Source organism: Coptis chinensis, chromosome 2 (genome assembly GCF_015680905.1).
Source record: "Coptis chinensis isolate HL-2020 chromosome 2, ASM1568090v1, whole genome shotgun sequence".
NCBI lineage: Eukaryota > Viridiplantae > Streptophyta > Magnoliopsida > Ranunculales > Ranunculaceae > Coptis > Coptis chinensis.
In genome coordinates, this window is record NC_141457.1 from 69,685,766 (window position 1) to 69,757,854 (window position 72,089).

General features: G+C 36.3%; 1 protein-coding gene and 3 pseudogenes across 1 annotated transcript; 2 read left to right on the forward strand and 2 right to left on the reverse strand.

Moving 5' to 3' along the window:
- Positions 1-15,755: 15,755 nt before the first annotated feature.
- LOC147517463 (uncharacterized) lies at positions 15,756-16,340 on the reverse strand. The gene has a single exon (XM_086593604.1). The coding sequence runs from the start codon at positions 16,338-16,340 to the stop codon at positions 15,756-15,758; it is 585 nt and encodes a 194-aa protein (XP_086449730.1).
- Positions 16,341-21,306: 4,966 nt separating this feature from the next.
- On the forward strand, positions 21,307-22,611 carry LOC147517464 (uncharacterized; annotated as a pseudogene).
- An 8,569-nt stretch (positions 22,612-31,180) lies between these two features.
- On the reverse strand, positions 31,181-31,876 carry LOC147517465 (dnaJ protein homolog pseudogene; annotated as a pseudogene).
- A 27,377-nt stretch (positions 31,877-59,253) lies between these two features.
- On the forward strand, positions 59,254-60,720 carry LOC147517466 (protein MITOFERRINLIKE 1, chloroplastic pseudogene; annotated as a pseudogene).
- The last annotated feature ends 11,369 nt before the right edge of the window (positions 60,721-72,089 follow it).

Below are 72,089 nucleotides of genomic sequence, written 5' to 3' on the forward strand. Positions count from 1 at the left end.
GAGTTCACCAAAAATACTAGTTAAAACTCCGACAGAGTTTACCGAACTCTGACAGAGTTCACTAAAAATAACTAAAACAAAGCAAAATTCTGACAGAGTTGACCGAAAATGCTAGTTAAAACTCCAACAGAGTTCACCGAAAATAACTAAAACAAACCAAAATTCTCACAGAGTTCACCGAAAACAATTGAAACAAGGCAAAATTGTGATAGAGTTCACCGAAAATGCTAGTTAAAACTCCGACAGAGTTTACCGAACTCTGACAGAGTTCATCGAAAATAATTAAAACAAGGCAAAATTCTGATAGAGTTCACCAAAAATGCTAGTTAAAACTCCGACAGAGTTCACCGAAAATAACTAAAACAAGGCAAAATTCTGACAGAATTCACCGAAAATGCTAGTTAAAACTCAACAATTCGTCGATACTGATTGTTACATTTTCTGCCATTATTGACTCCATACATACACAATTTTGGGTGATCTAACGATTGTGTATTAGCAGTAAATCGGCTACAGTTAAATTAAAATATAAAAATTAACATCCAATAAACAAAACCTAATAAAATTACCATACAAGCAGTTAATAACACAAAATACTTTTAATAACAAAGAAAATATACCTTAAATCGAAAATGGGGTTTGAAATTGGTCCAAAATTTGAATGGGGATTTGATTTGTATGAATTTTTCGGTTGAATAATTAGGGGTTTGATTTTGATTAATCCGATTTGTTTAAATAATTTGATTTATATATATATATATATATATATATATATATATATATATATATATATATATGTTTGAAGTAGTTCTCCCATGGCTGTTGAGATTGTAATATATTCAAATAATCTTTTTACCAAGAGATGTTGTCTTCAAGATGTAGAATTGGTATTAGTTACAAATCATGATATTGAACTGCAAAAGTACTGGTAAAACCATATACGACAACAAGCCAGGTACAACAAATAGCTCACTTAGTTACCAAAAAAAAACAAATAGCTCATTTCAACCAAAAAAGAAGAAGAAGAGTGGTTTGGTGAAGGAACAGTTCCAAATATATTCATCTTAGAATTAGAATAGTTATAGTGATTGTGTCATTGTGACGTTAGTTCAAGATTTTATGGCGCTTACTGATTTTTTTTTCTCAAATAACTAGGCGATGTGCCATTCCTTAAAGACCCAATTACTGTTGAGCACATTGAACCATGCATCTTTTCGTCCACATCATAAGCTTCCTGCTTGGTTTACGTTTGATTCCTCCTCATATCGTCTTCAATATTTACATTGTAAAGAGTTGTATCCTTGCACTCATCCAGCTGCAAATCGGTCATTTGCGCTTTACTCCTTGGTGGGAACATTGCCCTGAATGCTTTGCACTGATCAGGAGTCAATGAATCAGGGAAATCCACTTTGAAGTGGATGTAGAACTTTCCTTTTATGAATGGTCTCTGGTACATCAACATCCCTTCATCACTGATGCATCACAGTGTTTTAGTCCATGTTTGTAAATATAATATACCTGTATGGAACAATACTGAAATGTTCATCCCCTTTCCATGCATTCAAATAACTTAAAGTTCATTGCCTTAACCTTGTTGTAGCATCACATACTCAAAGCATATAACTCTAGATTAATGAATCCACATTTGTTGTAAAAAATTAATAACAATAAAAGATGGAATGCTAGCATTAGTTTATATTTTTTTTCCTCCCGCTATTAACGGTAAAGCTTGAAGAACCAAAAACAGAGCTTAACTTTACCTCTTTCACAACAACAAAGCTATTGACATTGATATTCATTGTTGTTCAAGTTGCATAGAATTCACAATTCAGTTAATAGAAAAAAAAAAAAAACGCAAATAAAGGTAATGCATATGGGTAGAAGTTCAAGAAATTATCTAACATTCTTATATTGCACGCCAGGCAACGTCATAATGTTGGGGAAAACGATACCAATCGATCCCCACTAAGATAAATTGCACTTGGACAATCTACTACTCCAATAAAAAAAATCTAAACTTTAACTACAACCAACAACCACAACCTAAGCTATGGAATTCACTATCACAAACAAACAATAGCAATGTAAAGTAACTTACTATAATGAGACACAAGATGAAACGTAGTTCGGCTAATGATGCCTACTTCCACAAGAGCAAATCCTTTTATAAGTGTAGGAAGGAAGATTACAATCACTCTTCGCAAGTCTCTCAAAACTTACTAGCTAGATCTCTCTTCATTTATCTCTCCTTACAAGCTTTATCTCTTTGCAAGGGGTTTTTCTCAATTTTGGTTTCTCTCAAAATTGGTTTTCTTTCTCATATATGTTATACTAACATCTGATAGTATTTATAGACTCCCAAGTTCCAATTTGGTTTCCTAAAAGAATTAGAAATCCAAGTCTAATAGGCAACTCCAATTGGTTTTTAAAACAAAACCAGTTTCCAATACTTCACTAGGTGAGGGACCCAAAAATCTCCCCCTCCCGAACCATGAGGGGGGATACTCCACTCCCAAGTTAACAGGAGGAGTGTGCTACCAATCTGGCACTAGCACAACAAGCATCGAACTTGCACTTGGACAAAACCTTGGTCATCATATCCGACCCATTCTTGTCGGTATGAATCTTCTCTATGCATAATTGTTCTCATTGAGAACTTCTCTAATCTAATGATAATGCAGATGTATGTGCTTGGATCTAGAATGAAAACTCAGATTCTTGCTCAAATGGATGGCGCTCTGACTATCACACAAAACTACAAACTGTTTCTGTTTTAGCCCTAGTTCATTGAAGAACATCTTCATCCATAACATCTCTTTATAACACTCTATGGCTACAATATACTCGACTTCTGTAATGGAGAGGACAACACACTTTTGCAACTTAGATTGCCAAGAAACTGCTCCCCCTGCAAAAGTAAGCAGATAACCGGAAGTGGACTTCATCGAATCAACATCACCTCCCATGTATGCATCTGTGTAGCCTTCAATCAAGGTCTTACTTCCACCAAAACACAAACATGCCTTGGAAGTGCCCTTGAGATATCTCAATATCCACTTAACACCTTTCCAATGCTCTTTACTAGAATTTGACAGAAATCGGCTTACAACACCAACGGCGAAAGCAATATCCAATCTTGTACACACTATTGCATATATCAAGCTGCCCACTGTGGATGCATAAGAAGGAATCTTTTGCATTTGACTCTTCTCATGCTCACCTTTTGGACACATATCTTTGGCCATGCGGAATTGGCCACCAAGCGGACAACTGACTGGCTTTGCTTGGTCCATGTTGAATCTTTTCAACACCTTCTCAATGTAGCTTTCTTAAGAAAGCCATAACTTCCTACTCTTTCTGTCACGAGTGATTCGCATCCCACGTACCTGCTTTGCTTGACCCAAATCCTTCATCTCAAAGGGCTTACTCAAGTCTTTCTTCAGCTTGGATATCTTGTTGATATTTTGGCCAACTACCAACATATCATCCACATACAACAAGAGCACTATGAAATCCCCATCTAAAAATTTCTGAACAAACACACAATAATCGGAAGCGGACTTCATGTAGCCTTGCTTCACCATAAAGGACTCAAACTTCATGTACCACTGTCTCAGTGCCTACTTTAACCCATACAAACTCTTTCTCAGCTTGTATACCAGGTGCTCCTTGCCTTTGACCTCAAAACTCTCTGGCTGGTCCATGTAGACATCTTCCTCAAGATCACCATGAAGAAACACTGTCTTAAAATCTAGTTGTTCAACCTCCAGGTTCATACTTGCGGCCAAACCCAATACCACCCTGATAGAAGTTATCTTAACTATAGGATAGAAAATTTCATCAAAGTCAATACCTTTCCTTTGACCGAATCCCTTCACAACAAGGCGAGCTTTGTGCCTTGGATGTGGATTATTCTCCTCATGCTTGACTTTAAAGATCCACCTATTCTTGAAAACTTTTCTTCCTTTCAGTTTCTCAACTAAGTCATAAATGTGATTCTTATGCAAAGAATATATCCCATCTTGCATGGCCTTTAACCACTTCTCTTTGTCTATACCTTCAAGAGCATCTTGATAGTATATAGGTTCTCCTCCATCAGATAGTAAAACATAGGTATGTGGTGGATACTTGGTTGAAGCTTGTCTCTATTTATCTCTCTTTCCACCATGCTATAGAAAGTCTTGAACACACCAAGAACTTCATCCTTGGTCTTCAGACTATATGCCCATATCTTTCTTGACGCATCATCAATGAAAGTTAAGAAGTACAAAGCTCCCCCGTGGGACTTCACTTTCATAGGACCACATAAATCTGTGTGTACTAGCTCAAGGATATTCTCCTTTCTATGAGAGGGGAATCTTTGGAAACACACCCTGTGTTGCTTTCTAACCAAACAATGAGTGCATCTATTTAAATGCATACATTTGATGCTTGGCAAGGCCTTTTGCTTGGCAACAACTTCCATGCTTTTCTCTCCCATATGACACAGTCTCTTATTCCATAGTTTGGTGGAAGCTTCTTCTTGTGCCGCATTTAACTCTACTTTACACAAACTAGCTTGTGTCTTGTAAAGTGAGCAGCTTTTCTTTCCTTTGGCTACTACAAAGGAACCTTTGCTTAGTTTCCATACCACATTGTCAAACGAGCTCTGGAAACCATCATCATCTAACTTCCCAGCAGAAATTAGGCTTAGCTGAATGTCAGGGACATGTCTTACATCCTTGAGTGTCAAGGTGTAGCCGACATTGGTTTCTACTTGAATATCACCAATGCCTATAATCTTCGAGACTTCATTATTACCCATCTTCACCTCACCAAAATCACCCAATTTGTAGAGGTAGTGAAGAAACTCTTGTGGGGTGTAACGTGGTAGAAAACACATGTATCTATCACCCACTCTGTACGCAAGCATGAAATGCTCAAGCATAACTCATCGAAATCTAACACGATTCCTACTTCACCTTCTGAAGCTATGATAGTGGAGTCTCGACCGGTGGTGCTTTCTATCAACTCTAACTTGTCTTTGTGTACGGTACTAGTCTTCTCATCCCTTTTTAATTCTATGCATTCATACTTGAAGTGGCCACGGATACCACAATGATAGCACGACAAGTCTTTCTTGGGAGGTCTACTCATGCTCCTAGATTTTCTTCTGTCATCACCTCTAAAATGAGGTGGTTTTCTTCTTTTGTCTCTCTCTTGCTTTTTCTGTAACAAGGATCTTTGAGTGACAGGAGCTACTCTATGCGTCCTTTCTTGTCTTCTCGTAGAGCTCTTCCAATTTCTTCCACAAGTTGAAAGTGGTGGTCTATTGGGATACAAGGTGGATTACATTATCGTCAATCTAATGTTTAATGTACCCAATCATTTTTCCATCAAGCGTCTTCCAATCGGCATTGGACATTGTATCCAATTTTACTCATCCATTCTCAATGGGTTGTGCCAAGTCCTTGCAATAAAACAAGTCTTCCATCTTGGCTTTCCAAATAGTATAGTTACCTCTATTCATACTAGTCATGCGAGTGTTTATAGAATGATCCATCTCAACAAGCTATTTCAACTTAAACTTTTTCTCAAGAATTTTATCAAACACCTTTTGAGCAAGATTTGGATAAACAAACTTTATGATTAATCTAACTTGGCTCTAATACCACTTGTTGAGGAAAATGATACCAATCGATCCCCACTAAAATAACTTGCACTTGGACAATCTATTACTCCAATGAAAAATCTAAACTTTAACTACAACCAACAACCACAACCTAAGCTATAGAATTAACTATTACAAACAAGCAATAACATAAAGTAACTTACCACAATGAGACACAAGATGTAACGTGGTTCGGCTAATGATGCCTACTTCCACAAGAGCAAATCCTTTTATAAGTGTGGGAAGGAAGATGATAAGAGCCCAAAACTGTAGTTTTAACCCCTTAACCATCATACTTTTAGACCAATTATGTGAGTAATAATTAAGAGTTAATACTTATTACGTATTTTTATGCATTTCAGGCTTCAAAGTCCATTATGTACAGAAATGTGCCACTTTAGTGAGATAAAGGAGCAAAGGTCGGTTGCTAAGGAGTTCCGTGATTAAAGGCCAAGATTCAAGAAGACAAAGCCTTTGTAAAGCCCGTCCAAAAGCTGAAAAAGTCGGCGAGGGCGAAAAAACAACACACAAAGTTAGTAGAACTTCCGAAGGCCGTAGCTTCGGACTCAGACCTCGGAATTGGGCCTACCTTATGTCAAAACGACCAGCTCGGAAAGAGCTTTCCAATGGTCTAAGCCTTGACCCAATCAGAGGAGCAGAAGTGGACGAAAAGTTTGTTGAAGACAAATCTAGCTGAAGAGCCCTTTTCGGACTGAAAGAATTGGGTTTTGGGCCCGATTTTCCGGCCCAAAACATGGCTCCAAGCCTATGCACGATTTTTGGATCTGAAAGTATAAAAACAAAAGTTTGACTCTTTGTTAAAGGTAGATAGTTAGGTTAGAAAATAAATTAGGTTAGGAGAAGAAAAGTAGCCATTAAACCTTAGTTCTAGATCTAGTTTTAGATTAATTAATTAGTTTTTATTCTTGCCTTAAATTTAGTATTAAATTATTGTTCTATTAGATTTATAAAGTTAATTACTTATTCCATAATGACATCTTCTTATTATTGTTCTTGTGTTGGGAATGGTAGTATAGAAATTTCACATCAAATCATTACTCTCACCATTGTTCCTTTTGGGTTTGATTAGTTGAATTCAATTTAAGTCTAGACAGTTAAGAGTGGAACGAATCCTTACTCATTATATTGTATGATTTTGTTTTGAGAGTAAGAAGAATTGATTTAAACATAAGAACGGTAGGATTACGTATTAGTGTTGTTAACATTAATATTTTGGATTCTATTATTTTTACGGTTATCAAATGGCGCCGCTGCCATCTTAATCTTGTTCAAGATAAGAATTCAATTGCTTGAATCCAAGGGGAAATCCCCCATTCTCTACCCACCCACCCTTTTAATTTTTCATTCTTATTTCTTGAATTTTCGAAACTGTTCACTATTTTAGGCATAGGGGCTACGGATTCACAGAGAAAAACACTGCGGTGAAGGTATTTCTAAATTTTCGAAAATTCTGAAAATTTTCAGACATAATTTTTAATGTGTTGTTGATTTACTGGAATATTTTTAGATTTTTCAAAGTTGGTTTACCTTGTGAAAAAAATACGATCTTTACAGTGCTGCATTTCAGTTTTCACACCGTATGTTCTTGAAAAACAGACGAGTAAAGTTACTTAGGGAGTTCTAAAAATTCTATAATTTTTACAGGAGTATCTATCCTAAGTTAGGATTTTGTAGTAAAAATTTGACGAGTTTTTTATTTGTTTTGACCTTCTAAATAGTAGTGTTTCCAGTGTGTTTCTACACTGTTGCAAACACTTAATATCTGGAACACCAGCCGATAAGGAGAGGTTGTAGAACTCCAATTGCTCTAAAGTTTTTACAGGAACAAGTAGGATCTGTCAGGAGTCTTCAGTAAAAATTTGGAAATTTTTGGCTTTGTTTTGCTGGGTTAACCATTCGGTTGTTTGTATTGTGTCCGAAAACTGTTTTGCAAACTTTTCAGGGAAGTAGAGGGACTTTCATAGCTCCGATTGATCTGAACTTTTACAGGCTACTTGATAGACGTCTTAGCAAATTACTGTAAAAATTTCAAATTTTTTGGATTAAGATAAAAGGCCTAAAACTCGAAAACCCTGAAGCACGACCTGCGCCCATACTGAGCGCGACCCGTGCTCAAAACACTGGACATTCGAAAACCCTGAGGCGCACCTGCGCCCAAAAGGAGCGCACCTGCACTCAAAACACTGGAAGTTGAGCGCAACCCGCGCCCATACCGAGCGCAACCCACGCTCAAAACTTTGGAACTTCGAATTTACCCTCGCGCGCGCTGCGCCCAAGTGAAGCTGCGCCGCCATTTGATTTTGCCGGATTTCCGCAGGTTTGATTCAAATTTTCAATTTTCAAGTTTTTCAGTGTTCTAAGTTGTTATATACACTGAACACGCGTGAACAAGATGCTATTTATAAGTGAAACAATGACGCAATCAGGTATTCCCTTTTTCCACTCCTCGTTTCTTTTGTCAGAGGAGTTTTAATTCTAGTATAATCAGGCTTGTTTTTTCGTAGACATAAATACCACACGCCTATCTAAGAATTTCACACACACCACCTGATATAATGGCTGAAGAAAGAGAGACTCCTCTCTCTGACTTCTACAAAGCCTTGAGCGATAGCCCCAAATCTTGTATCGTTCTAGCAGACCCAGTGGGGGATTTCCGAATCCCCCTAAATATTTTTAATTTGTTACCCGTTAACCTTATCAGCACATGCGTAGGATTGAACAAGTCCTAACAGTATTCCACCATCCCACGGTTGGTGCGGAACAAATTAAACTGAGGGTATTCCCTTTCACCTTAGCCGATAAGGCGGCGTCTTGGTTAACTGCTCAAACGCCAAACTCTGTGGACTAATGGGCTCAACTTGTTCAATTGTTCATGGAACAGTTTTACCCACCATCGAAGGCGGATGAAATGCTTGGAAGATTCATTTCTTCAGCCCGGAATCCTCATCAATCCTTTTCGGAGGCACGGAATCATTTCAGCGATCTTCTCATTGAATGCCCGCGATCATAATCTTGCGAAAGACACGCTTTGTTCGTGCTTTGTTCAAGGGGCTTTCACATTATCATAAGGAGGTTCGGATATCTTGGTGGGGGTAGTTTTCTTAGTAAAGGAGCTTTGGAGGCTTATAAATTCTTAGAAGATCAATCTAAGAAGAACAACAATTGGGGAGGTAACGATTCCTCCGCCTCCTCTCCTTCTTCTCTTGAGGTTAAATATGATCCCGAAGCTTAAAACTCTTATCGATGCCCTCACTAAAAAAGTAGATGCCATCTACGTTCAACAACAACCCACTCCAGTCATGAACATTAACTCTACTCATTGTAATGTGCATTTGTAGTCTTGAGCATTCCGACTTCTATTGTCCTCTTGTCTATGCACAAACACCACCACAACCATCACACTTCAAACCAGTTAACTCAACATCAAGGACAAGGGAACTTAGGTGACCGAATAGAGGTTTAGTACCCATAACCCGTAACTATCAACATCAAGACATGAACGCCAACAAGCTTTTAATTCCAATACAACCATCTACGGACAAAGTAGTAGTGATCTTGTTGGAGAAACAAAATCAAATTATGCAACAAAACTCCAACTTGATGAAAGATCAAAGATGATCAAAACTTCGAATATGATGAAACAAACGATGCAAATGATGCAGTCTTTGTGCCAAAAGGTTATTGACATGTCTTCTAACCAAAATAATAACCAAACCGGCGTGTTTCCAAGTCAAGCAGTGCCTAATCCTAAGTCAACAAACACCGCCTTTGAAATAAACAGTATTTACTGTAATGGTAATATAAACCAAGGGACCTACAGGCAATCACTACCCTTCGTTCAGGGCGAGTAGTTGATAACCAAATACTATAATAGAAACTGAAGACCCTACAACTGTAGAAGTACCAGTTAAACCACAACCAAAAAGGAAAACATTACAAGACCAAATAATAGAAAGTGAAGACCCTACACCTGTAGAGGTTCCAATATGGACACCTAGATGGAAAACGGCTAGAGATAAAGCAAAGACTAATAATACTTTATCCCTTCTGCTAAAAATAGCGATAAAACACCATATCCCCAAAGACTAGTTGTGTTTAAAAAGGACGAGAATTTTGATGAGATTAGGGAAGTGTTTAAAAATTTGACTATAAACCTACCTTTTCTAGAAGCTATAAAAAGTATACCTGGACACGCTAAGTTTCAAAAAGAGTTGTGCGCCAAGAAGAGGAAAACCAACATACCCCACAAAGCATTCTTAACTGAACAATATCCCTCTTTATCTGAACATAACGAAATTGTTAAGTACAAGGACCCTAGTCGTCCTACTATACAATGCACCTTAGGTGATACCTTCATAACAACTACTTTATTAGACCTGGGGGCGAGTGTTAACTTACTCCCTTTTTATTTATATAAACAACTAGGTCTAACAAAACTTCAACCAACCAAAATGACTTTGCAGTTAGCCGATCGTTCTATTAAGTATCCCAAGGGTGTAGTTAAAAATATTCTCGTTGAAGTTTAGGATTTTTACTATCCAGCCGACTTTGTTATTCTTGACACGCGAAGTTGCTCATGATTCCATTCCCATCATCTTAGGGTGTCCTTTCTTGGCAACCGCCAATGCCCAAATCAATTGTCGGGATGGCTCAATGACTCTTTCTTTTGGAAATCTTTCGTAGAAGTTAACATGTTTAGACAAAACAGGGGACAACTAGGTTTGCCTGTAGAAGGGAAGTGAAGTCCATTGAGAGTTTTGTACCTCACATTAGTGCGGTTGACACTTTAGTCCCCACACTAGTAGATACCCCTCTTATGGAAGAAGACAAGGATCACAATTTCTACTCCCTAGACGTAGATAACATCAAGGAGGATTTCCTTCGACTCTTTTGCAACCCTTCTTTGCCGCCTCGCGAGTTCTCTCCTATTGACATCTATTCATCTCTTGACGCCATGACGGAAGAAGAATGTTTTGCCCTCTATCCCAGTGATTCTTCTTACCCACCTATTGAGGAATGTCTTGCATATCTTAAGGCCTCTGATGATATAGACCTAAGAACACTAGTTGAACACCATTCACCCACCTCACATCCTCATGTCACTCATTCACCTTCCATCACGAATGTTCCTCGCCCTCTACCTTTTCAAAGAACCATTTAGTTTGTACTTGACCTTGGCGTTTCTCCTATGCTTCATAACTATCTAAAACCAACTGGTGAAGAAGTAACACCTAAGGACAAGCCACCTGACACTTTTTCATTTTTTCCATTTTTTTCTTCTCAAAATTATCCACATCCTACGTATCTTCCACAACCATCAATTTTCTCCGCGTTCATTTTTTCTTGGGCATCCCCCCGTGGGAGGACAAAGAAGAAACTGTATGCTCGATTAGGTTTTAGATCTATAAGGCTTTGCTCTCATTCCACTAAGCTACGTCATAGGAAATCTTGGTGCTTAATTCTGTTTGATGGTGCATTCCATGTTAATTATTTGTGGAAAGACCCACAACTTTTTCGATTGTTGATATATGGTAAGCTGCATTTTAATACATATATATTAGGTAAAGTCTTGAGTATCTGACTATAAAAGACTCATTTTATTCTTCGGTGTACTCCATTCCAATCTTATGTTATGGGAGTGCACCATTAAGGCAATCGGACCCTCCTTTTGGAGTGAGTGGTTGTAAGTGTCGGATGATTAGTCTATGTTTCATGTGACTCACGCATTTATCTCTTGCACTTTTTTGTGGATTGAGTAGTGCTTCTCTATGGAGTGAGTTTCATTTTTATTTCTTTATCGTAATTTTCTTTTGGTTTTCTAAAAATCAAACATATAAAAACTAAATAAAATAAAAACATAAACATATATTAGTAAGTCTAGGGAATCTGACTTTAAAAGACCCAAGTTCGTACAATACCAACTTTCTGGAGTATAGGCCAAACAAAATTTTCAAACTTAAAAAGAGTTTTCCAATTTTGTTTAGGGGTGGCGTATTTTGGTATTCATTTCAAATCATGTTGCCACCCTAAGCCTGTCATGTTTACTCTAGTAGAGTTTGTGTTAGTTGAAATGCGATACCGGTTTAATTGTGCTTCATATTATCATATCATCTTTACAATATTTACATTACAGTGCGCCAATTTTTTCCACGCGTTTCTATGGTAAATTCTTTCCTTATCTCTTTACACTTTGAGGAGAAAGCGTTTGATTGTTTGGGGGTGGGATAGAAACATTTGCAAAAATTAGACACTTTTAGGATGTAAAATTACGACTTTTATTTATAAAATGTTAAAAATTATAAAAATTAGTTAGTTACATAATTTAATTGTGCTATTGAATTGTTTCATGAACCCCCTTCTCCCAAATTATTTGGGGGTGGTATAGAAACACGATGTAAATGTTAAGCACATATTAGGTTGTATATTACGTATTATTTGTCTTAAAAATAATAAAAATAAAAATAAAAATAAAAATAAAAAGTTTATGCTATACACTTAGGAATATTGGTATTGTTTCTTTCTCTATGCTTTTAATAATCTAGAAGTCTCACGTAGCTTTTGCATTAGAATAGTTTTTAGAAACTTAGGTTAATATGTAGGTAATAATCTTTGCATCTATCTATAAATATATTACATGAGTATCTATGATTGTTTGGCAGTAAGTTTTTGAAATCTAGGCTAGAGTACTTAGTCTACAAATCCTGTGAGAATATAGCCTAAAGCCTTATATGAGTGAAACATTTGAGAAATGACACAAGGGAGAAGTATATTCCGAATAGAGAAATCACACGTCCACTTGCTTGACCACTATACCATGTCCTAAGAGAGAATTTAGGCCCCTTTTTGGATCGATATAGCTAGAAATTCTGACCTAAGTATATTTTCCGCTAGTCGCCCCACTGAGCCTTTCATTAGCCTTTCCATAAACCACAATTCTTTTATCCTGTTACAAAAACAAAACAAAATATATATAAAAAAAAAATCAACCTACCCATTTTATAATAAGTCTGAGAATAGGATGAGTGAAGAAAAGAGAAGATAAAAACCTGTGTAAACAAAAATTAGTTAGTTGCTTCAGAAAAGAAAAAGAAAAGAAGTTTCCATCCAAAGAAAAGAAAAGAAAAAAAAAATAGAAAAAAAATAAAAACTCGAAAAATAGAATAAAATGAGTCGAAAAGCCAAAAGAAAAAGGCTAAGGATGGAAACAAAGTGTAGAAGCAAAAGAACAAGGTTTTCTTTAGTTACGTAATATGAAGACCCTATTATCTCAGACTTGTCTTTTTGAATATCCGTTTCCTTCATTCTTAAACCATCTCTTAATCCCCACAACACCTAATAAAGACCTCTAGCTCAATTAGGAATAGGTTAGTGGGATAGTAAGTGGCAGATGTGTTTGATCAACTTCGGCTTCCTTGTGTGTCATTGAGATTGTAAGGTAAAGTATGCCCACTTTGACACCTGGAGTAGCAAAACTTGAGTGAAAAAAATGAGTGATTTTTGTCTTGACTTTTATGTGAGAACCTACTTAAGGACGCTATTCAAAAGTTTCATAAACGAACCTGTTACTGCATTTCATAGCATTACTCATTGTATATATGTTTATTCGTAGATGATTGATTATTATGCATATATTAGCTTATGTTTTGACATGATTATTCTGTATTCATTGCTAGTGAGATGTATAGATAATTGAGACATAAATAAAGAAACAATAGTTTTATTTCTTAGTCGTTGTAGTATAGATGAAGTTTGTGAGTACCTTCACTGGAAAACTCTCACAAGGCTATAACTCGTCCACTAGGGAATTCCTAGTGGTTTAAGGGCTTGTTGCATATGGTCAATGCAATCGACTCTTTAAACGAGAGTAGATAGAACTCCATTTTTGGTCACTTATTCTAATTTCTCATCTTTGCTTGAGGACAAGCAAAATGCTGTTTGGGGGTGGTTTGATAAGAGCCCAAAACTGTAGTTTTAACCCCTTAACCATCATACTTTTAGACCAATTATATGAGTAATAATTAAGAGTTAATACTGATTACGTGTTTTTATGCATTTCAGGCTTCAAAGTCCATTATGTACAGAAATGTGCCACTTTAGCGAGATAAAGGGGCAAAGGTAGGTTGCTAAGGAGTTCCGTGATTAAAGGCCAAGATTCAAGAAGACAAAGCCTTTGTAAAGCCCGGTCAAAAGCTGAAAAGTCAACGCGGGCAGAAACAACACACAAAGTCAACAGAACTTTCGAAGGCCGTATCTTCGGACTCAGACCTCGGAATTGGGCCTACCTTATGTCAAAATGACCAGCTCGGAAAGAGCTTTCCAATGGTCTAAGCTTTGACCCAATCAAAGGAGCAGAAGTGGATGAAAAGTTTGTTGAAGCAAAATCTAGTTGAAGAGCCCTTTTCGAACTGAAAGAATTGGGTTTTGGGCCCGATTTTCTGGCCCAAAACATGGCTCCAAGCCCATGCATGATTTTTGGATCTGAAAGTATAAAAACAAAAGTTTGACTCTTTGTTAAAGGTAGATAGTTAGGTTAGAAAATAAATTAGGTTAGGAGAAGAAAAGTAGCCATTAAACCTTAGTTCTAGATCTAGTTTTAGATTAATTAATTAGTTTTTATTCTTGCCTTAAATTCAGTATTAAATTATTGTTCTATTAGATTTATAAAGTTAATTACTTATTCCATAATGACATGTTCTTATTATTGTTCTTGTGTTGGGAATGGTAGTATAGAAATTTCACATCAAATCATTACTCTCACCATTGTTCCTTTTGGGTTTGATTAGTTGAATTCAATTTAAGTCTAGACAGTTAAGAGTGGAACGAATCCTTACTCATTATATTGCATGATTATGTTTTGAAAGTAAGAAGAATTGATTTAAACGTAAAAATGGTAGGATTACGTATTAGTGTTGTTAACATTAATATTTTGGATTCTATTATTTTTGCGGTTATCAGAAGATTACAATCACTCCTTGCAAGTCTCTCTAAACTTATTAGATCTCTCTTTACTAATCTCTCATTACAAGCTTTATCTCTTTGCAAGGGTTTTCTCTCAATTTTAGTTTCTCTCAAAATTGGTTTTCTTTCACATATATATTATACTAACATATGAGAGTATTTATAGACTCCCAAGTTCCAATTTAGTTTCCTAAAAGAATTAGAAATTCAAGTCCAATAGGCAACGCCATTTGGTTTCTAAAACGAAACTTCCAATTGGTTTCTAAAACGAAACAAGTTTCCAATACTTCACGAGGTGAGGGACCCAACACATAACATCCCTACAAAATACAATTTAAAAAATAACAGTTGTTCGTAGCCTGTAAAGTTTGTTTCAAGCAATGAAAATGACCATATAAAATGTTTGTGGGTAGTAATTAAATTTTTGTAAAGATTTTAAATTCAATACATCCAAGAAATTAACCATAGTCATAGGCAAAATACTTGTCTAACGTGCCAACGTAGTTGATCATTGTTATCGACTGAAATCTGAACCCGGTCTGAAAATTACCCAGCATGACTAAAGGAATTTATGAGAAATAAAATAAAATAAGAAAAATGATTAATTAAATTCAAAGGAATGTTTGTGCACCCTCAAGAAAAGGACTCCAATGCAACCAACCTTAAACTAATAAATGTCCAAGACAGTAGGGTATAATAGCGAAGGTTCTTCAAGGAGAATAACTAACATAAAAATATAAAAATACGATAGCAATCTATGTCGTAAGGAGTAGAAAAACATTGTTAAGAAAATGAAAAAAAATGGAATCAATCAGTGGGTCTAGACCATTAGACCAATAAATGGTCAAAAGTAAAACATGCAATCGGTGGGGGTCTGTTTGAATAATTTAAAACAATACTGACAATACCATTTTCCCTATCTATTTTTTTTTTTTGGCTAAGTGAACTTGAAAATTTATTAATAAGAACGATAAAAGTTACACAATAGGTGAAGGAGAAAGTAAGATGAGAAAAACAACATAAAAGGGAAAAACCTATATAGAGGGGACTGCATCATTGTAATTGATATGACTTCCCTACTAGGTATATAGATCCTCCATACCATTACCAATCATGTGCACTACCTCTAGTTCACAAACCGAAAATATGCTAAGTGAGGGGATTCCCACTTGAACATCCAAGCTGGGGCCTTCATTCTTTCAAACAGATAGGTCTGGGTAGACGACATTGTAGTCGCTTTGTTTGCTGCAAGATCAACCGAGAAATTGGCTTCTCTCCATGTGGCGGTGAAGATACAATTAACTACCTTTCCCTTAATGTTCTCCCACCTTTGTGTTAGCCACCAAGGAAACTTACCAGTCCCAAAAGCCTTAATCACAGCCGAGGAATCAGACTCTATTAAGATATTTACCCATTCGCGCTCCAAGGCTACTTCTAAAGCTTCCAAAATTGCAAGCACTTCAGCCAAATAATTGGTATTCACACCAATTTTTTCCCACATGACTAATCGGATGTCTCCTTTGTCATCTCTAAAGGTTACACCTATCCTAGCAGAACCAGGATTGCCTTTTGCCGCTCCGTCACAATTTGCTTTCATATAACCAGGTGGGGGGAGGCACCATTTGCATTCTTTGATCAACAGAGCATTATTGGGCTTACAAGGAACATTCCAGTTTTTAATCACTACAAGGTCTCGAACAGAGTTCTTCATCGTACCTTTTGATAAAAAACTTGATTGTTGCACTGAATTTATGATTTGCTTCTGATACCACTTGAAGTTGTTCTTCTTGTCCTAAAAAACAATTAGGTCCCTATGCTTCCATAGAGTAACCATGCCTCTAACTATTGCGGACAACCGAAGGTGCTTAACATAAGAACTACATCGCTTTCCCAGATCCACTGCCTCTTGCATATTTCGAAAGTTTCAACTGAAGGAGAAATGCCCAGCCACCCATTTCCATAAGTTTTTTGCAAAGATACAATGCCAGAGAAGAAGTTCCAGGTCCTCACCATGCGAGCGACATACATAACACCTAGAAACAAGCTTAATTAACCCCCTTTTTTTGAGCTATGTCATCAGTAGCAGCACATTTGTGATGAGCTAGCTTCCAACCAATAGCCGAGGTCCTAGGGTGAATGAACTTGTTCCAAATAGCTTTGTATCAACCAACCTTCGGCATTTTCCGTCTTATCTCATCAAAAGCAGATGAAACTGAGAATTCTCCCTTGAGGTCGGGTTTCCAAATTCTATAATCTGCTCTTTGCAAGTTTAGAGTTGGTAGTTGGATCTCATGCATCCCCACCTGCATAAAAATATTATGAACTGATTGTGGAATAGACTACTGGTCATTTACGATGAGATCACCAACCTTTACTTTGAGACCTTTTAAAGCCTCACGAGGTAGGTGTAACTGATGTTGTAGTGTGTGGGTGCCCAACCATTTGTCCCGCCACAAACTGACCAATCTCCCATCACCAAGGATCCATTTGATTCTCTCCAATTCCTCACCCAAAGCCAATTTAATTCCACCTTCAATAGTAGTGTTGACATGATACCTTATAAAATCACCAGCACGACTGAAGTACTTTTGCTGCATGAAATTAGCAAACTCGTCTTTACCTGTGAGGACTTGCCAAGCAAGTTTCATTAAGAGTGACAAATTCACCTCTCTTAGCCTCACTACACCATAATAGAATATTTGCAACACGCACCTTTTTTGATTTGCAACGGTTATTGACCGTTAGCAAATTGCCAACGTTAAATAAGTGTTGGCAATGTTGTAAAGCGTTGCTTTATTTGGGTAAATTTTCCTGAATTAATTGCTAACGCTTAAAAAGCGTTGGAGGAGTGTTACAAACTAAAAACTTGAAAATTTCGCGAAAGAGGGAAAAAAAATCGCGCTCTATTATTTTGGTCGAAATATAAAACATAACTTTCTTTCTCTCCTCTCGCTCTCTCTCACCGCCGCATTTCAAGAACCCTAAAATTGAAATCTTTTTCCTCAAAATCATCATTTCAATCCAATCCAGTTTTATATTATCATCTCGATCCAATCCTGTTTGCAGACCAATCCAGAGAAAAGCACGAGGTACGTACATTATTGTAAAATTTTATTTGATGATACCTGATTATTCGTGGAAAAAATGGTTAAAAGGTGACAGTTTGACACATTAAAAGGTGACGTTGGAGAACTTTTCAGACATAACCCTCGAGAAAGCACTATTTAGGGAATTTCGAAACATACAAAGAGTTTAGGCGAGGTCAGAGTTCTTGTAAGAAATTCAGCTTTTGATAATTTAGATTACAACCTTATTCATGGTGTTCCTGTGTTAGACATAAATGATTATAATTTATAACCAAATCCTAAATCTAACTAGCAATAACTATCAGTTTGTACATTCGATTATAACCTTATTCATGGACTTCTGCCAACAATTCTTTCTCTGTTACTTTCATCCCCATATATGTCACAGAGTAGTTCCTCTGGTAGAGAACTGTGCTGCCCTCTTGAAATATAAAATCTTTTCTTTGTTTCTTCGTTGGTTTGGAATGTTTTAAGTTTCATACTATGACATGGTTGGGTAGTGTTCCATGATTAGTAGAATAGTAGTAGTAGTAGGAAACTAAGAACAAAAATTTTAGGCTACTAGGGTTTTTGCCCACTTTGAAATATAGTTCCATGATTAGTAGAATAGTAGTAGTAGGAAACTATGAACAAAAATTGTAGGCTACTAGGGTTTTTGCCCACTTTGAAATATAGTATATTACGCTTATTAGATTTTGGTCCAAAAGCTAAAAAACTCATTGAGGGCTTGGCCCAGAGAATAGCATTGAGATGTATTTTAGTTAAGAGTTAAGACTAAGGTTGGATGCGGCATTTAAGTATGCTTAACTGCAACTGGATCGATAAGAGAGTGGCTAAACGCATAACTTTAGAGGTGTGACAAAAACACAATAAAGGGTCCGTACCAATTAACTTTGAGCACATTTTTTTCTTGTTCTGAAGCTCATGGAAGATTATACATGGATTGCAAAGAAAGTAGAGAAAATTGGAAGCTAAGATAAACCCTTTTGCTGCTTCTGACTACTACAGGGCAATTATGTTGGCTTCGATGAGCGGAATTATCAAATGTCGGGTCTGGCTGGTGCGGAAAATATCGGCCGGACTCTGGAAAGATATATCACGATGGCCTGGTTTTTATTCGAAATCCGAGCAATACGGGTAGACGTTTCTAATCTTGGTGATTCTGTTCCCTTTGTCTATATTACTTGCCAGTTCATCGGTGAACCTATTGACTCGCCACAAGAACTTCAAATCATCCTTAACAAGAAGTCTTTCCTCATCCTCATTTTCATCGAAGCTATATAGCAATACCCATTGGGGGACTCAAGAGCTGACTCTTGTCTTTTTCCTCTATCTTCTAACATCATGATTGCACCATTATCGGCTTTAGTAACCCCAGTTCCTTCTTCTGACTATCCAATATTTTCTACAAGAGTACTTGGAGAGGACTCTGGAGCTGACTCTTCTCTGTTTCCAATATTTTCTCCAATCGTGATTGCACCATTATCGACATTCATAATTTCAGTTCTTTCTTCGGATTGTACGAACCTATCAGTAGAACTTAAAGCATTCTCATCATCCAAGATGTTCTCCTCAGAACGGAGACATAAAGGTTCTTGACAAGTCACGTCCTCGGAACTTTGCATCTCTTTGACCACAGCTACTGCAGCATCAGCTGCGTTTGATGTGAGTCCATCATCCAACTTCTTTTTCTGCTGCAATATCCTTCTCTAGCATTCCAGTATGGAAAGATGGTGGGGACTTCGGCATTGTCGATTCTTCAGCTCATTTTGAACTCCAACTTAGTGGGAACCTTCGTTTAACTAACGGTTCAGGTAGCCTCGTTTGGGAATCTAGAACGTCAAATAAAGGCATTTCTAATGGAACACTTGATGGCTCAGGTAACTTGTCTTTGAGAAATGAGTCAGTCACCATTTGGTCTAGTTTTGACAATCCAACTGATACCATTTTACCCGGACAGAATTTCACTACTTCGAAAAGTTTGCAATCCGGGTGGTGGTTTTGGTTCGGTTTAGAAATTGGTCGACAAAAAAAATTTATTGTTGTGATGATTAGTTTTGAGGACTTGTTTTCTTGGTTAATGAACACTTGGTGTTAGTATTCATTAGTTCATATTCTAATTTTAAATGATATTTAGATGTTATTTAGATTTTTATGAGTACCCATATGTTTCAAAGTGTGAACTGACTTTGATTAGGTGGAAAGCTTGTTTACCAGACGACTAAGAAGAGGGCTAGTGGACCTAAGTGCCCTGTTACTGGAAAGAGAATCCAAGGGGTATGTTTTGTTGTTTAAAGGTTATTATGTCTTTGATTTATAAAGAATATATATGCATATGGGTTATTGTTTGATTTGATCAACTTTTCATTGAAATTGATAAGATATATTGCATTTCATAGAGCTTGATTAGGATGGCTAAGTTAAATAGTCTTGTGCATTATCTTTGTGTTTGCTTTGTTTGGAATTTACATACTGGGAAATGTGTATATGGTTTGTGTAGAGAGTATATATTTTCAGTGAAAGCTATTTGATGCATCAAGGTCTCTTTTTTCAATAAAAGTGTCATATAGTCATGTAGGGGAAGAAAATTTATTTTCAGATTATCTACATAACAAGTTAGAAACAGGTGAAGTAATTGTATATGTAGCATTGTTGTTAGAAAATGAAGCATGCTAGGTTTTTGTGTAAATAGGTTTGTTGCAGGGTTCCATAATGAAATCTCCTTGCTTAAACGATGGTGTAAACAAATTATGCCATTACAAGAGGCCACCATATCTAGAGTAGCAATATCGCCATTGTCATCCTCACAATGGTCAATCTACTTGTCACTACTATCACAATAGCATGGTAAATCTAAATTTACGGACTCAAGTTTTTCATCGATTTACCACAGTTTGGCGTTGTTGATCAGTATTGATAGCTCTTTGTTGCTTGAAGTTTTCTTATGTTCAGTGGTGAAATAGTGATGAAGTATATGTGGTTGCTTAGATAGATATGTCGATTGAGGGTTTGACGGCGGTGCCTGCCTAAGGTGGTAGTATAGCCCAATGTTACGGCAGATTAAATTAATTTTTCTTTGTTAGTATTCTTTGTAAATGGTGTGCTACTGGTAAGCTTTCGTATAATTTGCTAAGGTGAAGTCAAGTATTCTCATGCATGGTAGACTAAAAGATCTGTATTCTACATGTTTAATATTACTACTTGAATTCACTTTGTGCTACTTGCTTTAATTAAAGGAGAACTAGGATTGTAGATCAATGTATACTTGTTCTATGTATCCCTAGGAGTTAATTGGTAGTGCACACACCAATTAAGTAGTTAGTTAATTCTATTTATAGCTATTCCTTTAATATCATAGACTTAGCTAGAATTTCGAGAATACTAGTGCTGCTTGCTACCTAGGCCAGCTGCGCTGGACCGACTTAGAGCGTACTTTTGATGTAGTTGGAGTCAAGTTTAGGATTCAACGACTTACACAAAAGCCTTAGTGCTCTGTGTCTATATTCAAGGTTTGATTGTGTATTATGTTGCATCAAATTGATAGATTACACAATGTGCTTGTTCAATCCCCCACATGTCTAATTTTGCAGAATGTCTCGGCCAATTCACAAAGAGTGGATGAATGAATTGGACAGATTTGGAGATGTGTACAAACAAGGGGTGGCTGATTTCATTCAATTTGCGACTGTGAATAACCGCGGCTCGACCACGTGTCCTTGTCCTTGTAGAGAATGTCGAAATGGAAAAAGCTTTGTGTTTGGTACAATCTCTAGACATTTGATTAGGTACGGGATGGATAAGAATTATCGTGTATGGGTTTTACATGGTGAGAACCCATGTACGGATCCGGTGGTGGAGCCAGTGATTGAAGAAGAAAACACCGAGGCTAAAGGGCTTGGGATGGGAAATTTTGTTGATGCTTCTTATGGAGTGCATGAAGTAGTTGCAGGTGATTTGAATGAGGATGAAGAAAATCATATGGGGGATTTTGAACCACCACCTGTTCTTGAACCTGATTTGGGGAAGAGGTACGACGAATACAAGAAAATGGCAGAACAAAAGCTATACCCTTCATGTGAGGCTCCCATTACTACACTTTCAGCAATTGTTGAACTTCATAACTTGAAGAAGAAATATGGTTAGTCAGGAACTACTGTGTCTGCACTTTTGTCCCTTTTGAGGATATGGTTCCCAGAAGGAATCACTTTGCCATCAAAGTACCCTGTAATGAAAGCAATGTTGAAAGATCTAGGAATGAAAGCTACAAGTATCGATGCATGTGAGAACAATTGTATGTTATACTGGAAAGATGATGCTAAGTTAACAGAATGTCGTCAGTGTAAAGCACCCAGATACAAAGTGAAAGAAGGAAAGATGGGTAAGAAAGAAACAAAAGAGCCGAATAAAGTTTTGAGACATTTTCCCTTGATTCTAAGGCTCAAGAGGTTGTACACTATCCTATGGATAGAGAATGAAACGACATGGCACGACCAAGCTACACCTTCTTGGGATCATATGCGACATCCCATCGACTCAATCCAGTGGAAAACATGTAAAAAGAGTTGGCCTGATTTTGCTCAGGAAGGGCGTAATGTTTGGCTTGGAATTGCAACTGATGGTTTCAATCCCCGTGGAATACAATCCACTAGCTATAGTTGTTGGCCTGTTTACTTGGTACCTTATAATCTCCCCCCTTCTTTATGTATGAAACTAGAGTTCCAAATGATGTGTTTGCTGATACCTGGGCGGAAGGCACCGGGTCAAGATATCGACGTTTTTCTTCAGCCATTGTATGAGGAGTTGGAACAGTTGTGGAAGGAAGGGGTGCTGGCTTATGACATGCATAAAAAACAGTATTTTACCTTGAGAGCTATGCTACTGTGGGGGTATTCATGATTTTCCTGCTTTGGGAAACTAGCGGGCTGCATAACACATGGTTACAAAGCAAGTCCGATTTGTTCAGATAACACTCAATCGATATATCTTGAGCATGCAAAGAAGATTGTTTACACAAACTATCGCCCCTTTATTCCGTTGGGTCACCACTTTCGGTCAGGCAAATACTTGAGACTTAAGACTGAAGAGTTGAACATTGCTCCACTAAGGTTAAGTGGAGAAAAAGTTATGCAGCAGGTGAGTCATATCAAGTATAAGCCGGGTAAAATCCCAACAGGTAGCAAAAGAAGCACATCTGATGTGAATTTGGATGATAGTGTAGATGATGATGATGTTCAAGTTACAGAGGCTTGGTATAAAAGGTCTATTTTTTGGGATATGCCCTATTGACCCACTCATAAATCCCAACATGTTGTTAATGTGATGTATACTGAGAAAAATGTTGCGGAACATCTACTAAATTACATCCTAGACAAGAAAGACAAGTCAAAGGATACAGTAGGTGCGCGAGAAGATATGGGAAAGATGCGAATTCATAGTGGTCAGTGGATGCAATCAGACCCAGTCACAGGGAAACCAATAAAACCGAAGGCTCCATTTGTCTTAACTAAAGACGAGAAGTTTCATTTGTCAAGGGGAATTATTCTATTTAGGGAGGTGAAATTTCATAGTTTCATTTGTAATAGGATTCGAGTGTTGTTTAATTTTGTATATTGTGATGAAGGACAAATAGAATTTGTATGATTGGTTAAGGGGGTTACTCTATTTATGGAGTCAAAATATCATAGTTATTTGTAATTGGACTCGTTTATTATGTAATTATGGGTAGTTCCTTACTAGCTTTGGTGTATGTGATTATTTAAGAGCGTTCCTTAGGTCTTTGCTAACCTAACCTATGTTATGCAGTTATTATTCTTTTGAGAAGATAAAAAAAAATGTTACTACTCATGTTGGTATTAATTTTACTGAGACCGATATAGATATATTTTTGACAAAGATATAACAAATTTTTGAACTAATGGGTATAATGTTATTGTGTTATCTAAGATTTTTATTGAGGAAAACTGGACTGTTAATGATAGATTTGGAGAAGAGAGTGTACCGTCTTTGTAGCTGATCAGTGATCACTACTCCCGTAGAAATTTTTATTTTGCCTTACGCCTTTTCACCATTTCCGAACCTTCACCGACTTTTTTTTCAGTATCAATTCTTCGATTTAATTGGCAGGTAAACCAGCTTTTACAAAGAAACAAGCAGATCTGTTCTTCCCACTAGATTTTGCTGATGACTTCCCAGTGGCAATCCAAGTAACTTTTTAAGTGGTAATTCTTGTACGTGGTTTTGGTATTTGATGCAATTATTAAATCGTTAGTGTTTCTCTCTTGCAGATATCCCACAAGTATGGTTTGATATATGTGATCACAAAACTTGGACTTCTATTTGTTTATGATTTGGAGACTACTACCGCAGTTTATAGAAATAGAATCAGTCCGGATCCTATATTTTTGACATCGAGGAGGCATCATCGATTAGGAGGATTCTATCGTTAATCGGCGAGGGCAGTGTTACTTGCCACTGCTAATCCAGGCAACAATAGTGCCTTTTGTCAGTGGTCAAGTATGTTTTATAAGCTTACCTGTTATGCTATAAAAGGCAATTGGAAGATTGTATAAATGGATGTTATCGATGATCAAGCATATTCTGCCTAAACAACACGGAGCTTTCTTGTTAATCTTGCTAAAAGAGGAAATCTTCCTGGAGCTGAAAACTTGGTAGGTGGATACGTTTGAGTAGCCCTTGTATATGATTTTTTTAATTATCCAAGAATCTAGGGTTTGCAGACCTTTATATAGTGTCTAAAGTACAACTAGCCCCTTTTTTTTGGCTAAGAAGTAGAACTTCTGTTGGCATCATTTGTGAGAAGTGTGTCCACCTTCTCACATGGGAGAAATGATATAGGTATTATAATGGTAGCACACGTTTAATTTAAACTTTAGCTAAGTGTTCAACTAGATATTTCATAAGAAAACACAAAAGTAACAAAGAAACCAAGATTTTAACTGTCCGAATAAGTGATTCACAGTGATCATGGTCATGAATGTTGTATGTCACATGCTATATATTTTCTTTGGGCATCACAGTTTACATGTTCTTCATCGTTTTCATACGTCAGGTTGTCCAAGGGTTCCAAGAATTGTTATCTCAGACAAAGTACAAGGAAGCTGTTGAACTTGCTGCAGAATCCCCGCAAGGACTCCTTGAACTCGACCACGGTTGTAATGTTTGGTCTGACTATTTTGGATGTGAATATATTGTGATTCTCGGATTTTCTTACTAGTATCATCATTTAGGATGTATCTTAAGATATGTACTTTTAATTCCATATGATGTCCTACAAAATAACTCAGGTGTCCAATTTCTTATTTTTGCGAGTTATTATAGCTTCACAGAGAGAGCTACATCCCTAAAAAAATCTTAAATTAAAGGAGTAGGTATCATAAAAAAAAAGTGTTTTTGAATTTAGGGAAACTCTTGTAGGTATCCTAGGATTTATTTGTTAGCTTATTCTTTGTTGTCCACAAGTATCTTAATCTTGTTATCTTAATACTTGTTATCATTACATTTTAGACCAAATTTGCATTCTTAGTTATCTTGTTGAAAGAAATTTTCTGGTTCTTGGCACATTCAAGTCTGTTCGGGTGAGTGGTGAAGTCCAAATTTATGTAGATAGAGACTTACATTTGATTTATGCGAGTGAAGCTTTTAACGTATAGTACATCGTCTGTTCGTCTATTTTGTTGGCCTTCAAGATGAATGTGCATATTTTGCACGGTTGAACTGAAGAACCTTTATTGATTTATGAACCATAATTAGAATTGGCCCAGCGTTTTTGCTATAAATCGACACTAATTTGCACTACCATTTGGATTCTATGGATATGTTTTTATGTTATGCACATTTACTTTCTTTTTCTTTCTTCTTTTCATCCAGGTTGTGAGTCCTTGGATATGCCTAGATTTCAAGGATCTGAACTTCCGAAGTATTGCAGCACCTGTGTGGTGGTCAAATGAGCTAAGGCTACTAGTACTACTGTTTTGGTGTAAATTTTATGAGACCTTGGTATTCTTGTAGAAACTTGAGTATAAGCGAAGGGTGGATAATCTAAATGAATGTTTGACAAGCATTGATATTTTTTTTAGGTTCTCTTAAATATATATTAATCTTAGTTGAAGGCATTTGGGTTGAAATGTTTTTGGTGTTTTTTGGCGTTCGGTGTTTTTGGTGTTTAGGGAAATATGAGAAATTATTCTTTTTTTTTATTTGCAACCCATTAGCAACGGTTCATAACCGTTACAAATTTAAAAACGTTGCTACGAAACAGTATAAACAAGTGTTACAAATAATATTTGCAACGCTTAAAAACCGTTGGAAAGTTTTTCTTGCAACGGTTAATAAGCGTTGGAAATTTCTGTTTGCAACGGTTAATAACCGTTGGAAATTTCTGTTTGCAACGCTTATTAACCGTTGCAAAAAATTTCAACACTTTACCCACGCCATATTTGCAATGCTTAAAAAGCGCTACGAAAATTATTAGCAACGGTTTTTTGCCGTTGCAAATAGCCTGTTATGGTGTAGTGCCTTCTAATTCCTAGCCCTCCCTCATCATAAGGTTTGCAGACTTTTTCCTAAGCAACTGTGATTTTCTTACTCTCCATAGGATTTCCCGACCAGAGAAAGTTCTTAATTAATGTTTCACATTCTTTTATTATTCCCATGGGCCATTTGAAAACACTCATATTGTAGACCGGAATATTACCAAGAACCGACTTGATCAACACTGTTCTACCTTGAAAGGACAACAATCTACCCCTCCAGCTGGCAAGCCTTTGTTTAATCTTATCAGTGATGCAAGAAAGGTGTGCTTTGGTTGCCCAACCTTGAATTAATGGAACACCCATGTATGGTAATACTCCCACTTGAATCCCCATAACATCTTTGATTTTTTGTAGCCTTGTAGCACTTATAATATGCCCCGAGAACATCTTGCTCTTGTTTCTGTTCATGTATTGACCTGAAGACTTCTGATACGACTCCAACAGTTTAGTGATTGCTTGAATGCCCTTAAGCTCCCCTTTGAGGAAAACAAAGATATCATCTGTGAAACGGATATGCGTTGGAGCAAGAAACCCTTTAACAGTGACAAGAGGCTTAGAAATGCCTAGAGTTCTCAACGAGTTTAGCCCTCTGCTCAAAGTATCCTCAACCAAAGCAAAAGGAAGGGGAGAGATTGGGTCTCTTTGTCTCAAACCCCTTCCAACATTCAAGAAGCCACAAGGACCGCCATTTATTAAAATGGATATCTTTGCACTTTTAATAATCACAAAGATTCTACTACACCACCAGTCATAAAACCCAAACTTGAGCATAACTTGATGAAGAAAGTCCCAACTAATAGTATCGTATGCCTGAGTGATATCGATTTTGAGGCCCACCGATCCACCATATCTTTTCTTGCACATTTCATTCACCATTTTGGACGCTAATCCGATGCTTGATTGTATACTGATCAGACCCCAAATATGCATTTTATTACCTTTACAATGCTACAATTATGTCCTTCTTATGCTCAATGAATAAACAACTCATAGCTTTTATTGTCATTTGCAGGTTACAGGCATTTTTAGACCACTTATTGTAAAAGATGCATTTTAGCGCCAAAAAGAGCTCTATTAACGCTTGTTATGAAGATTCTAGCTTGCAGGAGAAAATGCTGAAAAGTCAAATTCAAAATCAATAGTCAGCGGTCAAGGACCCAAACCTAAAAGACTGAAGCTTATGGCCTTATCTCAAAAGTAGCCTTACATAACCAAAGCTTGCTTAAGAAGATAACCAAAAGTAAAAGTAAAAAGTATAAAGCATAAAGGAAAAAAACAACTCATGAGGTGGCTTGCATCTAGAGAAGCATAAAACAAACTCATGAGGTGGTTTGAATCCAAGGGAAGAGGGCAAATCTGTAACTTGGAAAAGGTCTAGTATATAAACCAAAAAGTGAGCGGAGAGAGAGCACCTAGACTTAATCTATGGTCATGTAGGAGTAGTATAGAATTTTAATTCAAGTCCTTTACATTTTCAAGTCTTTATTTGCTTTATTTTCTCTTTTGTTATTTATCAAGTTTTCAATTCAAGTTATTCAATCCAAGTTTTCATTCAAGTTCTTGTGTTTTTTGCAATCTCTTCTCAATGTTTTTCATTCAAAACCATGTTTCATTTCATTGCTTTCATTCAAGTCATTATTTCAATACAAGTCATTTCCTTTTCAAACCAATCAAGTTATGAACTTTGAAGAATCAACTACCTTTCCCCTTCATCAAACTCCCATTCATCCATCTTCAACATTCTATATATGGTGAACCTCACAAACCACTAACAACTACAACAAACATTATATACACTTGCCTTTTATGAACCCATATTGATGTTCTTTTGAGATAAATTTCCCAATAATCACTTCTAACCTCAATTGTAAGACTTTGGAAAGGATCTTTACAAAGAAATTATACATGCATATAGGCCTAAACTGCGAGGCTTTGGTAGCATTCTTATCTTTCGGCACAAAAGCTAATAAATTGGTATTCACTCCATTGGGCATGTGCCCCTCCAAGAAGTAAGACTTAACTGCCCAATACACTTCATTCTTGATTATCGGCCAACATTTGTGTTAAAAGTGGTCTTGAAAACAGTTCGGCCCAGGTGAGCTATCGACTTTCATTCTAACAACCACATCTTGTACTTCAGCAAAAGAGGGTATAACCTTAAGTATCAGATTATCTTCAACTATTACAAGAGGGGAAATGAGATTAAGAAGAGAATAATCAATCTCTACTTCTTCATATGCAAACTTATTCTGGAAATAGTCTACCATATGATTCGATCTGGATGTTTGTTTGGGTGATGAGGTTAGTGCCATCTTCTGTACTAAGCTCGGCAATAAGAGATCTCGCAGTTCTCATTTTGCATGTAGCATGGAAAAAGCCGAGTTTCTTGCCCCCTCACTTACCCATTGAACAGTGTTGTTTTTGGCACAAGAAAGATTATTTATTTAGGTAAGCTTGCTCTAGATGGAGCTTCTTTCCTTGGACATCAAGACTCAAACTCATGTTCTCGGGATCCTCGTCAAAGATAACTTGAGCTTTAGTGAAATCCACCTGAGCCTTCACTATGTTACTATCCAAGTTTCCAAAAACATCCCAGTTCCATTCTTTAAAAGCAATATTTAACCTTTAATTTTGAGCTTCTTGACAAGTGTCAGAATTGGGGTTGCCACCAATGGTTGCTCCCAATTACTCTTAACAAACCCGAGGAATGCTTCATGGTGGGTCCATGCTTTCACAAATCTGAAAGATATATTACTTGGTTTAGGTACCACCACATTACCACCAAGCAATGGAGAATGATCTGATCCCAACCTACAAAAGACTTTATACCTCCATCCAGGGAATTTAATTATCCAGCCAACCTTCATTACATAGAGCTCTATCCAGCTTGCATAAAAATCTATTAGTACCCTATAATTGGTTATTACACCAAGTGAATTTAACTCCACTATAGCCGCATTCAGATAGATGACAAGAATTTAATGTTGAAATAAATTCATTCATGGTAGCGCTACTAGGTGGCCGTCTACCTCTTTTCTCAGAAGACTTCAATATAGCATTAAAATCTCCGATCAAAAGCCACGGGTTATCTATGTACAAGGCCTGAAGGTCAGTCCACATGCCCTTTCTCAACACTAAATTACTTATAGCATGAACAAAAAAGAGAGGAAGCAACCTTCATACCGTACAGAAATATGTTGAGAGGATTTAGCAGCAAGATTCACATTCATACCTCTCCTCCGAAGGAGCTAGAGATTTCCTTTAATTTATTCCCATTATCCTCGTTATGAAGAAACTGACAATCATAATCAGTTAAACCGAAGATGAATAATGATATAATGCTAACTTTAACCATAGGCTCAACAAGACACACAAAATCAGCATTAAAGTGACTTAAGAGTTAAGAGGTCTTTCAATCTAGCTATGACATTATTTTTAATAGTACCTCTAATATTCCAATAAACAATCTTCGTTAAAGGCTAGTTGGAAGAGGAGTAACTTGTTGCCTTGACCTAGTTGTCGGTGGTGGAGCAATGACTTTGTTATTAACACTTTTCTTAGGATTTTTATGTGAAACTGGGGTGAAACCATCATATTGAACTTCAGCCATGTTAGCCCACCTTGTGGAGACCTGCCTTGCTTCAGAGACAACTTGACCTTGAGGTGCTGCAGCTTCCATAGAAACTGAAGTAGTAAGAAGTGGTGTCAGTTGTTCAAACTCTTACTAATTTTCATTATCTAATTGATCGATTGCTTCAGCTAAACTATGATCCAAACCGCCGGGTATAATTGTGAAGGCTCTTTAACGAGAATAACCAACATAAAAATATAAAAACCAGCATACAAATAAATCACTATACAAATAAATCATATCAAACATACAAAGAAATAGCTTAACAAAAGCACCTGAGTGATTCAAATGAAAGTAGGAATATGTATCCACTAAATCACACTAATAAATAAGCTAGGTTTTCTTAAACTAAAATGACAAGTAAGCTTGGTTATTTCAAAACTAGGAAGTAATATGATATTAGGTGTACAAACTTTTGCTTCTGTGAGTTTTGCCCTCCATAATTGTGTTTTTCAATCTACTTCTTCTATTGCTTAACTACAATGAAATACTGACAAATAAATTGCATATTGGGTGAAACAACAACACATTTGCAAGAAAAACTTCATTTAAAAATATTATTGGTTAACCATTCAAATCAATAATTTTTTCGAGCAATCATCAAAATAGAAGAAATACTAAAATGAACAAACAAAAGAGGGGCGGACATGAAATACCAGTAATTCTCCACTCTATTTTAAATACTCATTGATTCTTTCTCTCAAAAAATAGTACTGCTGAAATTAAGTTATTCACATTTCATTAGCAAGAAAGAATAGAGAAAGAGGAGGGCAGTACTACTAAAAAAATGACATATTATGACACTTGTTTTTTATCTATCTTGACGGCTTTGTTGAAAACCGTCAAGATAGGTGTTTTAGTGAAAATTTTATGACGGTTGTTGCAACATTATGTGGTGTATGACACATGCGTCAAGAAAATATGTTGATTTTATAACGTTGTTGCAACATTATGTCGTGTATGACATATATGATGACTAGAATTTAACCCGTGGCTGCACCACTTGAGTCATTATGAAATGAACACATGTAAATTTAGTATTCTACAATCAATCTACACTAACATTTATGGTTCGTTGTTACCTGTTTTATGACATTTAAATTGAACTTGTTTGTGTCGCCATAGAAAATCATCTTGGCTTAGTATATATATGTCTAAGAATAATTTGTTCATCCATGCATAAGCAGAGTGTAGACTCGCTCACTCATGCTATTATTGATAGCATGTCTAATTACTATGAGTCTATGACCATGAATTGAATTGATCAGGCTTGACAACTTCCCTAGTTTGAGATTTGATGAGAAGTTTCCTTCCATCCAAGTGGGACTTCCAAAACCCTTTTCTCTTGCGCAACCTTCTGACCCTTCACACTTATTGCATCTGTCTTTGTCCTTGATGTTTTCTCCAGTTCCATTGCACTTATTGCATGGATACTACATCTGTCAAATCCGGCCTACCAGGGCGAATTCGCCTACTTGAAACCTTCATACCATAACCTTGGCAGCCAGAACACTTTATTGAAGCACCAAATTTAGATCCCTTGTTACCTTTGCACTTGGAGCAGAGGACGTTATGTGAAAGTGATAGCTGCTTAGATGTTCCAATGTAAAGATCTTCAAGCGATACCTTCTACATCCTCTCCCCTCCTCTGCCTCCTTCCCATGCTGCCATCACCACCACCAAAGAAGTTTTGGAATATATCGAATGGGTCGTGGCCTCCAGCTCCACAGGGAAATCTTTCATTGATTGCATCCTCACCATACTGTTCATAAATTCACGCTTCTCTAGATCACTCAAAAACTTCATAAGCGTAGCTAACTCCTTAAATTTCTCTAGATCTCCATCCTTATCAGGATGATTCTTAATAACATCTTTCTTATACATTTTCTTCAAATCATCTTGTAATACATTCTTTGAAATGCCTAGTCTCATAATACTTTGTGTTATCACTCTTCGGTGGTACTCTCCCTCGAAACATCTTCGCAATACCTTTCCAAGCAAAATCAGTGACAACGAAGACATATAAAGAGTAGAGATTTATTTTTTTATGTTCTTTTTGAACTACCACTTATTCTACTTATATATACATCAGTTTACAGTGTTTTATATTACAATAATAGTCAGAAAATCACTTTTGTCGATTTTGAAATTTGCCACTCCCAGTTTGTATCGATCGATTTTGTAATTTTTCCTAAAATTCCTTGCCTAAGAACAAAAAAGCAACTTGCTATCACTCCAATTTGTCTTTCTTCAACGTTGATCTGCTGCCAAAATTGAAAATTCTCTTTGCTTCTTGCAGCTTCACGCTCCTTGTATTGAAAACTCATGTGGTAACTAAGGGGTATGGTGTTTGTTTTTTGGTTTTTGTAAGCGCTTACTACTTATTCTCAGTGTAAGTGGTGGACCACCTTTTTTTTTGGTGTTTGTTTTTCAGTCATAGTTCGGGATTTCAAAATTTTGGAAATCTGAAAAATCGAAATTCACAATATTTCTACCCATGTTATATTTTGATTTCGATTAATTTCAGAATCATCAATATTTCAACTATATGTAGTTTTTTCCGATTTTTTGAAAAACCGAAATATCCGGCGGAATTCTGACATTCCGTTCGGAATCATGAACACCGCTTTCAGCTACTTATAAGTGTCAGACCCTTTTTATGGTATATTTTTGCTACTTATAAGTGCTAAAAGTGTAAGTAGAAAAACTTGACTTACAAAAACTTATAAGTAGAAAAAAAACAAACCCCCCTAATTTATTATGTATCAAATCACTTTTTCACATCTTCTCACACGGCAACTAAGGTCTGTTCAGTTACTTTAGAATAATATTCTCACCACCTGTGATATCTTGCTTTGCAACCAAGATAGATCCATATGAAAATGCTAGTGCCCATGTTGAGTATGTGACCAAGTATATTATCTCCATTCCAGCACCATACCCTTAGCGAACCCGCAAGCCTAGTTCCAACTTAACGACGCTGACTTTTCCAATAAATCAACATATTTTGCAGCTAAATCACCCTTAGAAATGAAAGAAAAATCGTTAGCCATATTGTGCAACACCGCCTATATGAAGCCTTCAAATGCACTAAATGTGGTAGCATCATGTATTGTTAAAGTCATAGTTGTGGGCAACACATGCCATATGAAGTAAGAAAGTTTCATGCTACTAATTCAGATTTTGCATATAAGTAAGGGTATGATGCCAAGTCCTGTTAATTGCTTTTTTCCTGTGTAGTGCTCTAATTGTTTTGAAAATACACCAAACATGCTTGCAAAGAACTTTCACGCTTTGACCAGGTTGGATGAGAACAGGGCTAAATGTCAGGTGAAAGTCGTATATATTCCTCATGCCTTTCTTGTTGATGAATATATATGGACTACCGCTCAAAAGGATGATTTTATAATAAAATCAAATTGTGCAGCTTGCTCTAAAAGCGCGCAGGTGTCTTTTATGATAAGGTGTCAAACATGACCGTATGGGGAAACCACTCGACAACTCAGGTCATCAAATTAGCTTTGTGAATCATTTACAAATACATGAAAGAAGATTTCCATACTAATTTTCATCCTTAAGTCATCATTAGGTTCCAAAATTTTTAAATGCAAGAATAATTAGCTTGCCTATGAAGGATGTTATCAACGACTCGATCAAATGTCTAGAAAACGATTTAACGTCCAGAAGGTAAAACTGTAAAATCTTTGACAAAATTGAAATAAAGTGTAAATAACACTATGGTATTAACGTCACATTTAATATAACTCAAGAGCTTAAATCGTTTGCAAAGAGAAGGAGTGTTGATTAAAAAATGGAGTAGTTCTTCAGCCGCATCAACAGCCACCTCAATTGTTGATGTCATAAGGTCACTTGTGACTTCCACTCGCGAGGGTGATTGCATAGGTTCTACTGAATTAAGAATTTCTCAGTAAGTATGTAGTAGTTAGGAAGCTCAAGAGCAGGAGGAAAGTTGTATGTGTGGAACTTTGATAAGAGTCCAAAACTGTAGTTTTTAACCCTGTAACAGTCATACTTTTAGACCAATTATGTGAGTAATAATTAAGAGTTAACACTGATTACGTGTTTCTATGCATTTCAGGTTTCAAAGTCCATTATGTGCAGAAATGTGCCACTTTAGCGAGATAAAAGAGCAAAGGTCGGTTACTAAGGAGTTCTGTGATTAAAGGCCAAGATTCAAGAAGACAAAGCCTTTCTAAAAGCCCGGTCAAAAGCTGAAAAGTCGACGCGGGCAGAAACAGCACACAAGTCAGCAGAACTTCCGAAGGCTGTATCTTTGGACTCAGACCTCATAATGGGGCCTACCTTATGTCAAAACGACCGGATCGGAAAGAGCTTTCCAATGGTCTAAGCCTTGACCCAATCAGAGTAGTAGAAGTGGACGAAAAGTCTGTTGAAGCCAACTGCAGCTGAAGAGGCCTTTTTGGACTGAAAGAATTGGGTTTTGGGCCTGATTCTCTGGCCCGAAACATGGATCCAAGCCCATGCACGATTTTTGGATCTGAACATATAAAAACCAATGCTTAGCTCTTTGTTAATGGTAGCTAATTAGACCTAAAACTATATAGAATTCTAGATCTAGTTTTCAGTAGAGTAATTAAGTTTAAGTTCCATTTTCAATTCTTGTTTTAGATTAAGTCCTTGAATCATTGTTCTTGATTGATTAGATAAATAAAATAGTTATTTTTATCAATTTCAATTTTTGGCATTTCAATTTATAGATCTAATTTTAATTCTTGTTGATTATCATTTCGTAGTTGAAGTAGATTGAAACATTGTTAGTTAAATTAGTTAAGTTAAAATTTTAATATGATGAGTAGTTATAATTCAATGGGAAATGATGGGTTGATGACTAAAGGCTAAAACCTCCATTAGAGGGGTTGATGAAGCTTTGATGAAAACTTAGTGGTATAGTGTAGTAGCGTTGTAGAATCTATTCCACTCTAGAAGGTCGTGATTCGCCATGAGAATGGGTGGACGACCTCACATGCTAGTTAGTATTTGGTGGAAATGCCATGAACACTAGGGATTAGAACTCGAAATTCTTGCCGTAAGAACGTAAGAATCGAGATACAATAATCTATGCTAGGTTATTAAGTTAGATTCGAGGTGGATTCGATTCCCCTCTAATCCTTTATCTAGATTAAAAAACAATCATATTTCCATAGCATTCCTACTTTAAATTCAACATAATCAATTTCATATTGTATCGTAGTATAACACCCTTCGTAAAGCTCTTATTAGACTTAAGACCGATTAATTAGACTAGAAAACATTTCATGCTAGAGAACTAGGAGTGGAACGAATTTGTTACTCCACTCAATTTCGATAGAATTGAGAGTAGAAACTTTGATAAATATAGACACGTAAATAAGTTTTAGTTTACTTACGTTTTGAGTTTATCGTTCATTTCGTAGGCAAACTAGTCAATTATCATTTATCAAATGGCACCGCTGCCATCTTAGTTTCACTTTAGCATTGTTTTCATAGTATAATTAGTCATTTTTAAGTCCCATTAAACCCACCCACCCTTGTTTGATTCATACTGTGGTTGTCCGTTTCAGCGTTGAAAGTTCTGCAAAAAATATACGAGCTGACCGCCTTCCTAAGTTTAGCGCAATTTGCGCCTAAAAAGATAAGAAACCGAGCGCCGACCCACCCCCATGTGGAGCGCGACCCGCCCTAAAACACTGTAACTTCAAGTTACACAGAGCGCGACACGCTGCCCTAAGTGGCGCACCAGCGCCTAAGCTAAATTTTCCGGATTTCTACAGTTTGTTTCAAATTGATTTTTAAGTTTTTCAGTGTTCTAACTTGTTATTTACACTGAACACGCGTAAACAAGACGCTATTCATAAGCGAAGCAAGGACGCTATCAGGTATTCCTTTCTTCCATACCTCGCATCTCCAGTTAGAGGTTTATACTAAAATATCAAGATTGTTTGGAGTGTTGTCGTGTTTAGACTTAGACTTGCATGAGATTAAGATCTGGTCGGAGAAAAACACCGAACGTAATTAACCGTCAGCGTCAACAAACAAATCTATCGAGTATACCAATCACTACACCTCTAGCCACTATTCCACCAACCACACCGGACATAATGGCTGAAGAAAGAGAGACTCCTCTCTCCGACTTTTACAAAGCCTTGAGCGATAGCCCTAAATCTTGCATCGTTCTAGCAGACCCAGTGGGGGATTTTTGAATTCCCCCAAACATATTTAATTTGTTACCCGTTTTCCATGGTTTAGATCATGAAAAACCTTATCAACACATGCGTAGGATTGAACAAGTCCTTACAACATTCCATCATCCTACGGTTGGTACGGAACAAATTAAACTGAGGGTATTTCCCTTCACCTTAGCCGATAAGGCAGCGTCTTGGTTAACTGCCCAAGCGCCTAACTCTGTGGACTCGTGGGCTAAACTTGTTCAGCTGTTTATGGAACATTTTTACCCACCCTTAAAGACGGATGAGATGCTTTCCAAGATTCATTTTTTCCGACAAAATCCTCATGAATCATTTTCTGAGGCTTGGAATCGTTTCACCGATCTGCTTATAGAGTGTCCACACCATAACCTAGCAAAAGACACGTTAGTTCATGCCTTTTTCAAAGGAATTCAACATCACCATAAAGAAGTCATTGACATAATGAATGGGGGTAGTTTCCTAAGTAAAGGAGTCTCGGAGGCTTACAAATTTTTAGAAGATCAAACTAAACGTAATAACAATTGGGGTAGTGATGATATCCCCGCTCTGTTAGTTCTTCTTCTTGATTAAGGCGCGGTATGTTTGAGATGAAACCCGATCTAGAACTTAAAAATTTAATCGAATCTCTAACTAAAAGGTTGAGGCTATTTCGTGCAACAAAAGCCTATCCCCGTCATGAATGTTAACTCCAACCCATGTAATGTCTGTTTGAGTCCTGAGCACCCTAAATCCTATTGTCCTCTAAGCCTATGAACAACAACAATTAGAGCAAGACAATGTTTGCTCCATTAATAGCTATCCTATTCCTAATGCCCCATGGAGACAACATCCTAACTTTAGTTGGTTAAACAATCAACAAGTTTCACCTCCGGGGTTTAATAACCAAAATGTTAGGCAAGCGGAACAACTATAATCAAGCTCCACCTAGGCAAGGACGGGGACAAAGTCGGGGAAATTATAATAATTATAACAACCAAGCTTAAACCACGACAAGGTTTAGCACAAGGTCGGGGTAATTATAATAGTTATAATACCAATAGAGGTATATCGTTCCGGTTAACAATAGTAACTATCACAACCCACCCATAAATAATCAACGTGAGATAGTTCCAGTCGCACCACCTGTGACTACTACACCATCACATCCGGATCCTATAGACGCCTTTATATAGGTTACCCAACAACTTTTCCAATCAATGACTCAATCAAACCAACAGATCTTACAATCCATAAATCAGGGCATACAACAGTTAGGCCAAGAGAAAGCCCAACCAAAAGGCGTGTTTCCAGGACAAGCGATACCAAACCTTAAAACAGCAAACACAGCCTTTGAGGTAAATGGTAATACTAGTACTGAAACTACAATCATAGGTGACCTTAATGCCATCACCACTCTCCGCTCTGGAAGAGTGGTTGATAACAAAGTAACTATGCCTATAGTTACCCCATCAGTACTCCCTACACCGGATATCGAACTAGATACCGCAAAGAGAAACTGAAGAGCCTACCACCGTAGAGGTACCGGTTAAACAACAAACTAAGAAACAGAAAGCCAAGGTAACACATCAAGTCGAGCCATACGCTAAATATAGAGCGAAACCACCATTCCCTCAGAAGTTAGCCATGCTAACCAGAGATACAAACTTTGAGGAGATTAGGAACGTTTTCAAGAATCTAACGATAAACTTTCCTTTTCTCGAAGCTATTAAAAAGCTCCCTAACCACGCGCTAAGTTTCTTAAAGAGTTGTGCACTACTAGGCGAAGACCAACTTACCTAAAGATGCCTTTCTAACCGAGCAGGTTCCCAACTTTATCCAAAAAAATAATGGAATTGTTAAGTACAAGGACCCTGGTCGTCCTACTGTAAAATGCACCTTAGGAGATTCCCACACGACGACCGCTTTATTAGACCTGGGGGAAGTGTTAACTTACTCCCGTATTACTTGTATAAACAAATAGGTCTACAGGAAATGCAACCTACAAAAATAACGTTGCAATTAGCGGACAGTCAATTAAGTATCCTAAGGGTGTAGTGGAAAACGTGCTTGTTAAGGTTCAGGATTTTTACTATCCTGCTGATTTTGTTATCCTCGATACAGAAGTCGCTAACGACTCTGTACCGATCATCTTAGGGCGCCCCTTCTTGGCAACTGCCAACGCACTTATAAATTGCCGCGATGGTAAGATGTCCTTATCTTTTGGCCATTTTACAGTTGAGATAAATGTTTTTAAAATGATGAAACAGTTACCAGATTCGTCTATAGATGGGGAGGTTAGCATGATCGAGAGCTTAGCTCAAGATTATTTTAACAACACATTTCCCGAAAACAATATGTACAAATTCCTTTCTTTTGGAATTTCAGATTTTGTAAATGACTCCTACTTAGAGGAAGTCAACACCATCCTTGAGTCCACACCAATTGTAGACCCTTCGGTTGCTCCATATACTGAGTATGAAGACTTGCTACCTAAGCAAGTATTCATTATGCAAAATGAGGACCCCGACGAAACATCTATTGATTTTCCTTCCACCCCAGTGCTTAAACCTCTTCCCCCGGAGTTAAAATATATTCAACTTGATCCGGATGGTAGTCATCCGGTAATTATATCTTCTCTGTTATCTAAGAATGAAGAGACACGTTTAATCCGGGTGATTAGGGAACATCGGTCGGCGATTGGTTGGTCCCTAGCCGACATTAAAGGAATTGACCCTAATGTTTGCACTCATCGTATCCATTTGGAGGATAACGCGAAGACTTCTCGTGAACCTCAGCGTCGCTTGAACCCTGCCATGAAAGAGGTGGTTAAGGAAGAAGTCTTACGATTACTCGATGCGGGTATCATATACCCAATCTCTGATAGCGAATGGGTAAGCCCCATTCATGTAGTTCCTAAGAAATCGGGAGTTACCATGGTTCGTAACGGAAAGGGTGACTATGTTGTCACACAAGGTCCTATGAAATGGAGAATCTGTATTGATTACAGACGTTTAAATGCTATGACACGAAAGGATCACTTTCCTTTACCTTTTATAGATCAAATGCTCGAACGCCTAGCTGGTCATGATTTTTATTGTTTTCTGGATGGCTACTCAGGCTATTTTTAGATTATTATTGATATTGATGACCAAGAAAAGACTACCTTCACATGTCCCTTTGGAACGTATGCCTTTTGGCCTTTGTAATGCTCCTGGTACCTTCCAGCGGTGTATGCTTCATATATTTAGTGACATGGTAGAGCGCTTTATGGAAGTTTTCATGGATGATTTTTCTATCTATGGAGACTCCTTCACAGATCGCTTTTTGTCTAACTCCGTCTAAGATTTTGACGGTCGCGAAGAAAAGAGCCTCGTTTTAAACTGGGAAAAGTGTCATTTCATGGTGAAAAAGGGCATAGTACTAGGTCACATCGTATCTAGTGATGGCATAGAAGTAGATAAGGCCAAACTAGATAAGATAGTGACCCTACCTAAACCACGGACTGTCCGTGATATTAGGGCCTTTCTAGGCCATGTAGGTTTTTATAGGCGGTTTATTAAAGACTTCTTGAAAATAGCTAGGCCTTTAACTAATCTGCTTTTGAAAGATGCAATCTTTGATTTTAATTTTAACTGTACCCAGGCTTTCAAAACTTTAAAAGCCTGCCCTAACCTCTGCACTAATTATACAGCCTCCCGATTGGTCTAAACCTTTCGAACTCATGTGTGATGCTAGTGACTATGCAGTTGGTGCAGTCTTGGGACAAAAACTAGATAATAAGTCCACTGTTATTTATTATGCTAGTAAAACCTTAAACGATGCTCAACGGAATTATTCAACTACCGAAAAAGAATTCTTAGCTGTCATTTATGCTTTAGATAAGTTTCGTCCTTATTTGGTTGGTTATAAAACTTTAGTTTACACGGACCATGCAGCCCTTAAGTACCTTCTTGCAAAGAAGGATGCTAAGCAGAGATTAATCCGATGGATCCTTCTCCTGCAAGAGTTCACATTAGAAATAAAGGACAAAAGAGGGGTCGAAAACGTGATTCTGAGTCCATACCGGACTCTTTTCCTGATGAGCATCTGTATGCGATTTTTTCAGCACCATGGTATGCTGACATTGTAAATTATTTAGCGGCTGATGTTATGCCTTATAATTGGTCAAGAAATGAATGTAAGAAGTTCTTGGCCATAGTTAAGTTATACTACTGGGATAAGCCATACCTTTTTAAGTATTGTGCGGATCAGATTATTCGTCGTTGTATTCCCCAGTGGGAATATAATGAAGTCCTATCATTCTGCCATGACAAAGAGTGTGGTGGCCATTTTAGTGGGATGAAAATAGCCGCTAAAGTTCTTCAATGTGGATTTTATTGGCCTACCCTTTTTAAGGATGCCCAAGTGCATTGCAAGATGTGTATTCGTTGCCAACAACTTGGGCGAATCACGAAACGTAATATGATGCCATTAAATCCAATCTTGATAGTAGAAATTTTTGACGTTTGGGGCATTGATTTCATGGGTCCCTTCCCTGTTTCCCACGGTTTCATTTATATTCTAGTTGCCGTGGACTACGTGTCTAAATGGATAGAGGCCCTAGCTTGCCGTATCAATGACCATAAGATCGTTGTATTTTTTATTAAAGAATATATTTTCTATCGGTTTGGCATTCCTAAAGCCATTATTAGTGATGGTGGAACACATTTTTGCAACAGAGTTGTTGCATCCCTAGTGAAAAAGTATAGAGTTACACACAAAGTAGCAACTCCGTATCATCCACAAACTAGAGGACAAGTAGAAGTTTCTAATAGGGAAATCAAAAAGATTTTAGAAACAACTATAAACCCTGATAGGAAAGACTGGTCGAAGCGTCTATCAGATGCCTTATGGGCGTATAGAACTGCTTTCAAAACTCCTATAGGTATGTCTCCCTTTAGACTTGTATTTGGGAAACCATGTCATTTGCCCGTTGAATTAGAGCATCGTGCTCTGTGGGCTATAAAAAGCCTTAACTTCAATATTGATGAGGCAGGTGTCAAACACAAATTGCAATTGAATAAGCTTGAAGAAATCCGTAGCGATTCTTACGATCTGGCGAAGGATTATAAAGCTAACATGAAACGTGTTCATGATAAGCAAATCTTTAGCAAAGAGTTTGTGGTCGGTCAAAAGGTCTTGCTTTACAACTCCCGCCTACATATTTTCCCGTGGAAACTAAAACCCGTTGGTCCGGTCCTTTTCTAGTTATCAAGTCACCCCTTACGGGGAATCACCTTGGTAAATCCCAATGACAACAGTACCTTTCAAGTTAATGGTCAACGGTTAAAACATTTTCACGAACTTCGCCCCCGATGTAGAGGAAGTCCTTTTACGGGACCCCTCGTCTATGAGGATTGACCTTTGTCATTGGTGTACTTCCTTTCACTTTCATATAGTGGTAAGAGCACCATTCAGGTAACCGGGCCCTCCCTATGGAGTGTGTGGATGTAAGTACCGGAACCTAAGTCCACGGTTAACATAATTCACGTTTTCCACTTTTGCATGTTTTCTCGGTTTTGGAGTCATGTTCCTCTATGGGGTGAATTATGTATTTATTGTTTTTCGTTTTTCTTATAATAAACTAATAAAAAAAATAAAAAAATAAATAATAATAAAAAATTCTTAATCATAGAAATAGCAATCCAACAAGTCTTAGGAATCTGACTTTAAACGACCCACGTTAGAACAAATTTTATGTTTAAAAATTTGTTTGGGGGTGGGCAATCAGTCTTTTCATCTGGATTGCTCAAACTTTCCATTTATGTTGCTTAGGCCCATTACTTGTAGTTCAATTGGGTTGACGTAATCTAAAACTTAGATTTCCTTCGTTCGCATAACCTACGTCACACACGCATTTCGAGGCATTTTTTCACCTTCTTATATGTCACCCATGGTTGGAATTGAGTGTTTTATGGATCATTGGATTGAAAATTCTCTACTGATCATTTCCATAACTCATTCGCCAAAATCGGGCCAGTAACGAAGCGGCAAATTGAATTTGAAATTGCGTGAAAAATCGGAAAATTTCGGAATTCAAATTGGGCTTGGGCCCAAACCGCACGCACGTTTGTGCGTCTCCTTCCTTCCCAAAAATGCACAGTTCTTTCCTTTTCAATCCCGCCGGTTACCAAGGTTTAAAACAAACCTTAAACACCAAAATAAAAAAATAAAAAAAATAAAAAAAAAAAAAGGAGAGAAAAGGAAACCTAACTACACCCACGCCAAGAAATTCAAATCCAACTAAAATCCTATCCAAACCATTACCACCACCAACCTAACTCAGAAAAACAGCCACCAATTCAAGTAACCACCGCCACCACCGTTGTTTTTAGTTGTTTTTCTTCAAACTCGCATCCCCCACAGTCTATAAAACCATTAGTTGTCTCAGAAACTTCAATGGCGCTACGACGAAGAATTTTGCCGGAGCACGCGTTTGCTGCCGACAGCTTCGCGCCATTTTACGACGCGGAGATGATTAGGAGGGATTCGAACGGATGTGGTACCTTCGATGGAGGAGTTCTATCACTATGATGTGTTGGAACAGTTTATAAAAAGCGAGAATTGGAGGGGGATAGGATTTTTATAAAGGTAGCAGAACGAGGAGGAAGTAACGAGGCGGTTGTTGTTGGCTGAATGTTAGGAATTACGGCTTTGAAAGCAACCTCGTAGCGACAATTCAGGAATCCCATTAGATTTGGAGTTCCTGCTTTGATGAAAGATCTTTGCCGTGGAGGGTGAATACAATCCGACATCTCATTCGTCCGCCCGATCGACCACGAGAACCAATCAACCGGTCAGTAGCTCGGTGGATTGGTAGGAACGTCCTCGGGAAAGACAAAGTCAGTGATATCGGCCTGCAATGTCTGCACGTTCTCTGGATTTTGCAAACAAATAAGTATAATTTATGCATCCTCGACTTAATGTTTAATGTGATTAGAGGAGTGGGAAAGACCTTGGCTCCTCTTCCCGTATTGATCACTAAGATCATGCTCTCCTTTAGAGCTGTCGCAAAATCTGCTCCTATTAAGATCAAATTGCATTCTAATGCAAGTATCTATACGGATTGCATCCAAGAGACGTGGCCATTGTCTGAAGGAAAGGTTGTTAAGTCGGAGGATGAAAGGGAGGATATGACATGTCGGGATGACGATGCATTAGATAATTGTAGTTCTAATTTAGAACGCATGCAAGTGTTGCAAACTGGCTTGCGTTGCGTTTATGGTATTTGTGAAGATATCCAAGATAGACAGATTGTAGTTCGAAAAAAGCAAACGAACCTTCAGACGAGACTTGAAATGCTCGAAAAGGTTTAGGACGATATCTTGTCTAACATGGAGACTATCCACCAGCATCAACAAGCCCAGTATGCATTACTCAGGACTGAGAGGGAAGCACAGCGCTTGTTCCGAATAGAGATGCTACGACGCATGCCATCCGTGGAGGACTCTACTTCATCCGAGTCCGACAGGCATGAGTGTCGTCGCCGAAGGACAGATGGTTTAAGCCATTCTCCATCCCAGGGCCAATCTCCATCTCAGGGTCCATCTTCATCACATAACTAGGTGTTCACCATCAGTTTGTGTTCGCTGTTATTTCATGATTTTGTTTTATTAGTTAGATTTTAATTCAGTTGTTAAATTTAAATATTAAGGTGTTTGTTTTATGTTGTGTGGTTTTAAATTTAAGTTTTAATATAATTCGTTATATGATCATCCGTAAATTTGTCTTGGAGGAAAGGTTGAGAATTTGGCCGATATCGGCATATCTATGAATTGTGTGGTGGTAGCATGAAATGTAGGAGAGTTTAGAAGTTACTATTCTAAATCCAGTATTAAAGATACCAGGATTTTTAGAAAATGAAGAAGATGGTTTGTTTCCGTTTCCGGGTTTGGAATCATTCTATTTTCGGAAATTGCCCTTAAACAATTTGGCAACTTGCCGATTCGTTTTGGAAGCACAGAACCTATTTAAACCCCCTTCATTCTACACTAACAAACCACACTACACCCCACCATCATCCCTCACCTTTCACTCCAAGTTTTTCCTTCTTTTTCCTCTAAACTCCTATTTCAGCACTTACGAGGGCGCCAGCGCCCTGTACACTTTCACAAAGTTTAGTCAGAGCGCGACCCATGCCCTCCTTGAGCACGACCCGCGCCCAAACTCTGTAATTCGAAAAACTCAGAGCGCGACCCGCGCCCAAACTCTGTAATCCTAAAAACCCACGAGCGCGACCCGCGCCCAAAGCGAGCGCACCCGCGCCCTGCCATCTGTGAACACGGAAATTCCAATTTTTTGAGGGTCATTCTAGGATTTTTGGAACTGTTTAAGGAGTCGTTGAGATGACATCTCCTATAGTCATACCTGAACAGTCTTTCGAAGACGTGTTGGGAACCGAGACTTATGGACATTGGTTCCGACACAGGATCCTGCAGTTAGGATGGCGTCATCTACTGATAAGTGATAACAATTCATATTCACCACAGCTTACTGCTTATTTCTACGATCACGTTAAATTCTATTGTAATCAGGATGGAGAACAAGAATTCTCCGTCGTAGTCGATAACACGACACATAAATTCAATAAAAATGTGGTCGCTTTAGTTTCAGGATTACCAATACCTGATCCTGTTCACACATGGGCATATATGAACGATAATGCATACCTTTATGATTATACATATTTCTATGAGTATTATGAGGGAGGGGTATTTCGAGTAATGGACCAGGGTTGATATAGCATTGCCCTTGGTAGCCTTTCCCTAAACGTAGGCACCACCATGTTATTCATCCTGATGAATATTTTGGGGAATGGCGGTTCATTTCTCGCAAAACAAGATCGCGGGTGACATTTTTTCGCTTTTTAATGAGGGACGCCGCCAATATGACATTCCCGAAGTTTTAGTCGCTAGTCTTAAGAGAGCCCAAAGCATGAGGCGTAAAGTATCTTCTTATGCCTGTTTTGGTAAGCCGCATCATCGCGTAGTTGTTTACGTGATACGTGAATAATTCCGATTGGAAAAGGGTTGAAGTCATGAGACCCACCAATTGGGTGGTTAAGCTCATTGCGAATAATGACTTGGCGGGATGGCAGTGCGACCTCATTTGGTCGCCCCGTACATCCCATCGGACATAATAGCACTTTAACAAGGTTAGCATTAGTAGATGATAAATGGCGGCAAGCTTGGCAAGTTATAATGGTGGCGGGGAGATGAAGGAACCTCATCTCTTTACTGAGGAGGAGGATGTTTAAGAGGGAGATAAGATAAGTTTTTAGTTTTGTTATTGTCTGCTTATGTCCCAAGCAAATTTAATTATGTTAACCCCATAATGGGTGGAACTCTTATAGAGTTGCGTCAGTATTTTTATTTTCCCTATATTAGTATGTTCTAACCTTGTTTTGCATATGTCCAAGAATTTCACGCGTTTCCATGGTATTTTTCTACCATTTTTATTTAAATGCTTTGAGGACAAAGCAAGCTTCTTGTTTGGGGCTTATAGAAACACGTGTAATTAAGGCATCTGTTAGGATATAGATATGTATAATATGCATTTGTTTTCAAGTTAAAAATTTCAAAAATATAAATAAATAAGTTTATGCTATACACTTAGGAATATTGGTATTATTTTCTTTCTCTATGCTCTTAACAATCTAGAAGTCTCACGTAGCTTTTGCATCAGAATAATTGTTAGAAACTTAGGTTAATATGTAGGTAATAATCTTTGCATCTATCTATAAATATATTACATGAGTATCTATGATTGTTAGCAATGAAGTCTCGAAATCTAGGCTAGAGTACTTATTCTACAAAATCTGTGAGAATATAGCTAAAAAGCCTTATATGAAATTAAACATTTGAGAAATGACACAAGGGAGAAGTATATTCCGAATAGAGAAATCGCACGTCCACTTGCTTGATCACTATGCCATATCCTAAGCGAGAATTTAGGCCCTCTTTGGATCGATATAGCCAGAAATTCAAACCTATGAATTATTTTCCGCTAGTCGCCCCTCTGAGCCTTTCCTTAGCTTTTCATAACCCACAAATCCTTTACCCTGTTACAAAAACAAAACAAAATAAAAAAATAAAAATAAAATCAACCTACCCAATCTAGAATAAGTCTGAGAATAGAATGAGGAAGAAAGAAGAAGAGAAAAACCGGTGTAAACAAAAGTTAGTTAATTGCTTCAGAAAATAAAGAAAAGAAGTTTCCATCCAAAGAAAAGAAAAATAAAAATAGAAATAAAATAAAAACTCTGAAAAAATAGAATAAAAGGAGTTAAAAGCCAAAAAAAAAAAAAAAAATATGGCTAAGGATGGAAACAAAGTGTAGAAGCAAAAGTAAATAACAAGGTTTTCTCTAAGTTACATAATATGAAGACTCTACTATCTCAGACTTGTCATTTTGAATATCCATTTTTCTTCCTTCTTAAACCATCTCCTAATCCCATAACACCTAATAAAGACCTCTAGCTCAATTAGGAATAGGTTAGTGTGATAGTAAGTGGCAGATGTGTTTGATCGACTCCGACTTCCTTGTTGTCATTGAGATTGTAAGGTAAAGTGTGCCTTTGCACCTGCTTGGAGTATGAAAACTTGAGCGGAAAAATCAGAGTGGTTTTCGTCTTGACATTTATGTGAGGACCTACTTGAGGACGCTATTTCGAGTTTGCAGAAACGAACCTGCTAGGCATTTCATAGTATTACTCATAGTATTTATATTTGTATCATAGATGATTGATTATTATGCATATATTAGCTTAGGTTTTTGACTTGGTTATTCTTATTCATTTGCTAGTGAGATGTATAGATAGTTGGGACATGAATGAGGAAACAATAATTTTATTTCTTAGTCGTTGGAGTATAGTTGAAGTTTGTGAGTACCTTCCTTGGAAAACTCTCACGAGGCTATAAACTCGTCCACTTAGGGAATTCCTAGTGGTTTAAGGCCTTGTTGTATATGGTCAATGCAATCGCACTCAGCGAAACGAGAGTAGTTAAAACTCCATTTTTGGTCACTTATTCTAATTTCTCATCTTTGCTTGAGGACAAGCAAAATGCTGTTTGGGGGTGGTTTGATAAGAGCCCAAAACTGTAGTTTTAACCCCAGAATGATCATACTTTTTAGACCAATTATGTGAGTAATAATTAAGAGTTAACACTGATTACGTGTTTCTATGCATTTCAGGTTTCAAAGTCTATTATGTGCAGAAATGTTCCACTTTAGCGAGATAAAGGAGCAAAGGTCGGTTACTAAGGAGTTCCCTGATTAAAGGCCAAGATTCAAGAAGACAAAGCCTTTCTAAAAGCCCGGTCAAAAGCTGAAAAGTCAAAGCGGGCAGAAACAGCACACAAGTCAGCAGAACTTCTTAAGACCGTATCTTTGGACTCAGACCTCAGAATGGGGCCTACCTTATGTCAAAACGACTGGATCGGAAAGAGCTTTCCAATGGTCTATGCCTTGACCCAATCAGAGGAGTAGAAGTGGACGAAAAGTCTGTTGAAGCCAACTGCAGCTGAAGAGGCCTTTTTGGACTGAAATAATTGGGTTTTGGGCCTGATTCTCTGGCCCGAAACATGGATCCAAGCCCATGCACGATTTTTGGATCTGAACATATAAAAACCAAAGCTTAGCTCTTTGTTAATGGTAGCTAATTAGACCTAAAACTATATAGAATTCTAGATCTAGTTTTCAGTAGAGTAATTAAGTTTAAGTTCCATTTTCAATTCTTGTTTTAGATTAAGTCCTTGAATCATTGTTCTTGATTGATTAGATAAATAAAATAGTTATTTTTATCAATTTCGATTTTTGGCATTTCAATTTATAGATCTAATTTTAATTCTTGTTGATTATCATTTCGTAGTTGAAGTAGATTAAAACATTGTTAGTTAAATTAGTTAAGTTAAAATTTTAATATGATGAGTAGTTATAATTCAATGGGAAATGATGGGTTGATGAGTAAAGGCTAAAACCTCCATTAGAGGGGTTGATGAAGCTTTGATGAAAACTTAGTGGTATAGTGTAGTAGCGTTGTAGAATCTATTCCACTCTAGAAGGTCGTGATTCGCCATGAGAATGGGTAGACAACCTCACATGCTAGTTAGTATTTGGTAGAAATGCCAGGAACACTAGGGATTAGAACTCGAAATTCTTGCCGTAAGAACATAAGAATCAAGATACAAGAATCTATGCTAGGTTATTAAGTTGGATTCGAGGTGGATTCGATTCCCCTCTAATCCTTTATCTAGATTCAGAAACAATCATATTTCCATAGCATTCGTAGTTTAAATTCAACATAATCAATTTCATATTGTATCGTAGTATAACACCCTTCGTAAAGCTCTCATTAGACTTAAGACCGATTAATTAGACTAGAAAACATTCCATGCTAGAGAACTAGGAGTGGAACGAATTTGTTACTCCACTCTATTTCGATAGAATTGAGAGTAGAAACTTTGATAAATATAGACACGTAAATAAGTTTTAGTTTACTTACGTTTTGAGTTTATCGTTCATTTCGTAGGCAAACTAGTCAATTATCATTTATCAAACTTCTCAGAGCTAATGTCAAGGGCAAGAATATGCGCCTCTTACGCTCATATTTCTATCTCTCATCTTGATATAACTATATATTTATTGTTTGGAGGTTAGGATTAGAACCTCGGAAACATTGGACTTAGCCATTTTAGTCTCTGCTTTGTACAGATGGTTGTTCATAATCTAGCTTGAAGCAGTACTTTGCTTTAATTATATGAAGACATCCCTCCAAAGAGAACCTCCAGAAAGAAAGTCACCAATAGACCGTGTAAATTTATCAATACAATTCCATATAGTGACATGATGCTAACATGCTGCCTACTGTGCTACAGACCAAGTATTGTTATCGTTCTCTTAGCACTGCACAATGTTGGGAAGTCTCATAGATACCGAGGTATCCTAATAGAGGAAACTATTTCTAATAGAGTTGTAATTGTAATAGGAAACTACTTAACTTGCACTTACTCACACTCGCACTCAAATAGTAGAAAAAGTTTTAATTAGACTCAAAAGCTTTAATTACAAGTGGCATAGTAGATTCAAAAACTTTTAATTAGACTCAAAAACTTTAATTAAAGTAGAGTACATCTGACACGGACAGTCTCTATCCTAGGTGGCATGCACTCTCCCAAGAGAGAGTGAAGGCACATGGACACTCTTAATAATTATATTTTGTGTATTTAGTTTCCTAATTAAACTAGAATTTATACTAAAAATGTCACACCCTGAATTTCGACAAAATCGGAAAAATAATACTTGTTCCCGACTATTCAATTTTTGAGGTGTTATGTACTCTCAACTTCCAAAAACCCATCATTTGTTTAATTATTCCATGCAAAAATATGAAACTAATACAAAGTTTAAAATAAACCAAAGTCATTTTCAGTACAAAAATTTGCAAATATGATTAAACAACTCCTTAATTATAATTGCAACAAAAACAACTTTTATTTTGACCCTATTACAACATATTACAGTGAAAACCAATAAACAATCTTTCTTAATTGAAACGTTAATGTAAGCCACATGCAGCAATAAACCTTCTTTAATACTAGTCTTGTCAAGACTTATCGACTATGTTCATTTTATGAACACACCACGATAAACAAACAACAAATTAATTGACATTATAAACAATCTTGCCGGGTATGAGTAGCCCGCGCCCTAAAATATAAATCATATTTATACATATATGTACACAATCAATAAAGCAATTAGTTTCTCCATTGAATCGTCTTAACTTCCAACTAATATTACATTATCCATACGTATAATAATTATAACAACCCCAATTTTTAAACAACATAAATTATATTATTTGAATTGAAAATAACTATTATATTATGAAGTCTAGCTTGTTATAGAATTTGTTTGGATGTTGTTGATTTTTCAAAATTATTTTTACTTGAATTGTTTGTTAGAACTTGTGTGGGTATTTTAGAATCATTTTTAGGCTTGAAAACATTGTTAAAATGTACTCATTCATATAGGTATGGACCTTGGGTGTTTTTAGACCCATTTGAGGCCCATATGTTAACTTAAACAGACTTAAAACATTGAATAAACAATAGCTGCGAATTTCCTCTGTAAAAATCTTATTATTCAAATACAAAACCCTAGCCTCCATTAAAAATAATATTTTTTATTGAAAGAAATAAAAAGAAGGGGAAGAAGAAGAAAATGGATTGGAGAAAATGAAGCATGGGTATTCTTTTGCAAATTCAATTTCAGGTGAGTAGACATATTTTTATCAAAAAAAATATATAAATCATATTTCTGTGATTTTTATCTTGTTTGCTTCATAATTGTTTCATCATCATTTTATAAAAGTTTCATCTTTAATTATGAACGTTTGCTATTTGTTTTGTAATTTTAATTGTCGTTTGGAACAGTGATTGATAAGTGCTCAAAAAGTACAATTTAACCCTCGATTATACCTCTTGTTTAGCCATCTTAGTAGACTAACCTCTTGTTTAGCCATCTTAGTAGCCATCTACAGGTGAAAAATAGAGTTTTGTGGAATATTAGAGAAAAAATGATAAAACGGAGCAATTCGGAGCATTAAAGATCACATGGGAAGTCCGTGGACAATCATGGAGAAGGCCAAAGAATTGAAGCTATTAAAGATGCGAATTGGACCTATTTTAAAGCCTATTTGGAAGCCCAAGGCCAAAGAATTCGTTGCTTTGACTAAAGCCCGCAAAAGAGGATAGAAGGATAGAGCAAAAGAGGGAAAATCGACTTCTGCGTCTGGGACGCATCGAGCAATGCGTCTAGACGCATTGCTCGTGTCCGGGACGCATGGATCGTGTGTCCAGACGCATGAAATGGCACTGTAGCTACTTCCTTCTCAGTTTTGGAGATGAAGCTGGACTCTGAATGAAGTCTATTTGTATTAGGAAACAAATGGCGGTTTGGAATGCTTCTAGAACTCATTGTAACCCCTATAAATAGAGGACCTAAGTGCCTCATGTAATTTGCCAATTCACTTATACTCTTGTCTCCAAAACTTGAGGCAGAGAGAGATTAATAATAAAAGATTCAGTTTTAACTAGCCGAGACTTAATAAATTAGTCTTTCTAGTCTTATGTTCTTCGACTCTTCTTCTTCTCGTTCTTCGTGTTCATTCTTCTTTATGGAAGGCTAATCTTCTCCTTCAACGGAGAAGATGAAGTCGGTGCTTAGGGTTTGTTGATTCTTCTGGTTCATGGTGTTCTTCAATTAGGTTAGTTCTTTATATTTTTAGTTATTAGTTCCATTGCCCAGACCAGATGATGGAAGTATAGATTAAGGTTTTTATTTATTGCAATCTAATATCGTGCTAGTTTAGGGTTTTAATTATTGCAATTGAATATTTGCTAGTGACATGCTTTTATTTATTGTAATTGAATATAATGTTAGAATAGGGTTTCATTTATTGTAATTGAATATTATACTATTATTCTCTACTTTTCTTCTAGTTGTGTAGTGTTTTAGAGTAAGGGAAGTATTCCTTGTGTTTGCCTTAGATGGCGATTCATTGAATAGCTACCTAAGCTCACATAAAAGGAAAGAAGATATTAGTAACATGAAGATAGGAACAACCTTAAGTAGAGTTATTCGTTAACGATATTTCGTCCAATAAGGCATCGGCACTCGCTCGATTGCCTAATTGCAGTCTACTTGTAAGAACAACCATGAAGCAAAAGGTCATTGAATCAAAAGTATTGGTGGATTCTAATCTCTTGAATTCTCTCTCCTATAAATTCTCAATAGTTTAATTAGTTTAGTTTACTTTAGCATTAGAATCTAAAATCTATAATAATAGTTTTTAATCCCTCAAACCCCTTTCCAGTCCTGTCTTTCATATAAACATACACTTAAAAGTGGAACGATACCTTACTCATCCTTTACTTATTGAGGGATAATTAGGTTTTGATACGCTTCTATTTTATTCAACGACCATCATCCATCTACATCATCCATATACCATTCATCTACACACAAAAGGAGAGCGTGTCAAATGGCGCCACTACCGGTTTAAGTTGTTTATGTTTAACATTTTCTTTCAAGATTAGAACTTTGGATCTTGAGGTAATTTTAGCCGCATCATCCATCCTTTTGAGAAAGAGAGAAGCTTGAAGAACATCTCAAAGACAAGATCTACCATCCAGGTTAGTCGAATCTTCAGTCTTTTTATTTCATTCTTAGTATAGTTGCATCGTAGTTTAGTTTTATTGCTTTCTTAGTATAGTTGTATCGTAGTTTAGTTTTATTGCTTTATAGTATAATTGCATTTAGGACCTTTTCAACAATTGAAGTTGTAAGCCAACATAGTGAAACATCAAACTCTAGTATTTCTTGTCTGAATCTTGACAAACGGACTATCGTCTGTGGGTCATGGTACTTAAGCAATCCAAGTGATTCACCATAACCCTAGAAGAGACATCTTTAGATAACGGGCGAGATACTAGCTACAAAGCCCAACCCAGTTGAAGGAAAATAGTTTTGCATATTAGTATAATTTAGAATAGTTGCATATTAGTTTAATTGCATTCAAGCATAGTAGGATAGTTTTTCATCATCTTCGCATAGCATTTTCTAGTGTATGCCCCGTCGTCCCAATCGTCATCCAGTAAGAACACAACAGTGGACAAGGTTTAACAACCGACTCACAAGAATACTAGACGAGATTGATACAATGGCCGCATGCAATGATGGAGGTGTTGTGGACACCAATAATCTGAAGCTATCCCACCCATGCAGTTAACAGAGAGGAAGAAGCCGAAGTGATTTCTATTCACCAATCATTGGAGACCCACCCAGCAGTATTGTTTTTCTAGAGACAGAAGCTAATCAGTTTGAACTTAGAGCATCATAATCTCTATGCTTCCAAAGTTCAATGGTTCAGATAATGTTCAGCCTTATGTTCACATGAACAAATTTCTATTAATCCTCAGAACTTTCAAGAACCAGAATATCAGGGATGAGAGTATCAAGTTAATTCTTTTTCCACTCTCACCCAAAGGTAAAGCATCTGAATGGTTAACTGCACAGCCGATCAATTCAATCAACAACTGGGAAAAGTTGAGAACAAAGTTTATGAACAAGTTCTACCCACCCCAGAAGATAGATGCCATACAGCAAGCTATCAACAATTTCAAAGGGAAGGTGACTGAAGAATATCATCAAAGCTGGGAGAAATTCAATAATCTGCTAGTCTCATGTCCACATCATGGTTATGATAAGAGCACACTGGCTTATTTTTTTTTCTATCGAGGGACTCTCGATGATGAACAAGCGAGATGATGATGATCAATGCACAAAGGCAAGTTTACATCAATGGATGGAGAGGAAGCTTACAACTTTATCAAGAATTTAGCTGAAGAAACACAACAATGGACTACTAGCAACGAGGATGTCGCTAGCATGGAGGGGGAGGCAAAGCAATTTGGTTACCAAGCACATGAACAATCAGATCAAAAACTGAAGTCTACATTGGCCAGCCTGGCCACCAACATTGAAACTTTGAGTAAGAAATTCAACCAGTTCTCCATGAATCCCTCCAAGCTTAACAAGTCTCAAGCTAAATCTCTCCCAGTCATGCAAGCTAGCCAATACTGCGAAGTCTGTTCGGACACTGCCTCTCATGCAACTCTAGAATGTCCTGGTTACTATCAACATGCATCAGTTGGAGAGTACAATATAAACTCATTTCAGAGGCCCAACCAAGGTGGTAATAACTTTCAAGGCAATTATTGAAGACAGAACGCTGGACCCCCAGGTTCTCAAGATCAAAGTTATATTCCACAGACAAGTCAAGCTTCACAGTTGGTTCCTCAACAACAATTATAGTCTCAGCAGAATTCCAATACAAGCGGAGAGTTGGTGCCTGATCCTAGGAGAAATTATGCCGCACCTGCCAGCCTGGAGAATGATATTACTTTGCTATCACAGAAAAATCAGAAGTTTGAAAGTGTTCTAGAGCTTATTGCACAGTCTCAGCTCAATCTTCAACAATCTCAAACAAGTCAATATTCTAGAATGGAGTCTCCAGAAGCTAAGGTTGACCAACTCACCACTGCTTTGTCTGTAAAGACACAAGCCACTCTACCTAGTTTATTGGAACCAATATTGAGGAGTGAAGATGTATGCCACATTAGGACAACTTCTAGTACTGATCAACTCCATGATCATGTCCGCTCAGTTACTACTCTTAGATCAGGATTGGAGATAGATAACAAGGTTGACTTACCTTCTCATGATGACATTACTACAGAGCAATCGGTCAAGATTTCAAATGAAGTTCGAAAGGAAGTGAGAGAAATCCTTTCAACTCCCATTTGTCAAGATAACCAAGACAAGATATGCAAGAATGCTAAAGAGAAAGAAGAGCAGACACATGGTGATGTGTTTGTACCGAAGGCACCTTTTCCTATGTTTTTTTCTCAAAGCAAAAAGGACAAGCAATTTTTAGAGATGAAGGAGGCATTTGAGAAAGATAACATCAATATCCCCTTTCTCAAAGCGATCAAGCAGTTACCATCATATGCCAAATTCTTGAAAGATGCATGCAACATAAGGAGAAGTACTCATGTTCCAAAGCGAGCGTTTCTAGGTGGACAAACAACATCTATTATCCATCAGCAAGCTCCAGTCAAGCTCAAAGATCCAGGAAGTCCTACAATATCATGCAAGATAGGAGAAAAATTCACAAGTAATGCTCTTTTAGACCTTGGTGCTAGTGTTAATCTCTTGCCATATCATGTGTACCAAGTGTTGGGCTTGGAGAACCTAAGGCCTACTCAAGTCAAATTGAAGTTAGCTAACTGTTCTACCAAGATTTCCAGAGGCATAGTTGAGGATGTTCTTGTTCAAGTATCCGATTTCTACTATCCAATGGATTTCATTGTGATAGACACCTAGGAGGCCTTTGATAAAATTCCAATTATTCTAGGCCGGCCTTTCCTCGCTACTGCAAAAGCTTTGATAAATTGTCACAATGGTGAAATGAAGATCAACTTTGGTAAGATGTCCATGGACATAAATATCTTTCACCTGTTGCATAAGGATTGTGATGACGCCGAAGGTGAAGAGGTGTACTTCCTTGATAGTATGATACAAGAATTCATCCCATTCGCCGAAAGTGCTCAATCTATAGAAAACTGTGTTGAACTTGAGAACCCCACCACAGAGGCGTTGCTAGCCATGTTCTTGGAATCTCTATAGAAAATTCAGGATTTAAGTAAGCAGAATGGAAAATTGACAGAGAGAGTATCATATCTTGAGAAGATGAAGTCTACATTTTAGGATGAACAACAGACTTCTGCCCAAAAAAATTAGTTGCTAAAGAATCAGCTTAAAGAAGTTTTGGAAAAACAACAGAATCTAGAAACTGAAATGAGTCTTCTGAAGTAGAAAGTAGACCATATTGATAAGAAGCATTGCACTATTGAAGCTTCTTCTACACCATCATTGTCTAAACGAGAGAAGTATATGAACCAGTCTACCGCCCACCTTGAGCGCAGTCAGCCAGACATCTATTATCATTACTATGGTGGTAAAGGGCACATCAGATACTATTGTCCTGTTAGAAAGAAAGATTTTTGTCAATCTTCTACACAGAGGAACCACAAGGCCTATCATACAATCATTAGACCTGAAATAGTTCAAGGTAGAAAAGCAACTTCACCAGCAATCTTTCTAGCATATCAAGGAGTATTTTTGATGATCCACAAGGTGAGACCTCCTCGTCCTCCAAACATTCGTTAGATTTGGGTAAGAAAATCTGATCTCCTCACTCTAAATTGATAATGCATGATATAATATATAGTCTTAGGGATCTGACTTAAAAAGACCTAAAAAAAAAAAAAAAAAAATCTTGGTAAAAGGAAATGTTCTTATTTTTGGGATTAATTTTGATATTCGGCATCAATCATAACTTCTTCCCTTTTTCTCATTCATTTCATTTACTTAATTTCTATACATTAAGGACAATGCATATGTTAAGTTGGGGGAGGGTGTACTTGAGAAATGAATTTCGAAAATTAGTTTTCAAAAATAAAAATATTTTTGTTTTTTTCTATATCAGCAGCATGAGAAAAATGAATTTTAATGATGAGTCTGGGATATATATTTTATACTACTTAGTGTTGAGTTTGATAGATAGTTGATATTATTGATTTCATTACCGCTTAGACTATTTATTATGCTCGGACATAGTTCTTGTTGATAGAATTCTTTATCAAGGCACCACCATAGTACATGGTCAGTTTTGTGTACTTTTGCTAGAAGAGAGTTTTAAACCCCTAGTAAACTGGAAGTAGAATTTTTAGACTTAGCTCGTGAGACTTGAGCTTTATACCCATACTTTGGAGAGTTCTTATGAAAAAGCTGAGTCTTAGTGACTCAACATCTTTCAATTCTTTTATGTCGTTGTAATATAGTCTCATTATTTGTTGATTTGGTTAATCATAAGTGACATCAAACTGGGAGATAGCCATTAGGTCTTGTAGTCTATTCAAAATAGAGTATCATACTGATAAGTCAAGTAGTGAACCCATTCAGCCTTTATCCCATCTAGTAGGACCATCATGTTAAACCCTTTTGAGCCTTACAATAAGCCATTTTCTTTCATAAAACCCTTTACCCTTTACCCAACTCCAGACAAAGAGTATAGCCAAAAACCTTTATCAGCCATACCCATATGTTTCTGAGAATACGAGGGGCACAAAGAGGAAGAAATAGCACAAAAGGAAGATTACAAGGAAATACCAGAGAGATACAATGAAGACCATCATTCTATTCTAAGTGAAAGAAGCTAGTGGAAAACAAACATATCTAGTACTAATCAAGGATATACCACTGAGCTAAAAAAAAAAAAAAAAGTTGAACAGAATGGATGGAAAGGCTAAAACAAAGGAATAATTTTCTCTGCAATACAGAATTTGAAGAAATTTTCCAAAGAAAGAAGCAAAACCCCTAGTGTTTTCAGAAACAACCTTTGAATCTTTTTTACCTTTCCTTCATAAACCAATACCCAAGCCAAGTTACAACCAATGACTTATCACTACAGTATGGTACGAAGTCTAGAATATGTGAGAGGATGCTAAAGTGAAGGACCCGACACTTCATATGTGATTGACATTCTTTCCATGAGACTACTTTCATCCAGAAGTCCATTTTTCAAAGTAGTATGTGGGATGTTCGTATTCATTATTCTTTTCCCCATATACATGAGGTAAAATAGTATACCATCTTATGAGAGATTCTTTTATGAGAGTATGACCGGTGAGAATTGAAAGTCGAGATTATCTATCTAAAGGTAAACTAGGGATTCCGTTTCTTAGATAGGAAAGTATAGGAGATTGAATAAGTACACACATAAGCCTTGATTGAGAATTTTGACAATTTTTACTATCTCCCATCATAATCTATGAGTCTTTGCAGCAATGTAGTTAGCAATGGAGACCGTTTGTTGGAGCAAGCACTAAGTGGGTAAGGAATTTCTCTCTGAAAAATAATATCATTCTTGAACATGCTATTTATTGATTTTGTGGGTATATCACCTGAAAACCCTCACGAGACTATAACTCGTCCTTTTTGGGGAACTTAAAGGTTTAAAGCCATGTTGCATATGGTAAATGCAATCGCGATGCTTGCGAAAGTGAGTTAGGATTTGATTTTTGTTATTAGGATATGATTTTGATCACTTATCTATTTTTTTTTATCTTATTTGCTAAGAGACTAGCAAAAGGCTAGTTGGGAGTTGTGATAAGTGCTCAAAAAGTGCAATTTAACCCACGATTATGCCTCTTGTTTAGCCATCTTAGTGGACTAATAGTGTTTGTAAGTTATATTTTATGATTCTACAGGTGAAAAAGAGAGTTTTGTGGAATATTAGAGAAAAAAAGATAAAACGGAGCAATTCAGAGCATTAAAGATCACATGGGAAGCCCGTGGACAATCATGGAGAAGGCCAAGGAATTGAAGCTATTAAAGATGTGACTTGGACCTATTTTAAAGCCTATTTGGAAGCCCAAGGCCAAAAGATTTGTTGCTTGGACTAAAGTCTGCAAAAGAGGATAGAAGGATAGAGCAAAAGTGGGAAAATCGACTTCCACGTCTGGGACGCATGCATCGCACTTCCAAACGGATTGTTCGCATCCGGGATGCATGGATCGTGCATCTAGATGCATGAAACGACACTGTAGCTACTTCCTTCTCAGTTTTGGAGATGAAGTTGGACTCTGAAAGAAGTCTATTTGTATTAGGAAACAAATGGCGGTTTGGAATGCTTCTAGAACTCATTGTAACCCCTATAAATAGAGGACCTAAGTGTCTCATGTAATTTGCCAATTCACTTATACTCTTGTCTCCAGAACTTGAGGCAAAGATAGATTAATAATAAAATATTCGGTTTTAACTAGCCGAGTCTTAATAAATTAGTCTTTCTAGTCTTATGTTCTTCGACTCTTCTTCTTCTCGTTCTTCATGTTCTTCCTTCTTTATGGAAGGCTAATCTTCTCCTTCAAGGGAGAAGATGAAGTCGGTGCTTAGGGTTTGTTGATTCTTTTGGTTCATGGTGTTCTTCAATCAGGTTAGTTCTTTATGTTTTTAGTTATTAGTTCCATTGCCCTGACCAAGGGATGGAAGTATAGATTAAGGTTTTTATTTATTGCAATCGAATATCATCACTACTACATAAATGCTCATTCCCCACGGTAGGTCAAAGAGTATATCCCACGGTTTCACTAATAACAGTGGCTAATAGGCATTTGTCACGGTAAGAATAGCTTTTCTAATTTCGGCACAAGCAAATACCACTAGTCTCATAAAGCAGTGGCATATAAAGTGCCATATACCACGGAACGACTCAAAATCAGTTAATTTGTGCTTCGGTATTCATATATCCCACAGTTTCAACAAAAAAGGTGGCGAATGTTTTGCAAAATAGCACGGATACCGTAGACAAAGGCAGCCTACCAAACCCCAAGACCCTACCTTCAAAATGAAGAACAAGCTCTCGCATCACTTGGTCTTCCACCTCCAAACCCGACCGTATAGCCTACCTTTAAAGTCTCACTAATTTCGACAACCTTTTCACTCATTTCAACGACACTCTCTTATCTCCTCCAAACAACAATATCACATTCTCTTCAATTTCCATTTCAATGGAACAAAAAATTTCTACCCCCAAATCAAAAAATTGGATTAACCCCACTGCTAAAGGGAGTCCAAAGATTCAAACTTTGATGAAAAATTTGACAACTTTTGAGAAAGCACTCATTGGTTCATCAACTGGAGGTATGGCTGGTGCTTTTACTTATGTCTGTCTTTTACCTTTAGACACTATTAAAACAAAGTTACAAACCAAAGGGGCAACTCAAATTTACAAAGGAAGTGTGATGTCATTGTGAAAACTTTCCAAGCAAAGGGGATATTGGGTTTTTATAGCGGCATTTCTGTTATAATTGTTGGTTCAACTGTTTCTTCTGCAATTTATTTTGGTACTTGTGAGTTTGGAAAGTTATTTTTATCAAAATTTAGTAAATACCCATCTGTTTTAATTCCACCAACTGCTGGTGCAATGGGGAATATTGTGTCTTCAGCTGTAATGGTGCCGAAAGAGCTTATTACTCAAAGGATGTAAGCCAGTGTGGTGGGTAGGTCTTGGCAAGTTTTGTTGAGTATATTACTGAAAAGGCGGGATATTGGGTTTATATCTTTGGTTATCTGCTGACTTTGCTTAGGAATTTACCTGTTGGGGTGTTGAGTTATTCGTCGTTTGAGTATTTGAAAGCCGCAGTGTTGGCTAAAACTAAGAAAGGTCATTTGGAACCATTTGAGAGTGTGTGTTGAGGGGCATTAGTAGGGGCGTTAGCAATGGCTTTTCTTTTCGGTAAGATTTGTGGATAATATGCTTGTTATGTTATTTTGCTTATAAACTTGTTGTTGGTTAAGTTTGAATTGTAGTGTGCTACTCAAGTTGGAAGATATCTTGTGACTATGATGAGTACTGGAGTCATACTTGCAACTGGATTTCAATTGTCAGGTTTGAATTTTTCATAATTTGGTGGGACATTTTACAATAATTTGGAATTTTTGGATTGAGAAAGTTTTGTGTGAATTTTGTTTGAAGGTGGGAACAATCAATTGGATACTTTGATATGATATAGTTGGCTTGGGGGAATTATAATCGGAACGATGATTGGTTCTAATATGGTTTTGGAAGAACATTATAAAAGGTTTGGTCCAAGAAATATTGTCATTCTTGGAAGATAAGATTTCTTAGATTAGTTTGAAATTTTAATTACTTTCAATTTAAGCGATATGTTCATTTTCTTGTGATTATTCTTCCTCTTCTTGTTTTGTTGTTCCCTTCTCGATCTGTTTTATGTTTAATATAAACCAAAAGATATTTCACTTTCATTGTAATATTTGCAAGATATTTGCAGAGGGACCTTTTCCCAGAAGGAAGAATGTTTCTGGTTCAATGATGACATCTCTTCCAAGAGAAATTGGTGGTGCCCCTCCATATAGTTTTCTTTGTTAGGACTATGCGAAATAATAGGAAGCTTCAAGACCCTTCGAAAAATGGCATTATTTTGGTGTAGAGTCGTCACAGAAGTAAGTAAATTGGTAGTACTTGAAGAAAATTAATTTAACAATCAATTTCATTTACACAAGACCATCTTGTTCATAGAATGATGTATCAAAATAGTAAAAATAAATCTAGCGTAAAGTCGTAAACTCTTTGAATCGTAATAACCCGGAGAAATGTAGACATCTGGTTCTATCACATTCACCCAAAGATATGAATTGTCGTCGCGTCGCTGATAGTCCTTTATCAATTAAGATTTGTGATGTAATTGTTATGAATTCTTGTTTTCAGTGTTGATGTTTGTCTGATGAAAATTAGAATCATATACTATTAGATATTGGTGTTGCAAGTTAATAAATTAGGGGAGTGGTGGTGAATCTAATTCTATAGAAAGACCACTCTATGTCACACTAGACTTTCCATCACATTCAACTGTTGGACTTCAATTGTTCAGTTTTCATCACTTGTTAATATATGCTGATTTTGATTTAAGTATTGGTGATGATAGGATTAATTTAGCATTGTAAATCTGTTGGAATGCATTGATACTGTTGTATTACTAAATCTTTAATCTGAGACTATATGAAAAACATGGAAAAGTAATTGATGAATCCTTAAAATATGCAGTTGAGAAGACTATGGTCGATGGACGACCCGATTACCTCACGTGCCACTAGATGAAAGTCCATATCTCAATACTGTCTTTTGTATCAACAATTGCAGGTTATTAATTGTTGTATTTCGGGAAGATTCGCTGGTTCCATGGCCTCGATTCACTCTGATCTATAATGAGAGAAGCTGGTCCAAACACTGAAGCAGCAGTGGTTTCTCTTGGCTCAAGCTCTGCACTTTATGCTAGAGTTAGCACTGGGGATCTTGTTCTTCGACTTGGAGCTCATCAACCATCTGGAAACCTAACCATGTAGGTTGAGGAGGCGTATGAGTACAAAGAAAAAAGAGCATAAAAAATAAGCAAAACAACCCGAGATACAACTGTCACCCGCTCTCTAAAAAAATGCAAGTAGTCCTGCCTTGTTTTTTCTTTCTTTTTCTTTTGCCCGGTGATATTGAACTTTTAGTGTTTGAATGCAGTGAAGAGATAACTGATTCATCAAAGGGGGTTTGAATTTTTTACCTGCCCTAACATAAATATTATCGTCATGCTGTACTTTTTTTTTCTTTAATAACCAATCCCCATATTTGAATTCTCACTTGTGGTGCTGGATGTTCTCAACTCCTCTCTGACATGCAAGCTTTCAAGGTGAAGTATAAGTGCAGTGAACCTTTTCTTTATTTTGGGCGTCCTAGGGTGCTTAGTTGCCTTGATGCTAGTTTGTGTATTTGTATAATGGTAGCAATATCTAAACTGACATGTTTTAAATATTGTGTGTTAAGCTGCAAACCCTGGGTGCATCTTAGAAGATTTTGTAAGATGGCATTTCTCTTCGTGATCGGTCGAGAAGTGATCCAAAAGATGAAGCTCAAGATTCCTATCTTCAGGATTCAATATCTAAAATAGGTCAACTAAGTAGTCGGATACAGAAGGAAGGTGAGGTGCTATCCTTTCCAGATGCATACATCTTAGCTCTTTTGTTCATTATTTATCACTGAAAGAAATACTTGAATCCTTCCTAGTTTTACTTTCGTAGTAGTATATCTGAATCCTTCCTTCCTAGTGATCTCTTCCTATATTTCTTCTAATTAATTAGTTTTGCTAATTTTCAATGACTAAACAATCTTTGGCACCAATAAAGGTTTTAGACCCTTACTTGCGGTCGCGGATGAAGATATTGAGCGGTGTTTCTTTTTTCTCTGAATTCATTCATCGAGTCTTGCTTGTTCCGAAATGTGGTTTTCTATCACCTTCCCATAAAGGGGTGGTAATAGTAAAGGTCTAATGCCATTAATCAATTAGTGACCATATGTTTAATGAGCTAAGAAAATTGGTGACATAAATCTAAACAGTAACCATTGCTTTCCATGATATGAAGGATTTTGGCTTTTTTCTCAACTGAGACGGATGGTCTACTTTAGTTACTAAGTGTATTTATTCTTCCCAAAGGGGCCGGTGGTGCTTAACTGACATAGTTTTATACATCATGATTGTATGAATAGATTGTCTCAACAAATTTGGTCGCAGTGATCTCATTTTGCAAACCGGTTACTTAACTGCTCTGGCATTGGTCGAGACGGTTAAGTAGTTGGGTTAATCAATGAGAAGTATATTGCTTAAATTTTCAGGTTATGACAGGATTTTTATTTATGAAATGTTGAAAATCTGAGAGGAGATTACGCTAAATTTTTTTCTAGAAAAAGTCATGTATCTTAGGTATATAGTTGTTTGAGATTTGGGGCGTGACACTTTCCTAGCTCGATAGATAATTTTGTTGTTGTTGGGTGTGTTGTGTAGGGTATCAATTCAATGAAGGGGGAAAAGCAAGAAGACCAAAAGAAAAAAAAGAATTGCATGCTCTCAATCGGCGATCATCACTTTGCTATTTGAGTAAGGTATTATCCGGGTTCTTTATGCTTATATTATCCGAGCTCTATGTACTTGTAGCATATTTATTTATATCATGCATTCACTTACCTTCGTCTGTTAGAAAGGTGCCAAATGCTGCATTTTTTTTTGTAAGCTTGCTTGTTAAAGAGTCCACAAGGGGGTAAATTCCTTGAATGAATATATGCCACCGATTTTAATTGTTTTGATCCTTGAATGAGTACTTTTTTATTTTATTTTTTAATCACGACTATTTCTTTTGTAGGGTGACCAAATTTTGTTTAATCTTGGCTGAATGTTCTTGGGACGAGAATGCCAAGATAGAGGAGGATGTTCTTGGTGAAGTTATTTCGAATGCAAAACAAAATAGAATAAGTTGGTTTGGAGGTTTTTTATAATATATTTGTATTGATTATAATTTGGATTTTCTATTGGGAAGGGATTGTTTTCAAATTGTGTTAGCAATTCAATGTCTTTGTGTTGGATGTGTAAATTTATTTCTTTTGTTTGTGTTGCACTATGAATTGTTTATTTGAGCAATGTGTTTTTAAATCCAGTATGGATATATATGTGAAAATGGGCAGGTTGCAGGTTGAATGAATATGATTAGAATCAAATAATTAGGGGTTTTTATAAAAAAAAAAATAATAAATAAAATAAAAAAAAAAAAAAAAAAAAAAAAACCACGGTTTGATAAGAACCGAGGTATAAACAATTTATATAACCCACGGTTTGTAATGACTATACACCACGGTTTGATAAGAACTGAGGTATAATTAGTTTATATAACCTACGGTTTGTGTCCAACCGTCGTATATATTATCACTATTTCCCACGGTTTGTAAATATAAGACCAAACTTTTCGGACTATTAACCACGGTTTGTAAATCCTAATACCACTATTTTACTTAAAACCGTGGTATATAAGAGATACTTTTCCCCATGGTTTTGTTAGAAGTATTTGTCACGGTGGTTGTTACCACGGTATGAAAACAGTGGCTAAAGGCTTTTTACCACTGCAAATAACAGTGGTATATGAGCTTTTCTGTAGTAGTGCATGCTAGTTTAGGGTTTTACTTATTGCAATTGAATATTTGCTAGTGAAATGCTTTTATTTATTGCAATTGAATATAATGATAGAATAGGATTTTATTTATTGTAATTGAATATTATACTATTATTCTTTACTTTTCTTCTAGTTGTGTAGTGTTTTAGAGTAAGGGAAGTATTCCTTGTGTTTGCCTTAGATGGTGTGATTCATTGAATAGCTGCCCAAGTTCACATAAAAGGAAAGAAGATATTAGTAACATGAACATAGGAACAACCTTAAGTAGAGTTATTCGTTAATGATGTTTCGTCCAAGAAGGTATCGGCACTCGCTCGATTGCTTAATTGTAGTCTACTTGTAAGAACAACCATGAAGCAAAAGGTCATTGAATCAAAAGTATTGGTGGATTCTAATATCTTGAATTCTCTCTTCTATAAATTCTTAATAGTTTAATTAGTTTAGTTTAGTTTAACATTAGAATCTAAAGTCTATAATAATAGTTTTTAATCCCTCAAACCCCTTTTCCAGTCATGTCCTTCATATAAATATACACTTAAAAATGGAACGATACCCTACTCATCATTTACTTATTGAGGGATAATTAGGTTTTGATACGTTTTTATTTTGTTCAACGACCATCATCCATCTATATCATCCATATACCATCCATCTACACACAAAAGGAGCGCGTGTCAGTGATATGTCTGCAGAATTCTGCACAAGTACTGACTTGTGACTTGAATTCGACTAATTAGATGATGTAACTAGTTTTTCAACAGAACTAAACAATTTTAGTTCTCTTAATCATCTTGCATTTCAAATTGGTCTTGACTAATTCCAATTTATATTCTATTTGATGTGAATTTTACAAAAAAGTGCTTTAGAAAATTTAATAGCAGAATTTAAGTTGTTGGGTCTGTTCCATCACATAGTTTAGGGTACATACTAAACGAATTACTGTTTAAGAATTTTTGTATTAAAATGGATTTTCTGTCTAATTTTCAAAATGGTATAATTGATTCAAAACTTTGATTATATGAATTCTTTAGAATTTTTAGAATGGACAAATGTCAAATTGTCCTAACCAATTTCTCATGCATAGAACAATATACATAACTTATTAGTGTAGGTTTTAGTTGTACAAGAAAAAAATATAATGATCATATAATTTGTATCGTATTAATATTTCAAATAAATGTGTATTGATTGGAGGAGTAATTATTTTATTTGTCTAAAGATTTATATTACATGTATTGGAATAAGAGTTGCATGCATAATTATTTGATGAATATTGTATGTATAGAGCGTATATTGGTAGCTAAAGATTTAGCGTGGTATTATGCAATAATATATATTAGCACTGATGGACTTTGACTTTGACAATATGGCTAATAAGAACTACGAAGGCTTGATTCCAATCTTGAAATATTTGGATACGTAGGCAGCTTTGAGCAAAAGTGTAGCCACTACACTATACTATATTATATATCTTATATATTAGTTATTGTGATAACTATATGTGAACAATGTTAGTACTTAATTGTGTACGTGATTGTGGTTGTTTAAAATATATTCACGAGACATTTAACTAATATGTTATTCCTTATTGAACCTTTTGATATCTATGATTTATATAATTGATAATGAGGTGAGTTGATTAGTTATTGTGTTTGGAATCTTTAGTAATGAATTATTATTTGAGACGATATTTATTTTGTAATGAAAATATTATAATAAATGAGAACTCTTGAGTGTTAAAATCCGGTGTAAAAGTGTCCAGTGAAAATTTAATGTGTCGCCCACATCTTTAGATCTCTCGACGCCTCTTTGATGAAAAGAAATGTTTATGACTAATGATGTCATGTGAAAAACCGACTTAGATAGGAACTAAGGCATTCGCCTTGCGGGTGGGCTGTATTCCTTGAGTGTACAGGAATGTAGGCCTGAATTCCTTGAATGTGGCGAGAATGACCTACGGTATTCATTGAATGTGTCATGAATGACCTGTTAATGTTATGATGGGTATTCCTTGAATGTGGCGGGAATGACCTAAGATATTCATTGAATATGCCATGAATGACCTGTTAGTGTTATAATGGGTATTCCTTGAATGTGGCGGGAATTACCCAAGATATTCATTGAATGTGCCATGAATGACCTGATATTTTGTTATGCCCAAAAGAGGCTTTGTGTATGTGTATGGAAAGCCCAGAGATGGCTGTGACTCACAAGTTACGAGTTTACAAGATGAAAATATGTTTCTTGGAGGCGATATCCCAGATTAGGACATATGTCTTGTAGTGGTACTCAGTGTGAGTGAGGCACACGGATATGTGTGATTTAGCAAATGTGTGAAGTGCAAATCGTGGAGTAGGACCTAAAGGTTGGCTGTGTCTTTTAATAAATGAGTCAACGAGATAATTAATAAGCAAAGTAAAAATATTGATTTTAAGTATGTTGGAGTTCTTGCATATGAATATTTATGTATTTTGATGCACATGATTTCTTACACGAAATAAATACGTGGGTTGTGTGAGTTGATACTCACGAGGGATGAATGTACTCTCTAGTTGTGATTTCCTCATTCTCATAAGTAGACGAGTGGATGCATATAATTTCTTATGAAGGAATGTACGTGAATGTGGTTAGCATGATATAATGGATAGGGTGGTGTGACATGAATGTTAATATTGGCGATATATTATGCCATATTATGTATACCCATTATGGTTGTAGTGAAAGTGAAATAAATGTAGATTTTTAAGGATTATGTTTGGGAAATCTAACTTTGTTTTGCAGTCGGGTAGGACTTATTAACTTTTTATGCAGAGACGTTGTCCTACCCTAACACATAAGCGGTTATAGGTAAGATTTTAATTAAATTAATTTACGAGATAATGGGATTGAAATCTTACTTGGGAAGAAACTACACTCCGTTTTGGAAAATGGAACTATCTTGTCTTTCAAGTTGAAATGGTTGGTAATGTTATATTTATTTATTTGGAAGATGGAATGTAGTAGTGTATATTTTATTTTAGTCTTACTCATACCATCAAATTCAATTTGTTAACCCATGTTTGCTTTGTTTTGCAACGTGTGTGTATTCTTGGAAACATAGATGGTAAAATACAGTGGATGACAACGTTTTATTTAGATTCGCTTTTGGAGCCTTACTAGTTTAAGTTTTCTGAAGTAGAAAATTTTGATTTGAAACAGATGTAATAGAGTTGGTTAGTATTTTTTTTATTTGTGAATTAAGAGTTGTTCTTTTGGTTTTAATTTGATCTCATTTTTTTCTATATCGTGTTTAGTAATGGGTTATTAGGGTTTCGTTTCATCCTGGGTTTTCAGAAGATAGAATAGGGTGTGGATAATTTTCTATTTTTAATTTTGTGGAAATTTGGAGTGTGACAATAATTTAAGGCAGGTAGTTCCTCCACTGAGGCGCCTTATCTTCCAATTCAACAATAATAAAACATTTAGTTCCTCCATCGAGGTGTCTTAGATTCAACTAGATCAATTGCATCTAACAATAACTAAATAACAAAAGTAAAACTTACTTTATACTTACACTGGTGTAGGCCTGATCACAGAGTGGGTTATACCTGCATAAATAATTAATTATACCCACCCTTCTGCAAAACCATTGTGAGTGCAAATAAAATACTATATAACAAAATATATCATATTCATAATTTCATTCATCTTATCAAACCAAAGAGAAACAATCTCCACAACAAATTTCGTAACCATAGTCAACTATTTATTATAGATTTAATGTACACTTTGACATATCATCATAATTATTATTTCAAGTGTCCCTAAAATCACGTCATCTCTATGTTTTACCTAGTTTCCTGTCTACCACAATTGCTCCCCTCAATCAAGCCGAACATGCACATCCGCATGCCTTTCTCACATAATGGAACCACTTTGTGCGTAGTTACCCTAAGCAGGATGTCGCATACCAGGTAACCCCCACACGGACGCCAAAACTATGTGAGTAAGCCTTTATTAGGTAAACAATATCGCGCGCCTCGTTCTGAATTGGCGACGAGATAATCAAAGCCAGCATTTGCCTACAAGGGCTCCAAGTTCCCTTAAATTCACGTTATCTTAAAAGACAACTTTCATATTTACCACAAGAGTTGTGATAGCTAGGAGCTACGATTTTGCGTTCTAAAATTTCTAAGTGGCACTTTAACTTGTCAACAAAAAGTCCAACTAAGTATCCCCATTTAAACATGTCTCAAATTTATCCAAAGACATTATCATATTATTTCAGAGCAACGCAATCATAAATATAACGCCAATCTTATTTACATAACCATTCCTCAAAAAAATGTTGCATAGAGGACACACACTTAAAATCACAATAATATTATATCATTAATAAATAGAGTCAGAATGGCTAAGAGAATGCAATATAACACACCATAACATTGGTAATTAATTAATATAACATCCTTTAAATGTCATGCATAATCATAGAAAGTGTTGTAGGTCACTATATAACATTTATTACAGCAACTTTAATATTTACAGAAATGGCATCAAGGTTTAGAAGGGCTACAATACCCTTATTAATGATTATATGCTACAATAACAGTACACATCATTAAAAATGCTACAGTATGCACTACAGTACACAATATATTTACTATTACTACAGTACACAACATACAATATATTTACTATTGCTACAGCCGCGCTACAGTACACATTATATTTACTAATGCTGTAGTACGCGCTAGAGTGCATATTCATATCATTCAGCAAAGTCAAAAATAGCTATAGGACAGATTCAATTACATTTTCATAAAAACAATAATGATTAGAACACCAATTACATTTTCATAAAACAATAATGATTAGAACACCTACGCACATATTCATATACAATATTTAACAAAAAGAGCAACATGATTGACTTAAAAGCAAAAATCGTTGTATTTCATCTAACAAGCATCATGGTACACCAAGATAAATCAAATCGATTTCTTAACCATTAATGAAAGTATATCCATATCCTTAAATTAACACTAATACCTAAGTAAGCCGACAAAAGTCAAATGGTTTCGCATGCGAAAAATCGCATATATATTAAATCAAAAGATTACCCAAATGCAATAGCATGTGTTAAATAGAAAAACCAATCCTATAATCATGTTCTCATCCATGCACAACAACAGACAAATCATTTATTCTATAATATCAAGTTAATATATATTACTACACAAAAATAATGGTTACTCACCTCTTGTATCCACAAAAAGAATATGTATAAGAGAAATCACGTTACACCATGCCAAAAATCCGATCCAAAGTTAGCTAAGAGATGCACAAATCCGCCTTTTCTCCTTCTTCTTTCTTTTAGTTAATTTGTTTAGTTCTAAGCAAAAACCGTATTTTCTTAAAACCCAAAATTTATGATAAATCATTTCCATTCCAAAGAATTCTCTACCATATTTTATGCTTAACTTTAAGAAAATTTTCTTTTTACTAAATATCTCTATTCATAAATATAGAATAGTATTCTCTATTAAAAGTACTCTATTTATTATATACCTTATATTAACATCACTTTTGGAAACTTTCCAAATATAAAAAATCTTTAAAAAAAAACTTAAAATTTAAAACACTAAATTCCTTTAATACAAATTTCAAAAATATTCTCGTGTTTTCCCTCTTTTCTTTTTCTATAATAAAAGTCAAACCAAATTTTCTAGTATATTGACCATGCATTAAATATCTAATCCAAAAATACTAAATATTGTAAAATAATAATGTACAAAAAAATAAGGGTTTTACAAAAAAAAAAAAAAAAAAAAAAAAAAAAACAAATATAAGCACAATTAGAAATCAATTCTAATTAGGAAACAAATAGATAAATACACGTACAAAGATGTTCCATAATACATGTTCAAAGATATTCCATAAATAAACCAAATATCTTTGTGAAATTTGATCAATTTAGGCACACGTACGATCGCCCCAAAAAATAGATTGATATCTGCCCAAACCAATATATTGATTTAATGTGAAGAACTCCACCACAAAGTTAATGAATTTCTTCCTTGGTAAGTTTAGCGTACGTCTTTGTATGTATTGGAAATAGGAAAAGTTTAATTAATTGCATTAAGTGAAGGCAGGTCTTAAGTGAATATATCTTCAAAACTATCATGAAGTCCTCTTTGTTGAACACAAAATATTACAAAATTTTAGGCAGACAACATATTTGATTTTTTGTTATAGTTACGTATTGATTATTCGACCATCTCCATACACTTTCTCCTTAAAATCTGGATCACTCTGACAATTTTTGTTGTTGCAATCAATATTAAAGATTGTTGTGTCCTTACATCTTCGTTCATAGTTTTACAAGTCATTAGTTGTTTCGATTGTTAGGAATTTCTTCTAGCATGTGTGTTGCAATGAGCATCTGAAATTGAGTGTGTGTTGACGGAGCTTTGGTGTAGTTGAATCTACTACAGCATAGGCAACAAATTTTTGGGATAAAGGTATGTATATGTTTTGCATTTCCTATTAGCATGTGAGTCTTTGTTATATTATTCGATATATAAGAATATTTCTCTTAGTGTTTTCTTTTAAATTTTTTAGCAAGTTGAGGAATAATGTTCTTAGTTGAATCCTCTTGCAACTTAACAATCTTACTAAACCATGATAGTAACCATTATTATGTTAACCCTATTAACATGTTTTAACAAAAAAAAACATTATTGTGTGTACTGATGTGTTGCATTAGTGTAATTAGTTGGAGTATTTTTTTTTTTCATTATAACTCATTAGATGATTGAGCTATATATCAGTTATTCAAGCAAAATATTGTTAACTCCTTACTAAACAATCAAACTTATATTGGAGTTTCTATGTTAGCTTTTTCAAAGAGAAATATAAACATTGAGTAACACAACATACAATGCTTTAAATCTTTAGAGTACATCTGAGTTGGATGGTCTCTATCTTAGGTGGAGTATTCTCCAATAGAGTTCCACGTAAGCACACTTCTCCCACGTGGATCAATACTATTCTCTCAACCTTATTGTTCGCAAGGAAATGAAAAGTTTCATCGAAAAAGAAACTTTTCTTACTACCAAATGCCAACTCCATCTTTCCTTCAACAAATGTGTTTGCATGACGAATTTATGGTTATTTTTTAATTATTTCTTCCTGATTTGACTTATTGATAAGCACCCAAAACTGTAATATTAAACCCCGAGAGACATAGCATTTTGGTCGATTATGTGTTTAATAATCATGTAATAATTATATTTTCGTACTTTTGCAGGTTTCCGCAATTAAAATAAATATAGGGATAAAACATGCATCGAGCATGCGGAATACGAGAATATTTGAAGTTTCCCACTCAACCCCCGTGAAGCCCAACAAAGCCCCGACTAGAGCGAAGTTTCCAAAAGAACAAAACCCGGTCGTGAGCGGGTCCACATATAAAGAAGCAGCAAACTTCCGAAGCTCAAATCAGATAAATCTAGATGCCGACGTTGGCTAGTGAAGCTGCCATAGCGACCCGGGCGACGAACTCCGCGCAAGGACAGAAAGTCGTAAAAACGCCAAAATCGGCGCCGCCACTAGACACACTAAGTGGACCCACTCTGCGGGTCCAGAAGGCATGACGAGTCAGCATAGGCAGGTGGCAAAGGATGGTTTCAATTTGGTACCACCTGGCAAGAGAGAAGACATGTACCAATTCAAACCAGGTGGTTTGAAATGAAATGAGCTACAAGATGAAAC

Bases quoted from the DNA above. Each gene is read 5' to 3' on its own strand.
- LOC147517463 (XM_086593604.1), bottom strand. From the start codon at position 16,340: ATGAAGAACTCTGTTCGAGACCTTGTAGTGATTAAAAACTGGAATGTT.